This window comes from Neolamprologus multifasciatus, chromosome 22, assembly GCF_963576455.1.
Source record: "Neolamprologus multifasciatus chromosome 22, fNeoMul1.2, whole genome shotgun sequence".
Classification (NCBI taxonomy): Eukaryota; Metazoa; Chordata; class Actinopteri; order Cichliformes; family Cichlidae; genus Neolamprologus; species Neolamprologus multifasciatus.
Window position 1 is genome coordinate 24,825,032 of NC_140459.1, and position 55,549 is coordinate 24,880,580.

The 55,549-nt window shown below is 40.7% G+C and overlaps 2 protein-coding genes across 4 annotated transcripts; one reads left to right on the plus strand and one right to left on the minus strand.

The window, feature by feature from the left end:
* Window positions 1-1,047: 1,047 nt before the first annotated feature.
* Window positions 1,048-20,858, plus strand: trak1b (trafficking protein, kinesin binding 1b). 3 transcript variants are annotated; one of them, XM_085148064.1, is made up of 18 exons: window positions 1,048-1,212; window positions 2,062-2,256; window positions 4,972-5,048; window positions 5,173-5,289; window positions 5,367-5,467; window positions 5,593-5,698; window positions 5,788-5,866; window positions 7,793-7,923; window positions 8,027-8,101; window positions 8,186-8,323; window positions 8,403-8,479; window positions 10,893-11,141; window positions 11,255-11,532; window positions 15,610-15,728; window positions 15,908-16,115; window positions 16,328-16,433; window positions 17,321-17,446; window positions 17,802-20,858. In XM_085148064.1, the coding sequence occupies exons 3-18, from the start codon at window positions 4,998-5,000 to the stop codon at window positions 18,394-18,396; spliced, it is 2,556 nt and encodes an 851-aa protein (XP_085004190.1). In that variant the 5' UTR covers window positions 1,048-1,212; window positions 2,062-2,256; window positions 4,972-4,997; the 3' UTR covers window positions 18,397-20,858. The 3 variants fall into 3 exon arrangements, 2 of the variants coding, with proteins under 2 accessions (XP_085004190.1, XP_085004189.1); XR_014871862.1 differs by lacking the exons at window positions 1,048-1,212; window positions 2,062-2,256 and adding an exon at window positions 2,279-4,195 and having other exon boundaries at window positions 17,802-19,585; window positions 19,674-20,858; XM_085148063.1 differs by lacking the exons at window positions 1,048-1,212; window positions 2,062-2,256 and adding an exon at window positions 2,279-4,195.
* A 7,910-nt stretch (window positions 20,859-28,768) lies between these two features.
* LOC146493566 (cholecystokinin-like) lies at window positions 28,769-32,286 on the minus strand. The gene is made up of 4 exons (XM_085149632.1): window positions 32,161-32,286; window positions 31,459-31,579; window positions 31,224-31,379; window positions 28,769-29,202 (listed from the first exon to the last, which is right to left on the minus strand). The coding sequence occupies exons 2-4, from the start codon at window positions 31,577-31,579 to the stop codon at window positions 29,066-29,068; spliced, it is 414 nt and encodes a 137-aa protein (XP_085005758.1). The 5' UTR covers window positions 32,161-32,286; the 3' UTR covers window positions 28,769-29,065.
* Window positions 32,287-55,549: the final 23,263 nt, after the last annotated feature.

The following is a 55,549-nucleotide window of genomic DNA, read 5'->3' on the forward strand; positions in this document are numbered from 1 at the left end:
TGTTTCATCTGGCTTATGTGTGTTTTTACCCTGCCTCGACACGCTGATCCCTACAGGATGCAAACTGAAATATACAAGGTCACCGTGAATGAGCACCGGTGTGTTTATTTCAGACAGGGATCCCAGTACAGTGTGTGACTGCGAAAGAGGCCGTCTAAGGTGACTGTGAGGTCAGCTGGAATAGGCTGAAGCTAAAAGGTTTGTCCTTTTAATTTAACGTTACTGGATCGATTAGGTAGAACACTCTTTCTTCTCTTCTTTGGTATATTGTCTTTATAAAGAGCTGCACAGGGGACCTCTTATGCTCATTTCCAGCTCCAGATTTTATTTTTATTTATTTGGAGTCTGCTGGAGTAGATCTGCATGATTTACAGCTCTTACACAAGGCCTTTGCACCATTTTTCTTCCTGTTGGCTATCCCTCACAAACAGAAGGTTTAAAAGCAGGTGGGTGGAGCTTATGTGATTCAAGCCAGAGCTGGATGCCTGTGATGATTGTACCAGAGATGTCCACTCTCACTGACACCAACTGGAGATGTTAGGAAAAGTGTTAGAAATGGAGAGTTTAGAGGTCTGAAGCCCACTCTTTTGACCCACAGACATTATTTGCACATATCCTGAGCTCATGATTTGAAACTTTGGCCATGTTTCATATGGGTATCCACTACTGTACTGTATATATGACAGGAAATAGAGAAAAGCATAAATGTTCCCCTCCAACCACCGTCTGTTTTTATTTAAGTCTTGCAACTTATGAAACCTGGTGTCTGCAGTGGGTAGGCTGTGGTTTTATGCAGCTTGTTGGCAGGAAGCACTTTGCAGAGTCAGCAGCAGCACTTGTGGTAAAGAGTCTGTAGGGAAAGAGAGACACACTAATTGAAATGGACTTTGGATCACAGCAGCAGAAAAAGTAAAGGTCTTTCCTTCTCCTCTCTTCTGTCCCCTGCAGGTGTCTGTGTCTGCTGTCTATCGTCTGTCCCGTGTCACCGTTACAACAGTGGAGCTCCAGCTCCATGGCCCCCGTCTCTCTCCGCTAGCGAGAGGTGAGCCAAGCTGGCCTCCCCAGCCCCCTCCTTGTCCCAGGACCCGGAGTCAGAGCCTGAGCCCGACCGGCGGCACAACCACGAGGAGCAGTATGTGAGCGAGGGCGAGTACAACCAGCCCGAGACACGTCCGGAGCCTCCCGACTGCAGGGACGCCGAAACCATCACAGGTGCAGAAGAACTCAGATCATCCAAAAGTCCAAATATTGCAACAAAATTTTGAGTATGCAGCTCACCGTCTGGTGACAGTGTTGAAATTACTATTCTAGTAAATCTTTTTTTTTAAAAATAGTTTCATTAATAAAGTATTGCTTTTTCTTCTTCTTCTCCTTCTTAAAAAAAAGCAATTTTATATGTGCAATTCCAAACGTAATTTTTCAAAACAGAAGTTACTTTTCCACAATTTGCACATGGATGTAGCCATGCATCAAAGTAAAGTGATACCAGTTGGTGAAACTAGTCTTTTACCAATCTAAGCTTGCAGTCATAATTAAGTTAAAATGCACAAGTGTTTCTTTTTGTTTTTAAAGTACAGTATTGCTTGTTTTTCAAAATATTTCACATTAAATAGGACGTGTTATGTTAAATTCCAGCTCCATAGTTTCATTCATGGACTCTACTAGAGTAGCTTTGCATGATTGACAGATCAAGACCCCCTTCCTTTAAGCCAACTTTCACCTGATTGGCTGCTCCGCGTAAACATTAGCTTTGAACCCACAGGTGTCCAGGGGCCAGAGCCGTGTGCTGTCTGATGTCTTTATTTGAAACCTTGGCTGTGTTTAAAACAGGTCCTCTTACAAAAAAAGAGAGTTTTGTAAAGAGTTATCTAATTTTATTTTAGCAGAATATTTTTTGTCTCCGATTAAACGTAAACCTGCCTTTCAAATGTTTGATCAGATTTAATGTCGGCCATCACAAACCTGACTCGCTGTGGTCACGCAGGGAATGAGTGGAGAAAAAACCCACCCGTCTCATCCATCCTCATCCCCTCTCTCTCTCTCTCTCCCTCTAATGTTCAGATGTCTGTAACAGCACTGACCTGCCGGAGTTTGAGATCATCAGTCTTCTGGAGGAGCAGCTGCCGGTGTACCGCTTGCGGGCTGACACCGTCTACGGCTACGATCATGACGACTGGCTCCACACGCCCCTCGTCGCTCCTGAGGCCAGGCTCGACCTGACCACCGAGCAGATCGAAGAGACACTAAAATACTTCTGTAAGTCTGCGCGATCGCACCAGTACTTTAAACGTTTCACACCGAGACAGACTGAAAGCAAGAAGGAAAAGCTGGCGAAGGCAATGATAACAGAACTCTCTACTTAAAGGTTTCAGGTTAAAACTGAAACGTTGTTTATCAATATTAAAATTGCAGAAGTGTTTCAGTCGAAAAGCTTTAGAATACAAATAATTTTAATGACAGCAAAAAGTACAAATTGTAGTTGACATGCACTCAAATGGGGTAGATGTTATAAAGAGGTACTCGGGTGTTCTACTTGCCTTTATGGGTCTTTCCCTTAAAATCATTTGAGAACCCCTCCTACAGTAGATGAACAAGACAGGTTTCAAATAGCTCTTTGATGTCTTTTATGAATCTGTTTGACTTAATGCTCAAAGTTAAGCCATAAAAACATTTGGATACCAAGCCCTTTATTTCTGTTTGGCCCTGAAACATGAATGCATCTTCGTTTATTCTGGATAATTGCTGCGCTCCCTGTATATCATATCCGCACTCTGCTTAATTCGCTGCTTTATGAGTAGGCAGAAGAGGTTTATGGAGTAAGGACAGTGCTGTCTGCAGAGGCTTTCTCACATTAAAGATTAATGTGCAATATTAAACAATATTAACTCTTGCTGTCATCGCATTACATTGTTCTTTGAATCTTTGATGGCATCTGTTTATAAAGTATAACCCGAGCCACCAAGCATCCGCCATAAAATCTGTGCAAAATCAAACATGCGGATCATCAAGATGCAGATGAAGGAGGACGTGCAGCTGGTGGGCGTGACACAAGAAGATGTGATTGACATTTTGAAGATCAGATACATTTGAGTAGAGTGATCGTCAATAAGATGTTAATGTTAGATTTGGGTTGTTTGTTTTCTATTCTAATCTAGTCTCGTCTGTCTTTGTCCTGTATGGATAAAGCTGGTATTTCAGCTTCTGTCCACATGGTTGTCTCTAATAACCGAGTATGAAAAAGTGGACAAAATGAAAATACGGTGTGTAAAATGTGAATAAAGGCAGAATGCATTGATCTGCAAATCGAATAAATTTAAGTTAAGTTTAAACATTTCATTTTTTCTGCTATCTGTGTTCTCATGTGGATAAAATATGGGTTTATGAGATTTGGAAATCGCTGCATTATCTTTTTATTCATATTTTTACTTAATACTTTGGGAATTGGGGTTGTATAGTTGGTAAAATCTCTCCTATGGCTTTTGCAAATGACTTTTTCCTTGACCCACATGGAAAACTTGCACGATGGAAAGATGTGAAGAAGAATTTAGGTCGTCTAATGAAAAGAGGAAGAATCTGACTGGCTTACTGAGATGTTAGATCGTGTCACGTGAAGGATGTTGTCTGAAACACTGTTGAATTTTTTTCTTTATTTATTTTGTGCGTATCTGAGATTGATTGGTAGAGTTATAATTTCTAAGATTGAGTTTTTACAGTTCAGATAGACTCATCCCTGAGCTTTACTCAGATAAAAGATGATTTCAGCTTTGACATCTTAGCATACAGCTAAGATGTTTAATTGCTGAGGAAGTTTGATTACGGGTTGCCAGTCTATTGTGTTAGCAGCCGTGCTAAAGAATGAGTCAGAAGACAGAGGAAGTGAGGTAATGAAAGAAAGGTGAAAATGAGAGAAGTGGGAGTCACTTCTATTGACTCTGTCCTGGATAATGCATCCTCGCCTGTCCAATCATAACACAACTTCCACTTCACCTCCGCAGCTGTGGAACCAAAACGGATGCACACACGCTCTCTCTCATCTCTCCGCCTACCTTGTTCTCGCTCCACCAACACAGGGACGTCCGTGTGGGTGGAGGGTAATATAGTCTGTAAGCCTGTGATACAGTAGCTGAGCAGTGGCATGAGAGAGACAGAAAGCAAATGGATCAGTGTTTTGGACCAGCGGTCGATTGTCATCAAGGCAAGTGGAGGATACGGACAGCAAGAGCAGAGATCAGAAAGGGATGAGTGTGGGCCGGAGGACTGCTCAATGTTAAGATGCGATCAAATGATTGGGATATTAGTTTCTTTTCAGTACTTTGATTTTTGTTGAATGTCGTTGTTCCTCTTTGCTTCCTGACTGCGGTGGATCATTTCAGAGCTCCAGTAATGCAGAAAAGCTGTATTATTTCTTGCTGATAGTTTTGCTCCGGTGTTTGTTTCTTAGTTAGTTCGCCTCACTAAGATGACGCATGTCTCCTGTCTAATTTCCACGGCTATCTGTTGTACCCCTGTAAACCAGCGCTGATCAATATTTCAGTGCCATCACCTAAATTTGCTTTCAGAAATGTGAAGTTTTTGTGTTGTTTAGAGTACCAACAGGATTACAGAGGTTTACCATAATGGATTCGATAACTTTGTGTTATCGAATCGCACGTTATCGATTTGAGCTCTGAAGTCAATAATTGCTGCCACCCCCGCGGCAGCAGAGCCACACGCTGTGCGCCATGGAACACGACCCTTTCCCCTTTAACGCCTGCTCGTGCATTTCCAAACAGCGGTGATGGAAGTGTTGCACGCTATACATGGCATGTCCACTTCCTCTGAGAGTGTAAATACTCTTTGTGTTACATAATGGGGCCGTTTTTGCATGCAGTCACACATGTTTGCAGATCACAACTCAAGTGATGGGATGACCAGAAGGTCATTCAGTGTTTTCATGTTCGGTTGGGTTTTCTTTTTTGTTTTTTTCCACAGTGCTATGTGCAGACAGAGTGGGCCAGATGACGAAAACCTACAATGACATTGATGCTGTCACACGTTTGTTGGAAGAGGTGAGGTATTTTAATTTTGCCAGTTCTTTGAGGGTAAATTGAAGCTTTTCTTTTTTTTAATCAGACCAAATGATAATGAGATGTTCCTCTCCTCTGTTTGCTTCTCCTACATTGCAACCAATAGAAAGAGAGAGATCTGGAGCTTGCTGCAAAGATTGGCCAGTCGCTCCTTAAGAAGAACCGGACTCTCACAGAGCAGAACGAGTATTTGGAGGAACAAGTGGGACAAATCACAGAGGAGGTATGCCTCACAGAAATTTAGACCAGGAAAAAATGTTTTGGTACTACAGGTGTTGAACAGTACCTGTCCTCCTGCAGGTTGCCCAGCTGCACCATGAGCTGAACCTCAAGGATGAGCTGCTGCAGTTTTACACCAATGCAGCTGAAGAGATCGAGGATGAATCCAGCAGTTCCCCAACGTTAGTTTCCTTTCTTAATGTCACTCCTAAAATGTGTGAATACTGTTACCATTTCACAGGTGTAAAAATATAAACTCACTTGTACTAAAATGTAAAATTGTAAAATTTGTGTTCGTCTCCTGAAGGGGTAAAAAAAGCAAAGTGGAAACTGCTTCAGGAGGCTTTGTGAGCGACACGCTCCAAAAGAAACTCAAAGAGCTGGAAGAGGAGAACCTGTCACTCCGCTCAGAGGTATCACACGCAGTATTGAGAGAAACACGGGAGGTGAGTTACCGAAACGGCTCAGAGTATTTTGTGTAATTGTGGACGTCTACTCGCAGGCTAACCATCTAAAGTCAGAGACCGAAACTTATGAAGAAAAGGAGCAGCAGCTTGTGAACGACTGTGTCAAAGAGCTCAGTGAGTTTTGCCTTGCCACCAATTTCTTTTTTGGAGCTTCTGTGTGTGAAATTGCCTGTTTTTCTTTACACAACTCCCTCCAAGAGTTTGCATGCTCTGTAATATTTGAATAAAAATACAATGCAATCACTCTACAGTGTATAATATGGCTGCAGCTTCCAGGGCAGAATATTGAAGCCAGAGTGGAAGTGCCTTAAATCTGGATTCTACTGGATGGCAAAAGCTGTGGTAGACTTCCTGTCCTATATGTAACTGTCCCAAAAGTCTATGAGAAAATGGCTTTATGACTTTACCTCTAAACACTTTCCTGCTGAGTTTGACTTGGTTTGGATCATGCTGGATAAAAAGTTAAGTCTGTGAAGGGTTATCTTTGGTAAGAAACTCCAAGTTCAATAGCTGATCATTTTCACATTTTGTCACCTCTTGTCAAGTAGTTAGTAGTAGTTCGAGTTTGTTGTTTCATAGTGAGACTTTTTCTTCTTCATCACATCTGCGGCTTTGCAATAAAGTAACAGCGAAAATGCATCGTCAAAGCAGTACTTCAGAAATCATTGAGTGATGTCATGGTAGCTACATCCACCTTTTATATTGTCTATGGCAATGATGCAACTCATTTAGAATCATATCTACTTTTTAATTGGATTTAATCAGCATTTTTGAAGAGCAGACAACAGACTGAAAAATATATAGTGAAAAAATATTTTTTTTGTGGAAGGGTGGAGTGCCCACTCTGGGTCAGGGACAAGTTCCTGCCCCAAGTGGAGGAGTTTAAGTATCTCGGGGTCTTGTTCACAAGTGACGGGAGAAGGGAGCGGGAGATTGACAGACTGATTGGTGCGGCGGCCGCAGTGATGCGGATGCTGTACCGGTCTGTTGTGGTGAAGAGAGAGCGGAGTGTAAAAGCGAAGCTCTCAATTTACCGGTCGATCTACGTCCGTACCCTCACCTATGGTCACGAGCTGTTGGTAGTGACCGAAAGAACGAGATCGTGAATACAAGCGGTGGAAATGGGCTTCCTCCAAAGGGTGGCTGGCCTCTCCCTTAGAGATAGGGTGAGAAGTTCAGCCATTCGGGAGGGGCTCAGAGTAGAGCCGCTGCTCCTCCACATCGAAAGGAGCCAGTTGAGGTGATTCGGCATCTGACAAGGATTCCTCCTGGGCGCCTCCTGGATGAGGTCTTCCGGGAGGCCCCGGGGCAGACCCGGGACACGCTGGAGAGATTATATCTCTTGGCTGGCCTGGGAACACCTTGGTATTCCCCCAGACAAGCTGGAGGAGGTGGCTGGGTAGAGGGAGGTCTGGGCTTCTTTGCTTGGGCTGCTGCCCCTGCGACCCGGCCCCGGATAAGTGGAAGAAAATGGATGGATGGATGCTGCTCCCTGAGCCTGGCTGGAGTTTTTTCCTGTTAAAAGGGAGTTTTTTGTTTCCACTGTCAGAGTGGTCGCTCACAGATGTATGACAGTTTGTTTATAACAAAAAAAAATGCCCTCCATAACTCGAAATTTGGAGAAAATAACTTCAAATTTCAAGTAATGGATGGCAGTTTTATTTTTTCAGTGGTGGAATCAAGCTTCTATGCATGGGGGATCAGTTGATTGTTGGTTGGTTGTCTCTCTAACACTGTAGGGTCTCTGTCGTGCAATGTAAAGCACCTTGAGCTGACTGTTGTTGTGAATGTACAGAAATTGTACTGCATGCCCCTGTTTTTGAAGTTAGCAGTAGCAAAGTCAAAATGACTATTTTTTTTTACCTTAAAAATTTTTTTTTAAAAGTTTTTATTTCAGTGTTTCATTGCACTTTAAATATAAATTTGAAGTGTTCTGATTTCATTTATATTTTATGTGCAGTGCAGAAAAATGTTTGTTCTCGACACATTTTGTTCTCATTTTTCTCTGTGCTCTTTTTGAACTCCCTGTCAAACTTTAAGGGTTGTCCAGTCTTCAGATTTCTGCCATAGCAGAGGAACTGGCCCGTAAGACTGAAGACGCATCACGACAGCAAGAAGAGATCACACACCTCCTCTCTCAGATAGTAGATCTGCAAAAGAAAGCCAAATCTGTGAGTATATAAGCACACAGGTATATACTTTGACTGGTTATATTTTTACTGGTCTTGTCCTGTTTAGCTGTTTGCTCAGTCAAAGCTGCATTTGTGTGTCTAGTATGCAGTGGAAAATGAGGAGCTCTCTCAACACCTGCTGGCAGCTAAAGATGCCCAAAGGCAGCTCACAGCAGAGGTAACTTCTTCTCTGTCCCCAATCACAATTTGTTCCCTAAATACTGTGAATGTGAGTTTAATTGCTGTGTTTACAATACAACAGCTCCAGGAGTTAGAAGAGAAGTACTCAGAGTGCATTGAGATGTTGCATGAAGCTCAGGAGGAGCTGAAGAACCTGAGAAACAGAAACTACCCCGCAGGAACCCCACGCCGCTATCACCCGCTGGGACTGTACCCGATGGTGAGTTACTGTAAAAGTGTGTGTGCCTCTCTTTGCTTGTAGGCATTGTCTTCCCCTCTTAAAAGTTTATATGTTGCAGGATTCTCTGGCAGCTGAGATTGAGGGAACGATGAGGAAGGAGCTGAGTCTTGATGACCCAGAGTGTGAAGAACAGAAGTAGGTATTCATGCATGCATACTAGATGCCAATTCCCAAACATGGGAACAGGTTTGGGAATTGTTTGATCAAAAGAGTTGGCAATAAGTAATGGACAGACAGTAGAAATAGATAGCCAAAATAAATATACTACGGTGAAAAGTAAATGCATAAGTAATTGTCAAAAAAGTGATAAACTAGCCAGCATAGCTCACTAAAAGTCTTTTCAAAACTTTTTCTAAAAGTATACATAAGCAGTAGCGGTTTTTGATACAGGCGACACGGGCGGTTGCCCGGGGCGGCATCATGGTGGGGGGTGTACTCATGCTGCCCCGACATCAGCCAGCGCATATCGGGAATGGCATAGGCACCGATTGGTTTTCTATTGCCCATTTGCTGGGAGTAAGGACGCCCTCCGTTTGCGAGGTGCGCCTGCTGCTTGCGGCATAGGAAGGTGAAGGCGGGGCGGCGGGGGATTCTCTGGCTGGCTGGAGCGGCATTTAATAACCAACTTGCAAAATAAAACAAAATAAAAACAAAACAACAAACACGAAAACACCAGACATTATGATACAGACTTATAATGTGCACTGATGTTTTTCCGAAATTCTATAAAGTGAGCGCGAGAGCCCTCGGTGCGCCTGCTCGCTGCTGAAGTCGAAGTAAACTTTATTGTCATCTCCGCTACATACAGTCCAGTATATAGAGAGACGAGACGACGAGGCTCCAGTTACAGCAGTGCAAGTAAACAAACAATATATATAAGAAGAGTAAGAAAATAAATATACACTTTAGGACCAGGGGTAAAGAGATCAATAACAATTTAAAATTTATAATTTACAGTTTGATGATTTAAAGTCTCACACACAACCGGTTGAAGGGGGGGGCTGCTTCCAAATAGAGCACATTTCCTTCGTAATATTGTAAATCCAATCCCATGATCTATTCATGATTTGATGGGCGAACACTCCTCTGGATTTTGCACAACCCAGTGTGCAAAATCCAGAGGGAGTGTTCGCCCGGGGCACCAAACAGGCTAGGACCGCCACTGTACATAAGCATAGTATCTAGTCAAAGTTATGAATACAGTGTATATGAGAGGAATGTAACCACTGTGACCTCACCTACTGAGTTTGGACTTTTGGAAATGTTTAGCTTTAGCATTAGCATTGTAGCCACTGTCATGTTCTTTTTTAGAAGCCTGAAGTTACCATGTCTGGATGAACAGGTGGCGTATTAAATTATCAGCTAATGCTAGCAGACTTCTATTTAGCAAGCTGTATAGATAAATACACAGACACTGTTCATTTGTGCTAAATACCAGATCTCATACAGTTGGAGAGGATTAGCTAAACTGCTAAATATCATTCTAGCTAAAATTGCTAGCTATAATAGTTAAATTGTTAAAAAAATAGTAACAAAACCTAATGAATACACTTATAATAAAGTAGTAGCTTAAAATAGGAAAAGACTGGTTAAAATGTAAAGTGTAATGAAATGAAGTGTAACTGATGAATGGTAATCATACAGAAATTCCTTATTAAATCACTAATAATGGACACTACTGTCTACTACGCTGTCATGAAGTTCTGTGAAAAACTAAGCACACCATGTTAAAAGGGTAAGTTGCAGCCAGGTGTACTTGATTAACTGATCATCAGCAAGTGTGGGTACCTCTCTTTTGGCAGTTTCCTGGTCTGTAGCATTCGGGTATGTGTTAACATAGTACTACAGTCTTCCTAGTTGTGGGCGTCCAAAAAAAATCACCCAAAGTTCAAACCATGCAATGCTTAGGAAACTGCACAAAAATCGAAAGCTACTTCTTGGACTCCACTGCTTTCTGGAGACTTCTGGTCATAATTCACAGCCATCTGTCTGACAGATAAATCTTAGCATTAGGGCACAGCAACAACTGTTCAAAAGCATGAAAAAGAAAAGAATCAAGGTTTTGTAATGATCCAGTCTATGTCCAGACCTCAACTCTACTGAGTTATGTTGCAAGACCTTAAGAGACCTGTGCACAAATGGATGCCTGGAAACCTCAATAAACTGAAGCAACATTGTAAAGAAGAGTGGACCAAAATTCCTCCACAGCAATGTGAGAGATGGCTTAAGTCATAGAGAAAACAATCGCTTCAGGTTATTACTGATGGTTCTATAAGCTACATGGAGTATTAGTTTTTCACAGAACTCCATAGTGTCACAAGAAAACTTTCTTTTTCATACGGCTATGGTGGATGGTGTTCTTCACTGATTGTTAGTCGCTTTAAACACTCGACTTAAAGTTGGGATTTGTTTAATGTTAAGAGTTCAAGTAAATGTAACCTTGGTGAAGCATTCTTGAGTCCATCTTTGGGAGTAACTTAGGTAAAAAGGTTTGTGAACCACTGTTGAAGAGCATCAGTATAATACTCCTATGTTTGACTGTGTGCAGGGTCCATCGGAAACGTGTATTTGAGACGGTCAAAAATGTTAACCAGACAGTTCGTCAGCGTTCTCTGACTCCAACCAACTCCAACATCCCGGGTTCTAACCAGTCCCTGTCAGCTCGAACGTCACCCCAATCGAGTGGTCTCTCCACACCCCACTCCAGCATATTTGGAGGTGACCTTAGTGGAGAAAGTGTAGCCCTTGATAACCGAACGCAGAGCATCCTAATGGAGACAGCATCCAATCAGGACAGGTAAGACCGAGATAAGCTGCTGTCATCTGCATGAATCAAACTCAGTTTTCTCAAGAATGATTTTATTTTAAAACATTTGATTGATTTTTGTTTTAACCCTGCTCTGTCAACAGCACAGAGGGCCAGGAGAAGAAGGCAAGTGGGGCAGAGGACTTGCGGCTTGCTCTGCGTCGCCTGTCTTTGCGCCGACAAAACAATTTAAGTGAAAGGCGCTTCTTTGAAGAGGAGCGAGAGCGACGGCGGGGAGGACACCCTGGACTCCACGATGCCCTGGGCCAGGAGAGTCTCTTAACCCCATCCGAAAGCATCATGTCCCTCGGAAACCTCCACCTCTGGGCCTCGCGAGGGCCCTACCTCCCCGACAAGCTTCAGATCGTCAAACCACTCGAAGGTGAGGTAGAAAGGGAGCACGGAACGAACGGCAAGGCAGGGAGGAACCTGGAAGGAGAGAGGCACCGAGGGGCCGGGGCAAAAAAAGGGAGCAGGCAGGGCTGGGGAACAGAGGGGGAGAGGAGGCAAGATGGCAGTCAAGGGGAAAGGGAGAGAGTGTGGGGATGGACGAGGAAGACTGGAGCTGGAATAGAGAGGGAGAGGGGAAGGAGTTGGGCTAGAGACCGAGCCGGCAGCAAGAAGATGAGGAGTGCGCAAGAGTGGACAGAGAGGCCCCTGTCTCTGATGCTCTTCAACTCTTTCTGGTCTCTGATGCATCATCACAAGTCTGGCAGCTTTGCATCTCCACACAGCTATTACAAAGAAACCCAGCCCAGAGGGTGGCTTTGAGCACTCATGCACTACACGGAGGAAGTAGGACGGAGTCTATCCAAATCACAGGCTGCTGCTCGTGAACTGATTGGGGGCTAAAAGGGGAAACAGGCAGACCTTAGATCTATACAGTGTGATAGAGTCACAGTAGTATTCAGTCAGCATGTACAATTAAGGAGCTGGTGTCTTAGATTTAACCTTAAAGAAGATTATGCTCTTTTCCAGATCAGTGCCAAATATTTATTACTGGACTCTGTGCTAGATTAGTTTTATATGATTCACAGTTCAAACTAACCTTATTTATCTTTACTGAACCTTGGTACCGTTGTCAGAAACGGACTGTTGTGGCATCCTGCCTGTTCTTTTTAAGGCGCGTGTCTTCTGATTGGTTGTCCCTCGCAAACAGAAGGTTTAAAACTACTGACAAACAGTGTTGCCAACTTAGCGACTTTTTTTCTAAAAAGCAACCCGTGCCAAAGCGCTCATAGGCGGCGGATCGTCCTCTCGCAGAAGTCGCCCCCAGCTGCTGTCAGAACAGGACATGTTCACCCAGTGGCGGTCCTAGCCTGTTTGGCGCCCTGGGCGAATACTCCCTCCTTCAATTCAATTCAATTTTATTTATATAGCACCAAATCACAACAAAAGTCGCCTCAAGGCACTTCATAGATACAGAGAAAAACCCAACAATCATATGACCCCCTATGAGCAAGCACTTTGGCGACAGTGGGAAGGAAAAACTCCCTTTTAACAGGAAGAAACCTCCTGCAGAACCAGGCTCAGGGAGGGGCGGCCATCTGCTGCGACCGGTTGGGGTGAGAGAAGGAAGAAGTTGTCGGAACAATACTGAATTTCACCAGAGAAACACACACACACACATATGAAGAGAGAGAGAGTATGCATTGTATGCAAACGGCTACCAAACAGCCATCATAATTTGTCATACAATGAGAACAGGAAGAATCAACAATTGACAATGACTAATTAATATTAAAATCTGTAACATAATAAATTGTTTGGAGTTTAGTCTGTTACTACTACTATTTCATCTTGGAGCAACTGTAACCCACATAATTTCCTTGGGGATTAATAAAGTATTCTGATTCTGATTGTTTCAGGATACATGACCTGCCATTATCCAATGACACATCTGCTTACCTGTATCATTTGCTCGTTTCTCCTCCTCTTCTTTTCTATTTTTTCTAAACTGAGGACCTGATGGCTTTGAACTTTCTTGTCCATCTTCCATTGGTTTCAATTTTGCACTATAGTATGAACACCCATCTTCTTATATATATTGTTTGTTTAATTGCACTGCTGTAACTGGAGCCTCGTCGTCTCATCTCTCTATATACTGGACTGTATGTAGCGGAGATGACAATAAAGTTTACTTCGACTTCAGCAGCGAGCAGGCGCACTGAGGGCTCTCGCGCTCACTTTATAGAATTTCGAAAAAACATCGGTGGAAATTATAAGTCTGTATCATAATGTCTGGTGTTTTCGTGTTTGTTTTATTTTGCGAGTTGGTTATTAGATGCTGCTCCAGCCAGCCAGAGAATCCCCCGCCGCCCCGGCTGCAAGCAGCAGGCGCACCTCGCAGACGGAGGGCGCTCTTACTCCCAGCAAATGGGCGATAGAAAACCGATCGGTGCCTACGACATTCCCGATATGCGCTGGCATGATGTCGGAGCAGCATGAGTACGTGATGCCGCCCCCCACCACGATGCCGCCCCGGCAAACCGCCCGTGTCGCCCGTATCAAAAACCGCTACTGTGTTCACCCCTACGCGTCCAAACTGCAAATGAATCGCACATGAGCGAAGCCGCTGCTCCCGCCCTGACTATAACAGTCAGTTCTTCTTTTACTCTTACTTTTTGTGGATCACAAGGTTTAAAACTACTTTAAAAACACACAAACAAACACAAAAAGTAACTCCGCCAGACTGCCTATTTCGGGTCACTTTTGTCGGTGTTGTGCCAAAAACTGATTTCCGGTATTTGCCAAAAAGCGATTGCTCATATTTAAAGTGCTATAAGTAACTTGTTGGGCTATAATATGTTAAACATATGTAAAATGCATTCCTTATGGATGACATAAAGTCATCTTGAGCCACAAACAACATTCTTGTAACAAGATAGAAGACGCAATCAGTTTTTGGCAGTGACTTTTATATAACCTTTATTTATGCAGTAAAAAAATCTCATTAACATTAAAAATGTGTTTTGTAAGAGTAAGTTGCCCAACAGGACAGCAGAAATGGCAGCAAATATTACAATAGTTCAGTAAAAATATTTTAAGTGGGGATAAAGGACCGGATTGGTTATAATGTAAGTACAAGTTGTAAAGATACTTAAAAAAACAGATAATTTTTTAATTACATTTTACATACGTAAAGATATTACACATAAAAAATACACAAACACTGGAAATCAGTTTTTGGCAGACAATCACTTTTTGGCACAACACCTGTACCAAGCCTGGATAAAGGAGGAGAGTTGGAATTGTGACATAAAAAAACAATAATTGCTAAAATAAATTTAATTTGTAGTTCTAAATATATCCTAAATGCATTTAGGCTGTTTTTTTTACTGACTTTATGTCTCTTCCACAATGTTATTTCTCTCTCCTACAACATGAGCTTCACCAATTATGCTAATTAAGTGATGACGTCATTTAGCGACTTCTAGCGACTTTTAGGACAACCAATAGCGATTTTCCTTACTGAGGAGTTGGCAACACTGCTGTCAAAGTTGACAAAATTAGGGAAACCTGCTCTTGCCGGCCATTAAGAGAAGTCTGAATCGCGAGCTTCAGGGATCATTTGCACATACTCTGAGGTCTTTATATGAAACTTTGGCTATGTTTATTATGAGCGTCCAGCACTGTAATGGTATACTCTGTATGCAATAGAAAATAATGCAAAGTAGAATAGAACCACTCAAAACAGGTTCCTTTGGCCTGTGCTGCCCTCTGCTGGTAATATTTTATACTTTATTTAAACTGAATCTATCCCCTTCAACTTGCAAACACCCAGATGGCATGCAGAAGCCCTGCTGTTGTGGATTTGTTTATATATATTCTTGTATATTTATACACATTGTTCTGTCCATATTCATTCGTAACTTAGAATTTTTTAAGCTTTTTCATTTTTTCACTGCTCACTCTGTTACCTCTTTGCTGTCTCTGTTTATTTTCTGTCATTAATCCATGTGACTGTCTTAATAAAAAGATTCTCATATTGCTTTGCTCCTCCATTTAATTTCCTTTTCATATCATTCCTCTGATATTCATAGCTTTTTGACATTCACCTTTCTCTGCCATCCTCTTCACTTATAGTATTAGCTTCATCTTCACTTTTTTATTGAATGGATGAGCTCTTTAGAGAAAAGGATCTAAAATACTTTTTGTTCTTAATTGCATGAATTACTGGCTGACACTCTGAGATATGTGTGTGCACAATATCTGTTTTGTTGCTGTTACTGCTAGTTACTTCTCAGTTACATATAATTCTTAAAACCTGTTAACATAGGAATGCCTTTTAAAATGCTAACAAGTATTTTCAGGAGATTTAAGGTATAAAACATCTGCTGAAGGTAAAGCAGCTAGTTGAAAAAGTTTCATATTCCCCTAAATGTTTTTTTGTCTGTGTGTTTGGAGATGGTGCAGGTGGAGTTAAGTACATTAAGTTAAATCCACTTCTCTCCACCAGGATCTGCCACTCTGCACCACTGGCAGCAGTTAGCCCAGCCTCACCTGGGTGTGATCCTGGACGCCAGGCCAGGAGTTGTGTCAAAGGGCTACAGACCTCTAGAACTAGAGCTGGAGCAGGTCTGTGTGTGAGGTTTCTCTGCGTGTATCTGTTGTGTTCACGCTAAACCATCTCCGTTGATTACATGTACCACTGTATTGGTTTAAACTTAGGCTCATCCTCTGGTAACGAGAATCAAACCTTATCACCTGTAAAGCACTCCTCTCCCTTCCCTGCATGGCTCTTTGTTTGTGTTAAGGCGTACCCATGGGGCGGCTTTGAGGAGGATGAACCAGGAGAGCAATACTTCCAAAATCTTCCCACCTCCTCAGCTTCTGCCTCACCGGCAGTGGCCCCCACCTCCAGTACAAATGACGCCAACCTCGTACAGCCTTCAGTCACCCTGGCCCCACCTTCTCCGCCCTCACCATCACCATCACCACACCTCAGCAACACCGATGCTCTGGGTGAGGACATATAGTAAATTTTCATTGACTCTAAATACATTATACTGCCAAAAGTATAATTAAGAATGGATTTCACTCAAGTTCATATGCGTGTGAAGGTGAGCAAACACTTCTGGCAGTATAGTGCATAAATACTTCCACATTGTTGAACATGTACAAAAGGCTAAAATGTGCTGACTGACAGTGACGGGCTGTGTGTGTTTGACTTCCAGCTGCATACTACCCAGGTAAATGCATGGCTCACACCAGCTCCACTTACACCTTTACAACCTGCCGGATCCTCCATCCAACTGATGAGCAGACGCGGGTTACGCCAAGGTGAGTGGCATCATTAAGTGTCTGTGATCAGAGTCGACTCTTTGTTATTATTCGAGCCACCGAAAGTCACACATAGTGTTAGTTCAGGCAGGCAATGAGAATAACAGTTCTCACTATGGGCACACTCTTTAAGCTCCTTTAGCCTGCCTATACCTGGTGCACATGTGCATGCTGCTTTGTAACCCACCTCCTCCCCAGCATAACCTTTTAATGCTACTCTACTCAGAGCCGGGGGCTTATGGCTGCTTCCCAGAGCCATAGACATCGTTGCACATGGAAATATCTTTTTTCTTTTTAGAGTGACCCTGACTAAATTTACCTATAACTGACTTCTGCAGAATTGAGCTTTTCTGCTAAAAATGGTCTTATAAATACGCTTAAAATGAAACTCTGGCTCTGAGTTTTCTTTGTATTATTGTAGGGTCTTTACCTTACAATAAAAAAAAAAAATCGAGTAATTCATTTTTATAAAAATTAGTAAATGTTTTTCTTCGAGAAGCGCGCCCTTTTAGAAAGTTAAAACTGCACTTAATGCCATTTCACACACTGTAGTGACATAAAAAATTAAGTGGGAAATAAATGAATGCAGTTCTTAAAAAAAGTCATTTAAATACGCCGTTCAGATACATCATGTTTCTAGAAGCCGAAAGAGTGCTAAATGTGCACTCATTCTGAATTTGATTGGATCTCACAGGACGGGTCTAGGAAGGAACACTTAGTCAGTTTTCTGATAGACAGTGGGAAGGTGCTGAATTATACATGCAGCTGCTTATATTTCGAACACCCGCTGTAGTTCTGGTTTTAATGATGAGACCATCTGAAAGTGTGATTTATATATATATATTTTTTTTTTGTTAACCTAGATGAAATCTTCTCATTCCCTCCAGTTTAAACCCAGTGCCTGCATCGTCCTCCTGTGTGATGACCAGCACTCTGCTGGGTACTCCTGCTGCTACTCCCTGCACGTCCCGCAGGCTCAGTCTCAGGCCCTCTGAATCCTCAACTAACCTCAGGCAAGAAACTGCATATTCTGACATTTTCCTTTTTATTTAAAAGACAAAGTAAAATCAAAAGATTGCTTTAGCTAATTTCATATTTTATATAATGTCATATTTAATTGAGTGCATATAAAAAGTAAGTTTGCATTCAACTGCATGAGATCACAGACTTGTGGTATTGTAAGCATTAATGCCTTCCCTCTCTGTCGGGCTGAATGCTTCCTTTGGTTGACAGTTGTAGTTCCTTGGTTATAGCTGGCTGTTTATTTGGATAAATAATCAGCAGAAAAACTATATGCATTTGAGTTTGGTGTGAACTGTTCCTTTAAGAAAGGACATTATGTGTGTATTTTGTCTCATGTCTGTGCAGAGATGCTACACGCACCACCAGCACCTCCCTGGGGTTGGTACGTCTTCTCCAGGAGAGAGGAATCTCAGCAGCTGTGTATCACCAGAGCCAGGGCCTGGAGCAGGGTCAGGGCAGCGGAGGAGTCCTATTAAGCACCTCCATTGCCCCCAACCGAACACCTAATCCCGATCCTATGCGGCCCTCGACCCCTCCAAACTCTCCCACAAGACAGGGAGCTTCAGCTGTGCCAAGCTCTGCTGGCTTTGACTTCAAGAGTCCTTCTTATGAGAACTTCCTGGCTTCCAAACCAGCCCGTTCCATCCTGAAGGAGGTGACAGGGGGGATGAGAGGCAGGCAGCGAGGGAGGGACTGTGAAAGCCAAACAGACGTTAGCGTGGCCGTCCACAATCTGAACCTGGTAGACAAGGTGAAGCGGCTGGGTGTGGCTGGAGCCCCCGGAAGCAGAGCGATGAGCCCTGGTCCCATGCTAGGGCCTCTGGGTGGACTGCGTAGATCTGGCTCCCCTTTTGGACCTGATGGAATGAGGAGGAACCGGAGTTATCCAGGCATGGTTGGAGCCAGCATGGTCATGAAAGCCCCAGGGCCCCAAGAGTAGCCTGGATAGCTGCTGGCCAACAGGGTAGATGAGTAGGAGCCCAGCAGGGCCAAGGACTGGCTGTTGATCAGTCACCTGGAGCCCATAAATATATCCACACTGTACAACAGCAACATGGCACTACTGACCTATTTCTAATCACAGCTACAGTTTTACACAAACACTACACCTCTGTAGTGCTTTACAGTGGTGATTCACGCTTGAACGAAGAGAAAAATAACTTAAAGGGTTAGTTCATCCAAACTACAACAGCAACATCTTCTATACTGTCTGTGCTGTACTTTTGCTTTTGTGTGCCCAGATTTTGAGATATTGCTAAAATGACCGGACAGATTGGAGGCTCCTCTGTGTAAGCACTGAACAGTGACATTTAAAGACTTTCAGTTATTAAATTAAATTAAACGGTGATGACGAAGCTTACATTCTTTCTAGCTTTAACAGGTCTGAATTAAAATTTTTGCCAGAATTCCTGCCGAACTGAAAACAAGTGCTCCCACGTCACCTGCATTCATCTTCATTTTTATAAAAATTAGTAAGTGTTTTTCTTCGAGAAGCGAACTCTTTTAATACGCCGTAATGATGTAAAAATTAAGGGGAAAAGGCTAATGCAGTTTTAGGGGGAAAAAGTCATTTAAATACGCCGTTCAGGTACGTCATGCTTCTAAAAGCCAAGAGTGCTAAATGTGAATTTGATTGGATCTCACAGGACGGGTCTAGGAAGAAACACTTAGTCCGTTTTCTGATAGACAGTGGGAAGGTGCTGAATAATACATGCAGCTGCTTATATTTCGAACACCTGCTGTAGTTCTGGTTTTAATGATGAGACTAACTAAAATTGATGGAGAGGCTCACCTTCTCTCTAGCTGCAACAGGTCTGAGTTTCAATTTTTGCCTGAATTCCTGCAAAACTGAAAACAAACACACCCACCTCAGCTTTATTTTGACTTTAACTCTTAAGACGGTAACTAGTTTCTTCCATGTCAATGAGCAACAAATGCTTCTTATTAATCTAAAGTGGAAAACTGACAATATGTCTGCACCGAAATAAAAACGCATTTACTTAAAGTTTTCTTAATCGGAAGCTAATAATATACATAAATATTTTGTCATTTTCTAATGCCCACGGATTGATCAGGAAAGAATTTATAGCATTTACATGCCATTAAGGGAGGAACCCTTAATGGTAGCTGTTCCCACCCTGTGGTGACATAAAGAATTGATGCAAGCAGCAGAAATGGGTCTCACTTAGAAATAAGGGGAGGAGCTTAGTTATTCAGGCGGGACTTGGAGGACTACTACTCCACATCAAAAGGAGGCAGTTGAGGGGGTTCAGGCATCTGAATAGGATCACCTGATGACAAGTCCTACCCGGAGGAGGCAGAGGATGTATGGATGGATGCACAAGCACCCCCTATGAAATGATTTTGAGCATCTGGAAGTCTTTCCTTGTCATTGTTAGCATGTTGAGTTTTGCATGTAAGTCAAAGCACTCTTTATAGAGCTGCTGTAATCTCTGCTCACTCTCTAATATTCGGATATCTAAAATTCTGGACACACAAAGCCAGTTTTATGTAACTTAATTTTACATAATTGGGTGAACTGACCCGTTAAAACAGAATACACTGAAAGCGAGCTACTGAAATATCACTCGGATTCCTGCTTTGGAGACTGACTCTGCTGGCTAGATGTAGTACTCCCACTCTTGCCTTTTCTGAAACACATCCACAGAATCCCACGCACATCCAGACTCACACAGGTGCACTCTGCTAAATCTTCCATGCACTGGCTGGCTATTTGTAGTCACTGTAGCACAGAAACATGCCTTTCTACTTCAATACTAGCAGATAAAAATTTCATAAGTGGTTTTAAAAAAAGTACACCGAATTCATAAAATATGTCATCCTCTGTCTCTCTCTCCTTTCTTTTGAAGGGATTAAGTGAGAGTCTGACAAGTCACTTTCACTAAATCATCAAATAGATTTCACGCCAGTGTTAAAGGTACTTCAGTTTCATTTTCTAAATGGCCGTTAGACAGTAAAGCTGATGGTACTTCCACTGAACTGGAGAGATCAATACACTGAGGGATTGCTTTATCGTGGTTGGAAGCTTTCAGCTATTTTTCCCTTATTGTTTTATGGTTTTATCAGAGAGTGAAGCAATACAGTGCCTCAACCTTTTGTGTTTTGTGATTTTTCCCTTGTCATGCAGGTCCGAAGGCGCTCACACAACCATAGTTTGCACTTGTGTTTATTTATTTTTAAAAGTCCTGATTTTAAGATATCTTTTTTGTAAAAAATAGCATTGTCTTACACACTGTATATATATATACTGTTCACAGTCACTATAATGTCATGTGTAGATGAACCATGTGTAGTGCTTTAACCAAGAACCACACATCGTTGTAAGTATCTGGGTGAGCATGTAATCAGGGTTTTTCCAAATAAAAAGTCATCAAACAATAATTTATTAATAGGATTTCTTTTCCCTTTCTGTGTGATGGAGTTTTAAAACATGACTCAGAATTGAAGCGGGGTAATAACGACGTAAAGAAAAGCCACACACGCAGGAAATGATTACTTGGCCTCCTCCAGCAGATGGTGCTCACAAATAACTCGACACGCGACGGCGAGGATGTGTATTGCGTTCATCTGTCTGTCTGCAGTCATCATCCATTACCCATTCACCATCTGGATCTCGTGGAGGGGATATGACGAAGGCTGCTTATTAAACTTAGACTGGCCACAGGTGAATGAGAGGTGAGCAATAACCAAAAAATGTCACAGTGGCAGGCGGCGAGTCTAATTAGAAAAAATAAACTGGTTTCAAATGCCAGTGATGTCGCTCATGTCAGATATTTGTCATCTTACAGAAGCATTTTGATAATCTTATTTCATAACCTTATTTTTGTTGGATGTAATGACACAGCCCCAACAGATGAGCTTTGGTACCTGTCATATACCAGACGAGCTCATTTTAGGTGATAGTGGACAGGATGTCTGGAAGCATCATTTTTATTCAATAACTGACACCCAGACTACTCTCACAGGATTTAGTGTTTATTAAAGTCTTGGGGTATTTGTTTGTTTTTTAAAATTTACCATACAAAAGTCAAACACCTAAAAAGATTTTTTTCCTGTGCATGTGTTTCCTTTTTCCCACTCAAATGTGGAAGAATGAGTGAATGAGTGAGTGAAAAGATTACTTATTGATGGGAAACATCCCTCTGAATTTTTGATTCAGTAGAATCACACAATTGCTGCAGATTTGTCTGCTGCACATCCGTGATGGGAATCACCTCTTCCACCACATCCTAAATGTGTCTCCTTAGGTACTTGCCTGAGATTTGGTGACCATAGAAACCATTTAAGTGCAGTAAACTTCCGGTCATGTTGAAGAAAACAGTCTGAGATGATTTGAGGTTTTGAGTCATGGAGCTGTATCCTGCTGAAAGCAGCTATCAGAAGATGCGTACACTGTGGTCATAAAGGGATGAACATGGACTCGCGTAGGCTGTGACGTTTAAACAATACTTAATTGATACTAATGGACCTAAAGTGTGCCAAGAAGATATCCCCCATACCATTGGATGGATCTATGCTTTATGTTGCTGCCAAATTCTGATCCTGTCATCCGAATGTTGCAGCAGAAATTCAATTCGATTCAATTCAATTTTATTTATATAGCGCCAAATCACAACAAAAGTCGCCTCAAGGCGCTTCATAGATACAGAGAAAAACCCAACAATCATATGACCCCCTATGAGCAAGCACTTTGGCGACAGTGGGAAGGAAAAACTCCCTTTTAACAGGAAGAAACCTCCGGCAGAACCAGGCTCAGGGAGGGGCGGGGCCATCTGCTGCGACCGGTTGGTGTGAGAAAAGGAAGACAGGATAAAAGACATGCTGTGGAAGAGAGACAGAGATTAATAACAGATATGATTCAATACAGAGAGGTCTGTTAATACATAGTGAGCGAGAAAGGTGACTGGAAAGGAAAAACTCAATGCATCATGGGAATCCCCCGGCAGCCTACATCTATTGCAGCATAACTAAGGGAGGATTCAGGGTCACCTGGTCCAGCCCTAACTATATGCTTTAGCAAAAAGGAAAGTTTTAAGCCTAATCTTAAAAGTAGAGATAGTGTCTGTCTCCCGAATCCAAACTGGAAGCTGGTTCCACAGAAGAGGGGCCTGAAAACTGAAGGCTCTGCCTCCCATTCTACTTTTAAATACTCTAGGAACAACAAGTAGGCCTGCAGAGCGAGAGCGAAGTGCTCTAATAGGGTAATATGGTACTACAAGGTCATTAAGATAAGATGGGGCCTGATTATTTAAGACCTTGTATGTGAGGAGCAGGAGTTTGAATTCAATTCTGGATTTAACAGGAAGCCAATGAAGGGAAGCCAAAACAGGAGAAATATGCTCTCTCTTTCTAGTCCCTGTCAGTACTCTTGCTGCAGCATTTTGGATTAGCTGAAGGCTTTTCAGTGAGTTTTTTGGACATCCTGATAATAATCAGGATGTCCAAAATAATAAATTGAGGCTCATAAGACCAGACGGCTCTTGTTGTCCAGTTTTAATGAGTTTCCCCAGTTTCCTGTTCTGTGACATTAAGTGTGGTCTTCTGCTCGTGTAGATGATGAAGGTTTGACATGTTGTGAACTCAGAGATGCTCTTCTGCATAACTTGGTTTATAACCAGTGATTATATGAGTTACAGATGCCTTCCTATTAGCTCCAAGTAGTCTGGCCATTATCCTCTGACCTCCGGCATCAACTAGGCCAATAAAGACATTAACAGACATGCTTTTAGCAGGAAAATGAATACAAGCAATAATTATTTCAGGCTTTATTATTATTTTATATAGTAACATATTCAGAATACGTTACTCTCATTGAGTAACGTAACGGAATACATTACAAAATACATTTTGGAGCATGTGTTCTGTAATCTGTAGTGGAATACATTCTAAAAGTAACCTTCCCAACACTGGTCCAAAGATATCCATGTTAGTGTTACTGGTGGCTGTAAATTGCCCAAAGGTGTGAAAGTGTGCATGAATGGTTATTTATCACTTTGAGTTCATCTGCGATGGCCTGTTTAAGGTGTACTGCTCTGGAGGATCTGATTGAACTTCTATTGTATTAATATTCCTTCCTACAGTCCTTCGTTCTTTTTAACTGTCACTGCTTGAACCATGATCGCTGGGTAGCAATAGCTACCAAGCTAAATAAAACACAAGAGCTATCTTTTTCCTATTTTAGTTACAAAACTGAGCCTCTCATACTGGGAAATTTACCAGCTGAGCCATTTATATATTTTGTATTCAACTTTCTTTATAATTATAAATTAAAATTACAACCATTAATAACAAAAGTATGCTAAAATAACAAGCATTACAGGAACTACTTAATGAGTCCTATTAGCTAACTGGCCCCTGCCATATGTATTCCCAACTAGCAGCAACACTAAGAGCATCTTTCTAACAGTTCAAAATGCGTAGCTATCCCATTTTATCATCAGCGTCTTTGCTGCACTGTCAGGTGGTGGTGCTGTTAGATGAATCTGCGTTATGTAAGCTTGGAATCGGAGCATTTTGGAGTTCAACTCCAAACATCAGAGGCATTAAAGACTCCCGATTTTACCACAAGCCCTTTTCTTTTGGACGCCTCTGAAATGTGTTTTCCCTCCCTGTGTGAAAGAAAGTTTTGGAGATGGATAGAACAGAATGAAACGCAGCATATTCAGCCAGTTTCAGGAAGAGCTCAGACCATCTGCTCATCAACGTGGCTGGAACTTCATTAAAGCCTCACGCCTGTTCCTTTCATGACTGCGTGGCTTTGCCCATAAACAAAATCTTGTCCATACAGGAGTGGTCAAATTGCCTAACATAGGATATGGTAGGCTTATGGTAGGCTTTGACCTTTTTTATTTCTGCACTGACAGTTTTGAAACCACACACACATACAGATGTGCACGATACAAATGGAGACATTTACAGCTCGTTCCACTGAAGCCTTTAAACCTTTCCTAAGCCTTTTTAGCTCTGTAGCCTTTCTGGCCTCAGCTCTTTAAACAGAAGGCTGAATCGATTCCCATGGATTGCTGTGAATCTCAAGGCTCTGTAGGTTTTTGCTTCATGTGCGACCTCAGTCCGAGCCAGTGGCTTTAATGCCCAAAACACACACATACACAGGCACAGCAAAACCAAACTTTTCCCCCCAGGGTTTCCCAGCTCACTTCTCTGAATAATTCACCGAACCTGCTTTGTTCATCGATCGCCCTCTCCACCTCTCGCTCACAAAGACACATCTTTCACTTAACACACACAGCCAGGAGCAGCATAATGGGCATCATTCATTATAATTCACCACCACTGTGGCTATTGTATCTGCTAATACTTTCTACAGGCTCAACTTTATAACCCTTTGTAACCACTGGTATTGTTTTCAAGATCATTTCAAAGAAAAGAGCCAAAATGTCAAGTAGACTGGAGTAAACAATATGACTAAATGTCAGTGCCGAGCAATCAAATCAGCTTTTTTCTTGGCCTACATTGTTTTCACAGCACGCCAAAATGTACCAGACTCCGCAAAAGCCTTTCCTGCCTCTCAAGTAGAGTCAAAAACAATTATTAGGATTTAGATTCAGACCTGCTTTAATAATTCAATTGATACCAGTTTCCCCCAGACGCTTCAAGCCATTTCAATATTTAGCATAGACGTTAAAGCTCATAACGATCTTGCTGTTCTTTTGAAGATATTTTTGAACTTTCTCCAGCTGGCTCCCTAAATGATACGCTCTCAGACTTTCATCTCCTTTGTGCTGCTCCAAGTTGTCCCTTTATGTCAGCCTTAGACGTTTTCTCCTTTACATTCATCATATTCTAAAGACAACATCATTACCCATAATTCTTCCTGTCCCTGCAAGGTTTTTTATTATTATCCTGTCTTCCTTTTCTCACCCCAACCGGTTGCAGCAGATGTCCGCCCCTCCCTGAGCCTGGTTCTGCCAGAGGTTTCTTCCTGTTAAAAGGGAGTTTTTCCTTCCCACTGTCACCAAGGTGCTGCTCAGAGAGGGTCATATGATTGTTGGGTTTTTCTCTGTATCTATGAAGCACCTTGAGGCGACTTTTGTTGTGATTTGGCGCTATATAAATAAAATTGAATTGAATCTTCTGCGTAGGATAACCTCTGTGTTCGCGTGATTATACAATGCTTGCAACGCACTTCTTTTTCCCTTTAACATGAGATTGATGTTATAGATTCTTTAACAAAATACTTATAAATAATCACTGTCCACCAAACTGTAGTGAAACTTGAAAGAGTGCAGTGCAAATGAGAAGTGAAACAAAAAAAGTGTCATGTTTTGTCGCTGTGACCAACAAATTCCAAAATATGCAACTTCTACTTTGAAGGCGAACATTCTCTGTTTTCAATTTGCGCTATACTTTTTACAGATTCAGTGCAGCTTTGCAAGTAGTTGGCAAGTGTTTGCAGACAGGTTGGCATCTTGCACGCATGCTATTACTGACTACGGCAACCTGCTTGTGAAAAAAGCAACTACAAGGAGGTTTTGGTGCAGCACCACATACCTCTTTGCGACCAGTTTCACATTAGAATCTGCCAGCAACCTCTACCAACCACTTGCCAACCTGTTGCAGAATAAAAACGTCTGCCTAGTTACCAGTGAGTCACTGACTGGTCTCTAGACCTATGGGCCCTCAGCAATTTCTTTTATTGTTAGCAACAACTCACAACGAGTCAGGTAATGCATATTTTCCAGATAGACACCGAAGTCCAATCTGGATGACAAACAATGGTCTGAACTACACAGGAGACTATGTTATTTAATTTAATTCAATTAAAATGCTCTAAAAGGCACTAACACTACAAACATGGTGGAAACATTCAGTTAGTGAAGATAACAGCAAGTACACAGCTGTCAGCTGACGCTAAAGCTGCCTATGTCAGAATGATGCTAACTAAAGCAGTCATTTTGCCATCTCCCAGTAATCAGGAGGAGTAGTTATTTTACAAAATCACCAGGGAGAAACCATCCATAGAGACCAATATTGTTTTTGTATGAGGTTGTAAACATGCTGTAAAGCTTGTAAAGCTGTGTATTTTAACATTTAACAGTCTCTGGGGATCGGCTCATTTTTAAGCCAGCTTCAAATGGCCACTAAAGGAGCTGCAGCAGTTCCAGCTGGCCGCTTAGTGAAAGTTTTTTTCCTGAAAACATGTGGCTGCAAACCAGTCATCTACTGCTATCACCTGCTAACATATCTTAGTTATCAAATTAGCTACACATTCTCCCAAAGACCAGAAATGGTGAGCATGGGCTCCAGTCTACAATTATATTTGATTTATTAGGGGACATCAAGTCTGAGTGAAGTGTACGCTATATATACTGTATTGCATATATAATTTATGCAATTAGCAGTAGTTTCTTACCATTTAGTTGTACTTGCTTACAGTGGATTAGTGTTATAATATTCTTGCAAGTGCAAGCAACTTTACTGCAGCAGGCCTTTATTCACACAGTTTCATCATGTGTATGAAAAAGAAGAAAAGTAGAGAGCAGTACAGTGATAGTCAGATGATAAAAGCATGTATTAGTAAAAGAGATGAGCCAATGTTTGCAGATACTGAGATCAGAAATGGTAATTCAGTGTTGGGGGGAATGATAGACCCCAGACTCCCAGCTTTGATTTACTCCACCCGTCACACCAAGGCCATGGCTACAGTCCAGTTGTGGTCTGTATTTTTATTCTTCAGGCAGAATCAGATAGTAATTGTCTTTCTCTATCACTAGTTCCAAGGGACTCACTTTCGGTACTTCATCCTGAAGGTTCAGCTTCACTAAAAATGCACTATAAATGAAAATAAACAGCTTGCTTGCAACAAATTAGTGCTTTTAGCTCAGTTTATGCTAATATTTAAACTTTGCTTTCTTATGCTCTGGCTCATGTACATTTTGCATACCTACTTTCATTTAATATTTTAATAACTTGTTTTTCTAAATATAAACAATTACACACTGACAACTGAAAATTTTAATGTTGCTTTTTAACCTTAAATAAAGATTTTCTCAAATGTTATTTCACATATGCAGCATTTAAAGTTGCAGTCAGTCATTTTTAAGGTTATTTAACAGAAAATATAATATAACATAATTATGTTATAGATATAACATAATTATGTATTACAACACATTGATGTGTTCTCATAAACTTAGAATCCATTAAAAATGCAAAGGAGAAGGCGCCAGTTAATGGAAGCCACCATGTTGTCCTGACTGGAATAGTGTATTAAGTTTGAGTTTTATTCAACTATCAACCTTTGGCTCTTTCAAAATGGAAAAGCTAAAATCCCCACTTCCTTTAAAGAACACTTGAAGCTAATGTAAAAAACCAGTCTTTCCCCACAGACTCCAGCGTTAGACTCCAGCCTTCAAGTATCACATTAACATGTTCAAAGCGATCTGGATCTCTATGGATAGTTTTCTCCTTTATAATACACAGGGAGTGATGTCTTATTAAAACTGTGGACTGACAGGCAAGGATATATAGATTAAGAGGCAGCTGTGGCAAATCAGTGCCTGCAATGTTTCACTCCACAAAGACTGGTCACTGAATTGGAGCACACCATAATTTCTTGAGGTGTTTGTGCCTTTTGAAGAACATCAGTTAGCAGTAGTCTCTGTGTTGCACATGTAGAGTTTATAGATGTTGATATTTAAAGTAGCTAGCGTTAACTGATGATGATAACTTGCTAACCTAAAGCAACTTCTGACTTCAAAATAAACTGCAGCAGCCAAAATGTTAAGGTTTCAGAATTGTGAGTCAACAAATCAGAGGGCAACTTCCATTTTTTATATACAGCCAGTGGTTTTATTACTTTAATCACCGGGACTCAAAATAAATGATAGCAGTTACAACATATAACTTTATTTAAATGAGGCAATAGGTTATTTTATTTAGGCAAATTAAGTAATTAAATGGTTCACTAGTATGCACTGTGGCCTCACAGCAAGAAGATCCTGGGTTCAAATGTGCCTTTTAAATGTTAATCCTAGATGTAGAAACACTTAAATAAAGTAGACCCTAACCCTGACTGGGATGTTTTATCTGCCACCTTTGATTTACAAGCCGTCTACTCTCACAAACTGTCACCAAAGTAAATATGTACTGAGTATTAGTCCATGCTTACGTTGTCATTTCGGCTCCTTGCTATATAAAAGAGTATGATTGCACTAGAAATGAAGTGTTTCAGATAATCTGGTTCTTCGGCACGCATGTTACGTAACAGCAGTTGAATGTGAATGGATCTACTTTAAGCAGCGTGCATTGGAAGAATACTTCTGCAGAGCGATAGTTTAAATCTTTATTTGGTTACTTTCCACAAGCCCTGACACCATCCGACTCCTTTCCACTTTGAATGATAAAGAAACCAGAGAAATCCAAAAAACGAACAAAGTTGGACAGTGAGAGCTTTTCTGCAAAATTTGGCATACTGTATGTATATTGCATTATTACAGTTTTACAAACAAATGTACAACAAATACATCATAAATAGACTCTTATTGTGAGACAGCTTGCGCAGGGTTTTTTTTCTTCTTTTTATCTTGTGCCCATATGGTGGTGGTGGTGTGAGCCATGACTTCCCCTTATGAGGAGTACTCGTACTCCTCTGCACTGCGGCGGCCGAAATCCATCCAGCCTAAGTAGTCCCTGTCTGCTATCCGGTGGTTGGCACTCGGTCCGACGCCTTTGCTGTTTGCCGTGGAGTTTCTGCGCACAGAACCTTGGAGGGGATGAGGGAAAAAAGCGTGGGTGAAATTAGTATTCCTCTGAGTGAGGAGAGCATGAGAGAAGCTGAGAACTTCTCTGCTGTGAAATCTTACTTTTGATTTCTTATTTTGCATAGAGACGCTCTGATTTTCAAAGTAAGAGACATGAATCAGACTTTTAATTCCGCGAGAAGCTTGAGCAGGGCAGAGAGGTTTTTAGCACATGCAGGAAATTTAAAAATGTGGGAAACGCTGACGCAAATAAGTGCTCTCAACCAAGCAGTTTATAGACTCTGCACAAAAGCTCATTTTCAGGGATTTATCTTTTGAATATCTAAATTTGCATCTCTTTTCCAACTTTTTAAGGCACATTTTGTGCACTTAAGGGCACTTTGGCAGTTAGCTGTGTTCATTACCAGCTTACAGCTTATTTTAATTCTTTATTTGTGCCTTCTGGAAGAAAAAGTGCGCACAATATTCAAAAGCTGGCTCTCCGCACTGAGGATATTTGGCTGGTGAGCTGGGCTTTGAAAAATGTTCTCATCTTCGCTTCATTTTGTGATCGCTCTGCGGTAAACTGGGTGGCTTTTGGGCATTTTAATTGCCCGGTAGTGATTCTGAGCTCACATCGTCATTATTTCTCTCTCTCTCTCTCTCTCTCTCTCTCTCTCTCACACACACACACACACACACACACACACACACACACACACACACTAAAGACACAGCTGAAGTTTAGCCTGACAGCGTGCCATTAGCCTCCCTTCCTGTGTGTCATGATCGCTGTATCAGTGCATGTGTGCAGAAATTTGTGTGTGCTTTGCAGTGAAATGACCACACACACGCACACACACACACACACACACACACAGATCTTGTAGAACACGTCTGCTTCCGATCTTTTGATTTCTGTTCCAAGTGAACTGGAGCAGAACTGCTCTCCATTTGGTAATCAATTGCACGCTCGCAGAGATGGAGTTTTTTTTCCACCCACATCCTCCTACACAACACACACACACACGCACACGGCGGCATGCACATGCATACACACTGCGTTTCAACTCCCTGGCGTGCTGAGAAGATTGGCTGCAGAAAGACTCGATAACGACACCTCCCACACCAAAACATGCAAGTGAACAGCATGCACATGAGCACAGACACCCACAATCGCACACGCACGATTAGCAGAAACACACATTCCCCGAGGCATTACATATGAGTTTCACAGCGCCCTCTGACATTTTAGAGTATTCACTGTCTGGCCCAACGCTTTCTGAGTCTGGGGAACTTTTATAATCGATATTACACAACAGCAAAGTAAAAATACGGCTGTAACTCAAATACCTATTTGTGTTTTATTTAAGCTGAAAAAATGAGCTAAAGAACGGGGTAAAAACAAAATTCAGATTTCTCACTAAAGCCACTGATGCCAAAATAAAAGATTTCACTGTCCATCTGTACCTCTGCAAAATGTTTCAGTCTGTACAAACTGTCCTACAAAGAGACACGCAAGGAGTCAGTTTCAGTATCTGGACGCCAAGTGGAAAAGTCTGATTCTGACAGTGTGTCTGTGCATGTGTGTGTGTTTTCCCCTGTCCGGTCAGCTGTCCGAGAGACGTGAGTGCTGGACGTTATAATCTACGACAGGGTCGAGGGTTTGTTTCCTTAGCAAAAAAAAAGGAAAAAAAGTGATGTGAAGTCAGATAGGGGGAAAACAAAAGTGAAATAAGATGGTATGAGGCAAGTGGCCGGAAGGCTCTACACACTAATACGTGCTCTTTCAAACCACAAAAGCTTTTCAGAGCCACTAATTCATTTTACAAAGCTGGTTGTGCACTAATTCCCGTAATTAGTATGACTGAGGGGAGTGGGAAGGCAGGAAAAAGCACTGCACTCCAAATACTACTGTTGCCAGATGTTTTTCGTTTCACACTCACATGCACACAGACACTTCTCTAAACACATATATCATTTAAGGCTGCAGGTATGGAAAGGATGCCACCCAAATCCACATTCCTCACACTCACTAACACACCTTTCCTGGAGGAGATGAGTCTAGCGAGCAGCTCACTGAGATTGGCCCGGGAGTCTGCATCCTCCTCAGCCAGAGGAAGAGCTTTCAGCTGGGGGGCAGAGCGCCTGTGTCGGAGGTGGAGATCTCCCAAGGTGTGGGTGTCAGCCTCAAGGAGAGCTGCTCAAAACAGGCAAGAAAAGCACGAGTCAGGCACAAAAACTCACTGTGATGGCGAGAAACGTGTCGCAACTTTTACCTTCAGAGAGAGCGGAGATGGGGCGCTGGCCCTCGTCTAATGGCTGGGAGGAGAAGGGGAGCCCCAAACAGCTCGCACACAGGACTGCCAGCACGACACACACACACAGCCCAGCATTCATCTGAGAGCGGTGGGAGAGGAGCAAACAGAAGTTTAATGAGAAGGAGTCAGAGATGCAGTCCAGAGTGAGAAACGACAGCTTGGACCATCTGCCAGACAAGCGCTCCTTCACAACTAATAATTACTCTGACTCAACACGTTAATGAGGGCAGCATATTAACATATTAACACAGTCACCCGCGCGCAACACGCTCTGGCCACATTAGATAACTGAGGGTAGATATCACGAATGAAGCTTCACCAGGTGGAAGTGACTTGATTTTTATTGCAGACAAAAATGTCCATTTTGATTTTGGGAAACATCTCTGGAATTTGTTTTATGAATTCGTGTCAAATCATATTAATCAAATTGTATATATAAGGAGGGAGCATGTGTAGCTTTCAAAGAATTAAAGCTTAGCACAAAAATATCAGATTCTATCCTCTGTACCTCACTTTTTGTCTGTTTTAGAAAAGACTCTGTGTTTGAATTTTGAAATGATTATAAAGAAAACAAAAGAATAATAAAAAAGAAGGAAATTCTTAGTTTAACAATCCTGATAAAAGCCTCAAATCACCTGCCACAAAGCAAATAAAGCTTACCTTGAGAAAAGATCTTCAGCGCGTTATAGGAGTGTGTGAGAGTGAGAGCACTTCTGCGCTGAGTGGGAAGGATGCCCCTTTTATACTCCCTGCTCAGCGCCCTCAGAGTGTGTGTCTGCGTGTGCATGATTTGCCTTGAGTGTGCATCCTGTGTATCCCTCTGAATGTTTGAGAGCCGTGCGCAAGCGTGCTCATTACAGTGATACAACGGAGAGCTTCGCTTTTATTGTTTGTTAGCTTATCATAAAACTCCACGTCAAGAGCTGCCTGTTTCACATCCAGTGACACTGCGTTATATGTGTGTGTGTGTGTGTGTGTGTGTGTGTGTGCGTGTGTTTAATCGTGAACGTATCTGTGAACATTGTAAACGACATTAAATCATTCTGATCTGAAGTAAAGCCTCAAACTGCTATTTAAATGTTGAGAAGTTTTACAGTATCCATGTAGGAAAATCGAGGACATTCATAATGCATGTGTGTGTGTGTGTGCACACGTGCATGTGTGTGTGTGTGTGTGTGAGGAGGGGCCGTTTGGCCAGGCATGCGTAGGTGTGAGTGTTTGTGCACACCCACATATGTGTTAGATGTCAGTGGCTGCTTAAAAAGTGGGCGGAAGCACAAATGAGAATCTTCGGTTTTGCTCATTTAACAGTTGACCGATCTTGAAGTGAGACATCCTCACCATCCACCTGCTGTCTCTCTCCCCCCCACCCTCTCTGCTTCTCTAACCACGCAGGATTAACCCGCCTCATTGATCATGCAGGTGCAAATTGGTTGATTGCTATTGATCAGCTGTTATGGGTTAACAGTTTTATTAATCAGGCTGATTTTCCCGATGCTGGTGGACGACTTAGAGCGCCGGGGCTCTTCTTACCTGCTGAGATAACGTAGCGTCAATAAGGCTGTTAAATAAGGTTAAAGTGAACAATGGAACTTCACAAGAGGAACGCAGACGTCCTTTTCTCACAAATAGACTAATTAGGAGAAACATAAGTGGCGGGTCTGAAATGGAGAGGACGTTGAAGCTGTATTTGAGCAATGTTTCAAAGCAGCTCCAGTTTACAGTATGCTTACATCTCCATGAAATATGGATTAATTGCTTATTTGCTGTCAAATAAGTGAAAAACAATCACAATTCCAAGATTCTTTGAGGGGTTTCTGTTAAAAGCAATAACTGTTCTTTATTGCTTTTAACTTCTTTACCTTGCTTTTTTTTGCCAGTGCAGATGAAAAATCTCTTTAAAGACACCATCCACTGTTTAAAAGATGAAGATTTTAAATGTACACCTATATACATTTATTTATTTATTTAATAAATAAATAAATGAGGCGCCTCTGTCAGTCTGCCCCAGGGCAGCTGTGGCTACAATGTAGCTTGCCGTCACCAGTGTGTGAATGTGTGTGTGAATGGGTGAATGACTGAATGTAGTGTAAAGCGCTTTGGGGTCCTTAGGGACTGAGTAAAGCGCTATACAAATGCAGGCCATTTACCATTTACCATTTATTTTAACCTGTCCTGTCCAGAAGTTGTACTGCCAGACATATATAAAGACAGTGAGAGTTAGCTGCAAGTCACAAATAGAAGCTGTATTAATGGTGTGACCCTGTAACAGAGAGATTAGAAAATTGCTGCAGTTTTTCTCACACATTTAATACCATGTTTGAATTAATATTTTTGCATTAGCAAAGTGGAAAGGTTTGTAAAATATGCAAAGCTGCACCAGATGAAAGCTTACATCGTCAGTGTTTAATATGAAAGAGGTCACTCGCAGTGTCAAAGACCCAGGAGGAAATAAATATGTCATCAGTACCAGTATTCATTTCACTGTATCCTGTGTGCTTTAAATAATTACATATTAGTCATAAAAGTCTTCCTTCTCTCACCAAATATATAAATATCACCCTGCAGAGTAAATTTCTACATATCAAACTTAGAAAACAGTCCACTTTGACGATGCACTCTTTCTGCTTTTTGCAGAACATCACCTGCAGCGAGTTGCCTCCCTTTAACCCACATCTGCATCTCTAAACAGAGGAGGACTAAAGTGCTCGATTTACTGAGATCAGCTGCAAACTTCTGGAGTTGGAGAGTCAATAAATACGTGAAAATGACTCGCTCAGTCTAATGGAGCCCGAGTTCCAGCTGTGACTGATTAAGTGAATGGCGGACAGGTTAAGGTTTATCTTTTCACTAAGCAGGGTGGCAGCTCCTCTATATCAGCTCATCACAGCAGCTGTACTATCATTTGCAGAGCCAACAAACTGTGCGGGTAATTTCTTCAGAGACACTCTTTATAACACGGTTTTCTACCTGGAGAATGTTGCAAGAACTATAGCTAACAGAAGAAGCTGCACACTCTGAAACGCCAGTGCTTGGTAGCTTAATAAAAAGCTGAATAAATCTAAATCATCATCATCTGCTGAAATCCCAAGAGAGTTCCTGGTTTTAGTGTTGTTTCTGTAAACTGTTTTAAGATATAAATACTGATCCCCACCAGGAATGAAACTGGTTTAACAGATGAACAGATGTAGCCCAACACCCCCAATAAATCCCACCATGGACGTAGCTATCATGATGCTACCTATTGGTTTTGGATTGAGCATTTTGAACCCCCAGAGTTAGCATTTTAGTTAGTTAGCTGCCACGTTGGTTGTATCTGGTTGAACAGGTGCAGTGCTAACATATCAGCTAGCTAGCTTTAGTAAGCTACCTTACCAAGCTTGTTAGTGACCCTGAATTGGATAAACAAAAAAATGGCCAGATGGAACCAAAAGCTAGTGGTTTCCTTGCTTTTGGTCAGTGGCTTAGTAAGCTAGCTTACTAAGCTTGCTAGTAAGCGAGATGCATCCATACACAATGCAACACACAAACACAGATACCCAAATCTCCCACACTGGAGCACACACTTCTTAGAGGGGCCATTAACTATATTAACCATGGAGCCATCAATATTATTTGTCTTAACTGCATTAATAATGCACCAAAATGAAGAGTAAAAACTGGCCTCACATTTGTCAGATGGACATTAATATGAATCTAAGTAAATGTCAGAAATCCAATGTAGCTGCTGGATGTGTAAAAAAGTCATTATTCAGCACCAACTGCTGGGATATTTCTCAGTGTTTTCTGCTTTCATCTGTTGCACACTTGGATTAAGATGAATCAAAACCAGTGTAGCTTTGTGAGTTTCGCCTTTACTGATGCAAATGTATAGACATAGAGCAACATTACACATTTGTACAATCTCTCACAGCTCTTTTAGGCGCACTGCCTTTTGGTTAGTCTTTAAACTCAAAACACTAATACTTCTTACAGTACATCAATGAAATAAACATAAACAAAAAAGTGTGATTCAGCAGTCTTCATCTTCCCAGTACAGCTATAGATCCACAAAAGCACCACGAGGTTTCCACACAAACTAATGAATTAGCTCTTTCTTGTCCTTACACATCAATGCCCCCAAGCAGCCAAAAAAAAATCTGATTTTATGTTTTATATAATTTGCATTAGATATCATAACCTCACCAGGTTGTATAACTGCTGTAAACTGTTTACTGACATCATAAAAAAATTATGGTACTACACTGAGAACCACTGTAGTTAAAAGAAGATTGATTTTTCCATGTACTGTAATATTATCTAATCTATGTGGCAACATGATTTCATTTTGGGACATCCAGAACCTTTTCTTGTGCACACATGGATTTCATAAGGCGGCGAGAAGCCAGCACTGAACATCAGGCATCAGTGGCAACATGTACAACACTGATTAAGTTACATACAGCATGGGGATGGAGAGTGTGTGTGTGTGTGTGTGTGGAGGTAAGTAAGTAAAATCAAATATTTATTTGTATATCACTTTCAAGATCAATATAACAACGAAATGCTAGAACATAATTACAAAAGGCTCTAGCCTCCTCGTGACCCTGAGTTGGATAAACAGAAGAAAATAGATGGATTGACCAAAAGCTAGTGCGTTCCTTGCTTTTGGTCGGTGGGTTGTAAAGTGGCTTGCATTTGCACAGTAACTGTGGACAGGCTATATGTCTGTGAAGGTTCTCAGTCATCCAGGTCATCGTAGTCAAAGGAGCTTGGAAAGAAAAGCGTCTGGACTTCTTTAAGTTGCTTGAAGGCGTTTCACCTCTCATCCGAGAAGCTTCTTCAGTTCTCTGAACTTAGACTGTGGCCAGGCTAAAGCAGCCAAAGTAAAGCACCTTATATCACTTGTGTAAATTTGCACCATCAGCTGATGTGTCCTAGCACTGACTGCAGCCGAGCTTGACGTTGTATCTTCCAAGAACTAACACCACACTTGATGACCATCTCAATCCAATTAAGCCAGCACTTCTGGCTGCCACTTGCAAAGCTGCCTTTAAAACATTGAGCCAGACTCCCAGCCACCACACAGGAACAATGAGTCTCTGCCAATCACATCACCTCCCCCTGACATTTTTTCTATTTTCACATTCATGCTTTTGTTTCACTCTGCTCGTCTTTTCCACTCACTGAAGATCACTGAGACATTTTCACCAGGCACCATCAGAAGGCATGAGTGTAGGAGGTGAGGCTACGGTCGTTCAAATTAGAATTAATTAACCATGCGGTGTGGGAGGCGTGCATGTTTGTCTCAGGCACTTGCTTTTGGGCGTCTCTTCTTCGGCTGTGTATGTGTGTTTGGGATGTGGACAGACGAGATGGCAGCCAAGAGGCAACCTGTTGCTCTCACTCTCAGTTTTTAGTGGAAGTGAGCAAAAAGCCTGCACTCCAAGAGCTGAGCATCTATCTGCAGCACACATCTGGCCTGACAGGCGGGTTTTAATGCTTCCAATGAAGAATTTAACTGATGACGCTGAAGGAGATTTCCAGAAGTAACTATTCTTAAAGCGCGTAATTATAGAGACAACTGGCAGAGACCCCTCGCTGAGGGGTTTGCTACAGCTTTGGTATACAGTTAGTAAACACTAAATAATGCATAGATCTATTAATGCATCTGTCTCAGTAGCATTGTGCTCCACTCAAACAAGCGTCTTAGAGCAGTCACGATTAAATGGCTTACATATTTACGTGTTTTATTATGCAAGTTTTAATTGATTGATTTTGAAGATGTCAGCAAAAATAATATAATACAAATAGCCAATAGAAATACGGCACAATTTACATACTGAAAAAGGAGTAGGACAAAATATAAACTTATGCAATCTTATGCCTTTCAATGTTATTTGGTAATTATTATCTCAGTGTCCACATAATATCTATATGTACACACAGATATACACACATAAACAAAAGAAAAACTGCAACATGTAAACATTTTGAAAATATTTTGTTTTTTCTGTGCAGTCACTCCACGGTGATGTAGATGCTTGAAGGCATTTCTTCTGCATTTCTTCACTTCCCAATTATAGTGGCTTCCAGGCTAAAATGGCTTTCTGTTGATTGACTGGACATTGTTATTATGCTATACTTGCCACAGTCACAGCCTTAATCTGTCAGGGTGTGGTGTGGAGAGGACACAAATGCAGGAAATCCGCCAAACAAAAGAAATGAAAAGGTGTCTTTTATTTAGCTTATTGTATAAATCCCCCACAAAAAAAGACAAACTAGGACAAACACTGGAGATGAACCAATGATCTGACAAAGGGGGGACTCAGAGAGGGAACACAAGAGGTTTCCACAGGTGGAAACAATTAGGGAGAAAGCAAAAGGTAGACAAGTAGTACAAAATGAAACAAGATGTAAGGAAACCAAGAAAGGAAACCACTGAAAGACAAATAAATAAAACAGGAACCGAAATTCAATGACATCACAAAAGCCGAAGACCATAGCATAGCCAGACAGCAGGAAAATACACTCTGGATGAATGACGCACTCCTGCACCTCACATGTTTTTAAACAATTCAGGGATGTCAAACTCATTTTACACCTTGGGCCACATACTTTGATCTGTCAATGTCAGAGGTGGGAAGAATTTTTAGGTATCTGTACTTTACTTAAGTATTTATTTTTACACCCTATATTTTAACTCAAATATCTGTACTTTCTACTTCTAACAAAACAGACTTTAGGTTCATCTATAGGGTTTATACGGCCGGAAGGACTGCAGGTGTCCATAAGTTATGTTTGAGGAACTTCAGATTCTAGCTAGTGCTGCAGAAGAGCAGGATGCATGAAGGGAATGACATAATTCAAGGGGCAGGTAATTTCAAATTCAACATTTCCAACAGCTCAAATGTTGCAAGAAAATCCTGGTAGTTTTGTCCAGGATAAACAATTTAGTTTGCATCAATGTGGTAAATGTATAGTAAAGCAGCAGTCCACAACCTTTTTTGCGCCACGGACCAGTTTAATGTCCGAAAATATTTTCACGGACCGGCCTTTAAGGTGTCGCGGATAAATACAACAAAATAAAATGATACGACCAAGACAAAATCTGTGTTTTTTTTGTAAATATAATAATAAACGTGAATTCACTGTGTAATTGTGCAACTTTATTAGCAGTGACCTCCTGAAATGCGTCAACAACATTAAGAGTAACATCCTCCTCTCTACCCCTTAATGCTCTCTGGTCGCTATAGTAACGCGTAAATATTTCTTTCAAAATAAGACAGAGTTAATAATAAAAACCCTGAAAACCATAAATTTCACGAGCGAGCTTCCACTTTTGCAGCCGGTACCAAACGACTCACGGCCCTGGGGTTGGGGACTGCTGTAGTATAGCACAGTGTGTGGCGCGCAGCAGCTGTGGTGCTCATGGTCAGAGTTAGGTTAAAGGGGAGCAGAAATAATTTGCATTTCAGATAATGACACTTAGAATCCGTAATGAATATCAACTTTACACCAACTGTATACAGTCTAGTATAAAGACTATAACAGAGAGCAGCAGGTCAGCTGATCACAACATGCACATTCATTAGAATTTAGATTCGTATATTTGCATTCTCATGTAATATTATTTTATTATTATATTAAAATGTAGCACATAGTTCAGTTACCTTTGTACCAAAATGGTAGGTAGAATTGTCCTTCAGAGAGCTACTTTTTACTTTCTTACTTTGACTACCTTTCAGAGCCTGTTACGTTTTCACTTCTGCTTGAGTGAAGAAGTTGTATTGTTTAAGAAAAGCATCTGTACTTCTACTTAAGTACAGAAAGTCTGTGCTTTAGCCACCTCTAGTCACTGTAAATAAGTTTAACTACACATTTAATCGCTCAGCTATCCTAATATAAGACAAAGAATTTCAACAGTACAGTTTTTCTACATGATACAGAAATACTGCTCTAATAAATAAATCTGTCAGCACGACTCTCTGAGCTTAAGTAGTAAGAAATTACTGTGTAAAGTTACAGAAAGGTTCAGGTACCTCATGGCACAGACAGTCTTGTAATTATAAAACAGAAAGTTTTTGTTAATTTGCACAATGATCCACATAACACAAACAGCAGATAGGGGAAAACATGAACTTTCCCGTTATTTAATTGTTAATCTATTACTTAATTACTTTGGTGTCGTATAAATTGCCATGGGGGAGGTCTTTATCAGTAGAAAAAGCTGTAAAACTGCTGTAAACATTTTCCAAAACCGTCCAGTGTACCCGATAAGAATCTGTGCAGGGAAGATTCTGGCCTGCAGGCCTTCGGTTTGACCCCCCTGGTTTAAATGCAATGGTGCATGGTAAAATCTGACTGTTTTCATTTCACATTTCTCATCCCACGTAGACTTTTAAACCAGAAATCTTCAATTAAAATGAAAACATGAGTTTGCATGCAATTACAGATTCTAACAATGTAGGCATGAGCATAAAAATGATGCTCCACTCATCATGATATGAACCATTTCTACACAGGTATATACATGCAGTATTAAGTTTTGTTTGAGAGGCTATGAGCTGAGTAAAAATAACCAAAACAAATATTAAACTATATTTAGTAACACTGCTTTGCTGTTGCCATGATCATGACAAACTGGAGTTATTTGTTTGCATAATTAAGGTCTAAACAAGTAAAGAGAGGTCATTCGAATACAAAAAAGGATAATGATTTGTTCTAGAAAACAGATGAACCCCACCTTTAGCTCCCTAAAAATAACTATTCCAACTGTACGTAACCAGAGCAACGGTACTAATGCCTGACATAACAAGCCATTTCCAAGTTCTTCAACAAACACACTCAAGCTGAGGCACTATCAGAGGTAAAAATGTTCCAGATTTTTCTACAGTTACATGATCAATGTAGTTGTTCTCCCAGGTGTTACAATCAAGCTCAGCATTCATACACCGACCAAACCAAGAAGTCCAGGCTCTTGATCTTTTTTGATAAGATAAAAGAGCAAAAAACAAGTTCATCCGAACAATGCTGCAGCTCTTTACACAGAAACATAACTTTCACATTTGAATGGTATGCTTTAAAGGTACAGTCAATCAATTTTTGAGTTTATTCATTAGGGGGAAAGATATTGTACTGATAAATATGCATTGGTTACATGTCTTCTCATACTTAAAGTAAACCCATTAAAAATAAATAGGTGTGAGTGGCAGTTTATGGAAACAGCCATGTTGAATACAGTGGCCTAATGGCATTTTATGGACATGCCTAGAGACTAGCCATCTACACTACTAGTCAAAACTTTTTGTGTTCATTTTTGTTTTATTTTAAAAAAAAAAAAGAAAGAAAGAAAAATAAAGGTTAGGTCATTGTGTCTTGATTTATGCTCAATCATCCGGGCAGTAAATCCCAAAGGTTGATTCTGTTCATCTGGACGCAACGTTTTCAGTGGGAGAAACATTTCGTCAATCATCCAAGTGACTTCTTCAGTCTCAGCTGACTGCAGGTTTCCACAACCTTCCCAAGTTAGAAATGATGTGGCACATGCGTTACACTACAAATTTAAATCCAGCTGTTTTTTCGCAGCGTGCTCGATGTGTAAAGGCGTAAGTCTTGTTCCAGACTGTGTTATCTGTCATAGCCATGTATAATCCTATTTGACTGATGAGTCACAGCGACTCATCTTTTATGCTTTTTGCAATAAACATTTCGATAAATAACGAATAATGGTAATTGTCTTGCACAACAGCAGATGACACTACATATCCAGTGCTTGTCATCAGCTCTCAGTAAGCCTTTGTGTGTTATGACGTAAAGCTACAACCTCAGTTCAAGTGCAGAGCAACACAACAGTGTAGCAACCACCCACTGGTGTATACCCGGAGGTTTGCTCTGAAACAGTTTAAGCACACATACTTTTACATTATGGATGAATGCTCTGTGCTGATACTGAGGTGGTCCAGCAGCACTCGAGTCCCAATGAATTCAGTTTCAAGTGCAGTATGAAAAAGACACCTGGGCACTCGGCTGCATTTAGACAAGGAAGGAGCCCCCGCGCTCCCTTTTACACACCTACACAAGCAGACGCGCATACCTGGAAGGAAATCATCCAATCCTGCATCCATTATAAACTCAAAAAGGAATAGTAAAAACTCATTTCTCAGCATCCTTATACAGATCTCGGTTTCTTTCAATCTCATTGTTAGCTTACCATACACGGACCATATATCCAAATCAATTCTTTTATAGAAATCTAGTGAAAAAAACTGGAAACATTATTAAAACAGAGATTTTATTCATCCCTTTGCTGGACGTTTAGGATTCATTTCTACACATGAAGCTTTTCCATTTTCCTTCGCGGGCCGTAGGCAACGTCTCGTGTGAATGAATCTCCCAGGAGATCGAGCACCAGCACGGACAGGACAGGGAGGCCAATTACACCCTGCTTCCCATCAATTGTTCTGACACATGGGTTGATGAGACTGAACTCGTCTCACCGCAGCAATGGACCCACTATGATGGACATGCTCACACATATTATCACGTGCAAATTGCTCAGAAATTCTTCCTGTTAAGCTTTTTCTTTCTTTCTTTTGGTCCACGTTATTCCTCCAGTCTCATATGACGGAGATGGGAATGTATTAGGTGGAAGAAATTAAACCGACGACAGGAGTGAAAAGAGAGGAAACAGATAGCAGACAAAAGGAAGAGGCTCAGATTAAAAAACAAAAAACAAAACAAGAGGAAGGAATCATTAACAGCAGGTATAGTTTAGCTGTTATTTAAAAGATGTTCAGGTGGTCAATAGTATGGATTCACTTTAATGAAAACATTGTTTCACCTGCTTTTTGAAAAGCCTCTTTGTTGCCAGAGCTTAAGGCAGCTCGTGGCTTCCAGGAGCATCTGCGCTTTCATTTTTCCACTTTTCACATTTCATGATAAGCTCATCTGTTAACACATTGTTCCAGCAGCACATAGTCGGTCCTCTGAGATTTGTAGTAAATGAGCCTTTTTCTTCATATTTAACTTCGAAACGCCGGTGGTTATCAGTCTATGTAGAGTAGACTCGGTGTGGGTTGTGTTTTGCATGTTTCATTTACATACAAATAAAAGGCATTATATTTTGCATTCACTGAGAAGACTATGTTTTCTCTCAGTCTAAAGATTCAAATTAGCTTTGTATTTGCTAAATTGCATCTCATCAGCTCGGGACTAATTTGTGAATGTCACAAAAACCAAGCCAACTCCAGCGAGCTGGCAGACTCTTGCTTCTATTTGGTAGTCCAAACATGCGAAATTTACATCATCTCCAGCCAAATAAGCCGTGGTAGCGTACCCATGTGGTTCTCTACAATGAGCATGCACTGAATGATCAGCTCCATCAAAACATGCATGATTTGGCACATAAGCTTTTTTTTTTTTAAACAACACTACTGCTCCTGCTATGTTCCCGTAGCTCCATTGAAAGAACTTACGGTTTTACTGCTTGAGGTTAATAAGAAAAGGTACAGTACAAACATGTAGTCCAACTTATAATAATGCAACATGAGAAAATATCTGATCAACCTAAAATTCAGATTAAAAAAACAAAGAAAAAAAGACACATGAGAAGAAACACTGTGGAAAAAAGCGAGAAATTAATAATACCTAATGATTCAAGAGAGTGACATATAAACTTAAGGTGAGTGATGAAGACACTCAGTGCATCATGGGAAGCCCCCAAGCCTAGGACTATTGCAGCGTAACTAAAGAAGGATTCAGGGTCACCTGTTCCAGCCCTAACTGTAAGCTCCATGAAAAAGCAAAGTTTTAAGCCTAATCTTAAAAGTAGAGATAGTGTCTGTCTCCCAAATCCAAACTTGGAGCTGGTTCCACAGAAGAGGGGCCTGAAAACTGAAGGCTCTGCCTCCCATTCTACTTTTAAATACTCCAGGAAGCACAAAAACAGCAACGTCCTCTAATGAGGTGATACGGTGCTATGACTTTGTATGTGAGGAGAAGGATTTTACATTTGATTCTGAATTTAACAGGGAGGTTTTAGGACATCCTGATCATAATGAACAACAATAAGCATCACTCTGAGACAGGAAGTTTCTAATTTTAGAGACTGCACAAATGCAGCAGTCCTACATATTTCTTTCATGTGCACATTGAAGGACATATCGTGGTCAAAAACGACTCACAGTGATACTGAAGGCCATCCAGGTTCAGGTCAAGTCAAAAGTAAAGAGCAGCCAACATTATTTTATAGCTTTGCCCTCAACAACATCTGAATCAGTTTCATCAAGCCTGGCACAACAGAGGCAGGCGTTTTTGATTTAGGGCAGAACACATGACACTTCTTATTATTCAGTCACCTTGTTGCTGTTAAATGTGTCATTGTGACTTTTGCAGAAGTCAAATTGCATGATGTCAAACAGGGAAAAGTGGGAAAACTGACTCGATTTCCACCTTTAATAATGGTGGGTAATGAGACTGTACCGAGATGGGGTCATCTATTTAAGTGACTACTACCTCATGTCGACCTAGGATGTAAAATGCAGCAGAGCTGTAACAGTCTGTTTGCTTTTAGTGTCATTATTGTTCAGGAAAAAAATGTAGATACACAAACATATTTTGTATTTCACTGGGAAGCCAAGTTTTTGCCCTCAGCTATATTCTCACAAACTGTTCCTTCGTGTCCTGATCTTTGGCATCTCCTCGTCAGGACTTGTTATATAACAGCATCACTTTTCTTATTTAGAAAACTACTGGCGTCGAGGGATACAGCCCAGAAGAAGAGAAAACTGTCAAAATAAGTAGGGCTTTTGTTTTTTTATAGATATCCTGACCTGCAATACCAAGCATGGATCTGCCTCTTTAGAGGAAGAATGGCTGTTAGAGAAAATTTGCTCATTAATGCTTGCAAAAGGCTTCCAGCTGAAATGATGTTTTTTTTGGATTTTCTTCCCAAAAACAGGAACAGCTTCCATTAAGAAACTATTTCCTGTACAATAGATTTTCCTCCTAGCTGCTCGGCTAAAGCCTGAATCAGGACGCAAATATGTTATCGTGCACTTTTTCATTCAACTCGTACAGTATGTGGGCGTGCACATTTATCTGTGTGTGTGCAGTCAGCTGCTATATTGACTGTATGTGAATCGTGCGCATCCAATTAAGTTGATGAGCCTTCATTAATTGGCACCACATTTCTGAACCCAAAGCAATTAACAAAGCTTTTGAAGGAAAGGCAGCCTGTGACAAAAACTAGTGAAGGCCTATAGAAGAAGATGGGGTAAGCTGAAACCTTATTAATTCTGTCATGGAACATGGATCACACCAGACAAGTTTTTCCCACTGTCAGTCCTCCCGGTATTTATCTAAAAGCTCTAAAATGTCATCAACGAATTTGCACGGCGTGTTTACACATGCGGCACACATGGGTGGAGAGGAGCCCGACAGGATGGTGGTTGTTTCTCGGCTGCGGCGTTGTCTGCAGGAAAGCTATCCGCATGGCTCCTCTGGCTCTACTTGGTCTCTGCAATGAATTGATCCTGTGGTGTGTCACAGCTGACAGACGACAGTGGATATACTGTAGGTTACTCCGACTGAGCAAACAGCGGCATCAAGCAGCGAAAAGATATCTGAGATGGCTTTATTCCTACACTTATACTTAGACACGGACTCATGTGCAGTAAATGTGAAACAGTATGAGGGGTTTTTTTCTCTTCAATTTAACAAAAGGGGCCAATGGGACTCTTTTCATCAAATCTGACTCGTAAGGGCTGCAAATCAGACGGCTGTAACTGACAGAAACGAGGTAAAAGCTAATAAAAATATTATATTTAGGAGATAAGGCTAGGATCAAAAGAGAAGAGGAGGCACATCTTTTTTTATCATGAGTGGATAAACTGCTGATGATTACGCATGCGGTGAAACCACTTGTGTATTCTACGTGAGTGCATGTTTAGGTCAATTTTTTTTAACAAACGCATTTCATGCGTATTTCATCAAAAAACACAAACATAGCATACAGTTGTTGATGAATGTGTCCCAAATGACAGATTCTGGTTTACTCTGATTGTAAGAAAGAACAGGGAAAATTGGGGGTTTTATTTGTAATAGATTTTGATATTCATCTTCAGATTTCAATGTGCAAACAAAAAAAAGGGGTCTGTCGCGTGAGGGTGTATGGCAGGCAGAGAGAGGACTCAAAATGCAGGACTTGGCAGGTTTACAAGAACTTAAACAGATTAAACAGTTCACAAAATAAAATACAAAAAAACCAAAAAACTGTTGGATTATAATATTATTTTATGCCATGTTAGACCCCTAATTAAAGATTGTGAATTATTACGTAGTTTTAGTTTGCCTTATTCTCTTGAATTAGAAGAAGGTGATAACTATTACATTTGTTAAACTGATTTGCATTACATTAGACTGCTGATTTATTGTGAATGAATGATATTGTATTATGATGCATTATACTTCTGAGTTATAAGAAATACTGTTCGCAGAAAGTCATCGCCTTATTTGTCTGATTAGAAGAGAACAGAGCATACTGGAGAGGTTTTCTGCCCCATCTCAGCAGCAGCAGATAAACAGGGAGCCAAGGTCGTAGCTTAGGCGCTGTGTGAGAGAAAGAATGTGAATGTTTAGGCTTTTATGATTAGGTGGGGGCCACTAGAGGCTATAAGAGTTTGATCAATGCTCCACCATTTTGAGATCTGATGCCATCTGCGTACAGTGTCCATCTCCCACGCGTGTGTTCATTAAATCATCGTTTGACTTAACCCGGCCGGACCAGTGTTGTTATTTTGGTTTTTCTTCTTGCATCTATCCCCAATATTTGGATCCGTGACAAAACACACCTTAAATTGAAATCTAGAACTTACTGTGTTCATAACAGAACAAACAGGAAACACACAAGGAGGGAATGATGATGATGTGACAAGGAACACGGGAAAACTAAGGCTGTTTCCCAATTCAGGGTCTGCAGCCTTAAAGTACGCAGCCTCAACGATCCTCAAGGGCCGCATACTTAAAGACCGCTGAGGCCGGAAGTGCGAGGCTTGTGAAATGGGACGGTCTAGCCTCCGTCGCGCTGCCCAGGTTGCCTAGCAACCATGATACTAACAGCTGGAAACGTTTCATACAGCTTTGTTTGACAGAAATGAAGGAGAAAATCTTTTGTTCATTTGTTTGTTTGTTTCTACATGAGCTTTGATCATTCTCTGTAAGATTAAGGTCAGCTATTGAACGGTGTATATTTTAAAGTAAAGGCTTTAAAACCAAGTTAGTACAAACGTCACTAATGTCATAACTTTGCCGACATGTGGCCAACAGTAATGTTTTAATGTTCTTCGTTATTAAACATTTGCACATAAATAAGTGACATAATATTCAGTACTTACTTAAAGTTTACTCTTCGGGTGCCCCTCATCCGCCGTTTTTTTTTCGGCAAAATTATCCACACCCACTGCCGCGCTCAGTGTTGCCAACTCCTCAGTAAGGAAAATCGCTATTGGCTGTCCTAAAAGTCGCTAGAAGTCGCTAAATGACGTCATTACCTAATTTGCATAATTGGTCATGCTAATGTAATTGTAACCTATGTTGTTGGAGAGAGAAATAACATCGTGGAAGAGACATAAAGTGAGTAAAAAACGTCCTAAATGCATTTAGAATTTATTTAGAACTACAAATTAAATTTATTTTAGCAATTATTGTTTTTTTTAATGTCACAATTCCAACCCTGCTCCTTTACCCGGGCTTGGACCGGCAAAAGTGACCCGAAATAGGCACTCTGGTGGAGTTACTTTGTGTGTGTGTGTGTGTATAAGTAGTTTTAAACCTTGTGATCCACAAAACAGCATAAGAGTAACAGAGTAAAAGAAGAACTGACTGCGTTACAGCACCCGCTGCTTGTTGAGAGTAAAAGCGATATGCGCTTTCACGTCTTTTTTTAGCGACTTTTTTTAGAAAAAAAAGTCGCTAGGGGGTCTGAAAACTCGCTAAATATAGCGACAAAGTCGCTAAGTTGGCAACACTGGCCGCGCTATGCATTCTGGGATATGTTGGGCCACGAAGTCTACACCGCCACGTCCTTAAAATTCAGGGAAATGAAGGACGCATTTGAGGGCCGCATTTCGAGCAGCCTTCGAATTGGGACAGCCTTCGTCGCGTCGCGGTGACGTAATCGGCCTTAAAATGTGGCCTTTAAGGCTACAGACCCTGAATTGGGATACAGCCAATGGGCCTAAATGCACAGGATAAAAAGAGGAAGGGCAACAGGTGGAAAACACAGATGGAAGAAATCCAACTAATGAAACACAGGAAGCAAAACCAAACAGAATGCACATGAGACGAGGGACTATCAAAATAAAACAGGAAGTGGCCAGCACACTGACACTGAGACAAAGACGTGCTTGACACTAGGACAGTTGATAACAGACATGGAAACACACAACAGACTGGACACAAAAAGGGGAACAGACATGAAAGCAAGCAATAGCCAAAGTAAAGAGAACCACACACGTGACGAGGCCAGCAGACACGGGTTAAATGTAAACAGACATGACTGACAACACACTGAGGACGCTGAGCAGCGAGCAAGGACTAAGAGACTGGACAAGAAAAGGGAATGAAATTAAACAAGAACTAATAACTAGAACGTTAACAAAACTCAGAGGCTCTCTCAATATTCTGCAACAAGAAGTCTAAACAAACTCAAAAACCCACGACAGGCTCTGAAAATAAAGACATACTTTACAATTTTTTTTATTTTATTTTTTACTTTTTTTAAAAAAAATTAGCAAATATTTTATTAGCTGATCAGAAACTTCACATTTTTATTCTATTTAGAGAAAACGGGATTCTGACATATTTGTTTAATCCAGCATGAATTTTGAATAAAAATAGCATTTTCTCAAATTTTCTTTTAGGTCACAACTGATAAAGAATTCCATATTAAAAAGTATGCTACTAAATCTCACAATAATCATTCTATGTGTCCAAACTTTAAACCATAAAATTTTAAGGCAAAGCAAAAAATGCTTGACTAGAAAATGTTTGTAAAATATGCTGATTTGAGATGGAATGACTCATCATTCTGCAGCTTCAGCTGTATGTTCCAGACAAAATCAGCATCACCAGCAGCTCGTTCATTTAGTCAAAGTTTTTAAAAGGTAGCGCTCAACAGTCTAACGGATACTTTGTCACAGAGATGTTGCCAACAACGCCACAGGACTACACTACTCAGTGGGTGAAGTCAGAGTGATGGGCTCCGTCCATGCCAGCCTGGAGACGGATCCACAACATTCTGGCAACCACTGCACGGAAGAGAAACATTTATTCCCTGACTGGTTGCTGGAGGTTATTCCCTGAGCTGTTGGCCAAAAGCTCCTTGCAGTCACTTTTTTTGCTTGCACACTGCACATCCAAAGAAGGACAAAGATCTGGAACAACTTTATTAGCCGACTAACGCGTTTCAGCTTGTGGCCTTCAGCCGTGGTCACCCAGTGTTTACATGGAAGTTGCAGACTTGTCTGGAAACTTCTAGAGCTTTGTGGCACAAGCAAGAAACATAAAGTAAAAGTTGGTCCTTTTAAAATGTGTTGGCTTCAGCAGTAAAGTGCAAAACTTTTACTTTGAAGCCAAGTGGGTTTCCAGTTTAGCTTTCTCTTGGCAAGTAGTTTGCAAGTGTTTGCAGACAAGTTGTTGTCTTTTATACAAAATACAGCTTGCAACCAATGCAGTGACAAGTAGGTTTTTGGGGAAACTTGCATTTTTCCTTAGTGACTGGTGGTTGTATCGCATCCAGTTTGGAGGAAACCTCATGATTAATTTGTGCAGGACTTTAGAAACACTTACTCTGATTTAAATCCTCTCCCTTCATTTTGGTTTTTGGAAAGTTTCACTTGATTCATCACGTTTTGTTTTTTTCTTTTTCCACCTCACGGTGTTTGCCTGGGAAGAGTCGGGCGCGTTAATGTGAACCGCAATTCACGTCAAAGCCAGTTAAGTACAAATCCATTAGATAAATCATTAAATATTAAACAAACAAGCTAATTGTCATTTAGAATGATGGACTCACACTTGAATGTGCGTATATGAGGCGTGCGCCGCAGATTTTGTGTTCAATGTTTGCGCTGGTGACACAAGAAGGAATCGGCCAATAAAAGGAGATAAGCAGCGGTCGTTATCTGTCATCAGGGGAAACCATTAACTAGATTTAAAATCCGGCCCGGAGAATCTCTATTGATTGCTGCAGTTGTAACGATCAAACACAATCTTAACAAACTAACCAAATATTGATCGGCTGAGATTAATATTTATGCGCCACATGTGACACGTGCTATTGCTCAAGGAAATGTATAATACTGCGTGTTCTGGATCGCGTAGAATAACACAGCATATTGACTTTAAACTATTTTTATTTTTTATTTATTTATTGTGTGATTAGGCAGCATGAATGTAAAAAAAAAGAACAACAGATAAGGCTTAAAAGGTTTGCACCACAGACAACAAACTGAAGGTGTGACTGCGGCAGATTGCTGGTCCGCTCTGTTACCTATTGCTCTGTAAGCTTTCCTGCGAGCTTTGCTGAATTTGAATGAGGTTTTTCTTTTTTTTTTCATGTCTCTCAGTCATAAAAATTAGAACAAATTAGTGTCAGTTAACTAAAATCCTCATACAAATGTTCTCACTATTCCTTCAACTTCCATTTCTAAATACTTGTTGAATGGTAAAGACAGCAGGGACGTTAATGACTTAAGAACACACACACACACCCTTTGCCTGGCTCTTCCTCGAACAGGATGTACTATTAATTATGCGTTAGTGGAGTTTGGCAGCTGCTGGCTCTGTGAGAGTTCAGAGTAGTAATGTGACACAAATTTGGCAATTACCAGAAGTAAAGGGTCCAAGCACAGAGAAGAAGGAGAGTGTGTGGGGGTGTGCAAGCACTGACCCGAGAGAATGGCAGATGCTGAAAGCACTGAGGTACGTTGCACATGTCAGAGATGCTACTGAGGAATTCAGAATTGGAAAGCATCTATTAGTCTTCCTAGGCAGCAGTGATTCAGTCGATCCAATCCAAAAGATTTTTAGGTGATAATAGCTTTTATACCAAGGTGATATTCGGGGCTGCCCATATGGAAAAGATATATATAAATCTTATAAAGTTTGTTTCTGTCTTGTGTGAAACTTGTATGAAAAGCATACAAGAGTGAAAACATATATAAGATCCCTGGAAAAATTATATAAATGAAACTTGTATGTTTTGGATACTTACTAAAACAATATATGAAAGTTGCCACTTTCATGAGTAAATCATATAAGTCTTATATGATTCACTATATGAAGTGAAAGGCCACCAAGTCTTTTATAAGTTTTTTCTATTTCTTTTCCATATGGGTTATGTCACCCTGGCTCTTCTTAAAAACAGAACAAAAAAAAAGTTTGCTTCTGGTAATGTGCTGCTTCCACCGTCAGCCATAGAAATACCAGTATACATGTACGTGGAGTTGTTAATAAATCTTTCTGAGTTTTATCACACTCATAGTCCTGTGAAAAAGTATTTGCTCCCTTCCTGAGTTCTTTGCTTTTTACATATTTGCCATACTTACATGTTTCAGATCAACAAAAAGAGACTGGGCAAAAATGGCATCCATGAGAGCGCGCCAAGGAAAAACACCACTGACCAAAAAGAATATAAAGGTTTGTCTCACATTTGCCCAAAAACATTTTGATGGTCTCTGAGACTTCTGGGAAAAATATTCTGTGGACTTGTGAGACAAACGTTGAACTTTTAGGAAATTTGAGTCCCGTCCCGTCACATCTAAAACTAAAACTAACATAATTTCATAAAAAGAACATCACACCAACAGTCAAACATGGTGGCGGTACTGTGACGGTCTGGAGCTGGTTGCACATTTGAATTGTGCAGCAGGACATTGATCTGAAAAACCGCAGCGACTCCACCTCTGAATGGCTAAAAAAAAAAGAAAATGAAGGTTTCTCAGATGTAGATGACGTCCATAGTGAAATCAGGTTCAGATGTTTGGGCGTGACCTTAAACAGGCTGTTTATGATGAAAAAACCCCCAGTGTGGCAGAATTAAAACAATTCTTCAAAGAAGAGCGAGCCAAAATCCCCCCAAAGGGAAATACTCATTACCAGTAATCACAAACGCTTGATTCCAGTTATTACTCCCAAGGGTGGCACGACCACACCAAGCCAAGTAACTTTTTTTCACTTAACAAATGAGATCATAATTTAAAAATTGCATTTTGTATTTACTTAGGATGATCTGAAACATTTAAGTGTGACAAATATGCAACAAAAATAAGAACTATAGATGAATATATTAATAAAATATATTTATTAGACTTTTAATGACTTCAGTTTACTTTTTAATTATAGTTTGGGTATTTTTCCCTTTTTTGTACAGTGGAGCTGTGAAGATAGCAATGGGCGACCAGTTGAACTTGAATTTGGACCACTGATTTTTCTTTCATGTGCTATATGGTTGCCTGCTCACTCAATGAGCTCAACCAGCACCTTAATAAAAGTAAAGTTTTTACTTTCCATTAAATATTTGTAATTTCTAGACCATGATCTTTTTAGGATGACAGTTAATTTTTTTTCTGAGCACCCACAGGACTTCAAAATGCTTTGATGTGTTCAACAAAACAACATCAGTTGCTTAAAATATGTTAAAAGTGTTTAAATTGATTAGTTGTTTCCAGTGTAGGGAATCAACTGGTGTCCTGGACCTGGATCTGGTGTCTCTCCCAGCTGTCACAGAATGAGAAGCACGGTATACCTGGACATGTCACCAGTGGATAGATCTATAAATCTGACTTTTAACTCTATATTTGTGTTTTTTGTTTTTTTGGGTTTTTTTGCTAAAGTAGAAATTCAACTTGCAGCTTTCATGGAAACTTATAAGATTTGTTGTATAAATTATCAGCTATACAGCATCTGTTTTCTGATGGGACTTTGTCAGCAAAATTTGACCTTTATCATTGCTTTGAAGGGAATAAATAGAAGGAGTGGGTAGTAAGCTGAACACTGATCGCCACCTTGAATAAACAGAGTGCCACCTACGGAGAGAGTGCTGACAGGAAGTGCTGTCTGATTGACAGGTTATCTCAAGGAGGTGCAAAAACACTCCTCTTATACAGAGCTATTAGTACAGAGAAAGAAGACAAAAGCTTACAAGAAATTTAATTATGAGCACTGTAAACACCCACTGAGAGCAGATTTGGTCTGTTTCAAGAAGAGTGCCTTACAAACAACTCGTGTAACACATAAGCAGCAACCTGTAGGTCTGGAAAATTAAGCCAGTGCAGAACTGCTGAAAACTGCAGTTTTTAGCTTGAGCACTTGAGGCCAGATCAGAAGGCTGGTGTGATATGTTCACACCTAAAGCCTTCTTTTTGTAAAAAAAGAAAAAGAAAAAGAAAATGCAGCTACAACAGTATTTTCTTTTCTTCTTGGAGCTAAAAATACAGTAAATTTAAACATTTAAAAAGCTAACAGTTAGCGTTAGGGTCAGGGCTGTTCTATCAGAGGTAAATGTACCATAAACGTGATATGCTCAGCTTTGAATGTGACAGTCAAGGGCTAAACCAGTGGTTCCCAAACTGTGGTACGCGTACCACTGGTGGTACGTGGGCTCCCTCTAGTGGCATGTGGGAAGTCTCCAAGAAATTTTAAGATTAAATAATAAACCATGTTCTGATTGCGGGATTTCTGAACAATTACAACATACAGCTCTGCTATCACTTCCAACATAAAGACAGAAAACTAAACAGCAGTGACGGTTATAGGGTTACTGAAGTCGGGCTAGCTGGTATATAACGATGTGCTAACGTGGTGGCTAGCTACACAGCTCTGGTTAGCATAATATAAACATTATTAACACAGTGAAGAATGATGAACGCTAACTTTTTTAACGTGAGGGTTCCCGATGGTTAGGGACAAATGCAATCGCATGGCAGGATGCTGTAAATGGACCAAACTTCAGCCAGGAGAACAACTGAGATAATCCATCCACAATACGAGGTTAGTCATTAATATACTGCTGCATGGGCTGGGCTGTTGTTACATCGTAAGGTTTTAAAAACTGAGTTTTAAATCGAATAGCGGCGATAAAAACAGAGAGAGGCCGACAGTGATCACTGACTTTTTTTAGGAGCTTGTTCAGATTTAATACAACAAGATACAAAACATTAAAATGTATTAAAACATAAAAGGCCTTAATAAACGCAGAGTAGTTTGGACCCAGAAGCAGGGTTAATAGATCATCACTTAAAAGATTGGATATCCCACCTGCTGTGAATGTTTTAGTGCGTAAACCATGAAACACCAGACAGATAAGTGAACTTATCACTACCTATCACAACAACATACTATTATTATTATTATTATCTGCATAACTGTACTTGTTTTTTCGAGCACTGGCTTTGTCACTTTCTGATCCATACATACACGGAAATCAGTTTGTTTCACACATGCTCAGAAATGGATTTTTCCAGTTCCTTTCCTGTCATACTGCATATCTTCTGTACACACGACTTCTGGTAGAGTTATGTCTAAGTTATGTGTGTATGTCTAAAGACATATCCCAATTAATAACAGCGTGGTTAGGCTTTCCTTCATAGTTAATCATTTTAAGAAAACACAAAGAGGAAATAAAACCTGTTTTATCGTTACGATAAAGACACAAACGTGAAAATATAGTATATATTTTTTTAATTAAAATTAATATAATTGGAAACCTGATATAAAGACAAAAACACTGCAATAATTTTTGAAAAATTACCAGCCAGGAAATAAAATTTAAAACTGCAGCAGTTCGAGTATCAATGGCTTTCAAAGCATCCAGAAAGATGGGGGCTGAGATGTTACACTGAAGCGTCAACATCAGACTTCAATCACTGACATGGGTGTTATAGGGGCTTCATCCTTTATATATATATATAATTTAACCTCGTTTAAATGTTCACATATAATTCCTTTATTCTCAGAATCTTTATCATCCATATATTTAAAACTGTGGACAAATCTTTTACTTTACAGAACTGCTGGAAATAAATCCAAAAATCCACACATACACAAAAATACTAGGAAAACATTTATGGGTGGGGACGTTTCTTTTTTTTCCTTGGAATAACACAGTCATATAGTAGCCCAGCAATGACAGGCTAAACACTCCTAACTAGAGCTGGCATGAAGGAATTAGTCACAGAGCCATGACAACAGCCACACTGAAACCCAGACAGTTATTTTATGTGGGCACTCGGTCTCTCTTTCTCACACATCCCGACAGCTACATCCAGCTCCCAGCTTATTGCATATGGATGTCCGTAGCCTTGAACCCTGCTGAAATACAGTATGCATGGTATGGCTGTGTGTGTGTGTGTGTCTATGAATCATAATGAATATTTCATATTTGGCATGCCATGTCCAGATGAGCAGATGGTACCTCTTCTGCCTGTCTCCTGTACACCTGGACCTTTTTCACATATTAGCATTTAAGAATGTATTTCTCTCTCTCGACTCTCCTTTCTCTCTTCTTTGCACACACTGTGGTATGTACTCACTTTCCAGGAAAGGTCTGGTTAGTTGGGCATGGCTACATTAGATCAGCTGCTCAATTGCTTCCCAATTTCACCATATTTTGTTCTTTTCAGACTCAAATGGGATCCATAAAAAATTTGAAAGTCATGCAGCCAGTTGCTTCTCTGTAAAACGTCCTTTTTTTCTACTCGTATTTGTCTTACTTCAGGTTTAATGACCAAAGATGCTGTTTCACATTTGTCAGGAGAAAAGCAGAAAAGCTTAACAAGGAAGTTGCTCCGTAAGGCGAGTGAACTAGGTAGATATTTGCTCAGAGCTAATTTTAGCAATAACGCCAATAAGTCTGACAGTAGCGCTTCATCTTCTTTTCTAGAGTTGCTTAAAAATTAGATAAAAGCTTTTTAACTTCTACATTTTTAAACAAAAGTCAAGGCTAAGAAATTAACAATGTGCAGACTCATCAATGTTTGTTAACAGAGACGTCTAATGCACAGCCACGTTA

Coding starts and splice junctions, on each gene's coding strand:
- trak1b (XM_085148063.1), top strand. CDS start 4,156: ATGGATCAGTGTTTTGGACCAGCGGTCGATTGTCATCAAG. Junction 15,729..15,907: donor TAGAACTAGAGCTGGAGCAG/GTCTGTGTGTGA, acceptor GTTTGTGTTAAG/GCGTACCCATGGGGCGGCTT. Junction 17,447..17,801: donor GAATCCTCAACTAACCTCAG/GCAAGAAACTGC, acceptor ATGTCTGTGCAG/AGATGCTACACGCACCACCA.
- LOC146493566 (XM_085149632.1), bottom strand. CDS start 31,579: ATGAATGCTGGGCTGTGTGTGTGTGTCGTGCTGGCAGTCCTGTGTGCG. Junction 31,380..31,458: donor CATCTCCGCTCTCTCTGAAG/GTAAAAGTTGCG, acceptor TGTTTTGAGCAG/CTCTCCTTGAGGCTGACACC. Junction 29,203..31,223: donor ACTCATCTCCTCCAGGAAAG/GTGTGTTAGTGA, acceptor ATCCCCTCCAAG/GTTCTGTGCGCAGAAACTCC.